We start from the raw sequence: 72089 nt of genomic DNA, 5'->3' as shown, positions 1-72089 counted from the left end.
ATCTTCTTAATCAAGACATCTCCCTATAACTTCTAAACTCTTTCATGTTTGGATATTTTCAATGGCAGACATTTGACTATTTTGCTCCTTAGAAGCCTTCTAGCTCATAAGTATCTAGCTTTGTGCACCTCCTATTGTAACAGGGTATGCAGTTTAGAGAAGGTTGATCTTACAGCCTGGATTAGTAGAAGCCGTCATCAAAGAGCCATTCAATAGAATTGCGCCAAGGATCTTGAACTTTGAGTATGGTGGTTAGTCAGTGGAGTGCTCATTGTCATTGACCTGTACAGTTCAGACACAAAAAATATCTGCTTCCAATGTTGGAGACCCTGGTTCAATTCCTGGTCAGGAAGATCACCTGAAGAAGGAAATAGCTACCCACAACAGTGTTCCTGCCTGGGAAATTCCAGGGACAGAGGAACCTGGGGTGGGGGGCGTTGAGGGGCGGTACTGTCCTTGGGGTCGCAAAAATCAGACACGTCTAAGCCACTAACACTTTCCCAGTCTGTTAGTACTTTGGTACGGTGGTTTACTGGAAAAGTCTAGTGGTCCAGAAGTCAGAGGTAGATTCTGACTCAGGCATGCAATAAACAGGAAGACCAATGGCGAAAAAGAAAAAGAAAGAAACAGAGGACTCACCCAATGTGGCTTGCTGGGAAAACTGTACCAGACTATTCCTCCTTAATAGTATACCACAAAGGTTCATTTAAAAATCAGGCAACCTTCAACTATACAAATCCTGGCCACTAGTACCTGTAAAACAGTCCGATGCTGGAAAACTGCCTTTGGTTACATGAAAGTATCCTCATCTGAGAGGTGAAAATCCCATTTCCATTGGTAAAATTTTGACAGGGATAACATGGAAGCAAATGACTGAATAGAAAGTGAGATAAAGTGTAGTATAATTTGGTTTCCAGTTGAGATTATACTTGCTTTTCCACTGCTTTATCTTGCTTCTCTCATTCCATGTCTCCTGAAAATCCTCACCATTAAGTCCCATGAACAGCAATCATGGGCACTGATTTAAGGGATTCTTATGGAAAATGTTCCCACCACAGAATAGAAAATACATACCATTCACCAAAATAGTAAAGGGAAAAACATTCATATTGTAGCGTCAGTTTCTCTTAATGAGTAATTTTGCTCTTTCTGCCATTTATTATCCCTGATACAGACCTCTGAAATCTCTCTATTTTCCTCTTTTAGGTTCCTTGCCCACATAAGTCATTGTAAAATATGATTTCTTTAGAAGATGATGACATTTTTTAGCTGATCTTGGGAGGGACACCCAATGTTGGTGATTTTAATTTGTAAATTATATACTATTTTTTCAGAGGGTTAGGATCTTAACAATCTTGCTTCCATCCAGAATTTCTTAAGATGAACATGTTTGATACGTGTTTCTTATTGATCCCACTAGTCATTATTCAGATGTTTTTTATTTAGTTTTTCTAAATAGAGACCTCTACTCCTGAAGCAGGTGAGTAAAAGCAAAAGGAAACATAGACATGGAATGTGACTGTTTATTCCAATCGGAGACCACAGTCTATCAAAGAAAATTGAACAGCTCAACTAAAATAGTAATCTTTTAACAATCTGTAAAGTCAGATTAGAAAACTTCATGAGTAATTTAAAATCATATCTCAAAGGTCATTAACACAAAGATAAAAATTAAGGGAAGCAGAAGAATGGCAGATGCACAGGCAGTGACACGAAGAAGAACAGAACACAGACTGAAAGTTCAGTGTGACTGAATAAAAAAGCACTAATGGAAGAACAGGAAGATTGATAATTACTAGCTTATTGTGAACAAGGTCAGATTCCTGATCTCTGAAGAAACAGGTTTTGTTTCGGGTACAGGGACCACACTTGATCACTCATGAACTTTTGTGTAGCAGAATTTTATCCAAGAATGAAATGGGACAGAGAAAGCATCTGACATATACATCAGAAGGGGGACAGAGAATGCCCTCTGACTAGTCTAAGCAAGATAGCTATATACTATTTCATTTCGTCATAAAAATAAATCCACAGAATGACGCAAGGTTGTAAAAACGTTTACCAGACCACTTCCATAATTTACATTTTAAGGTAACAGGATTAGAATTTACCAGACCCACTCCCATAGTATACGTTCTAATATCAAGTTTAGTCAGAATGTTTTCAAGAAGGAGAAACTGTTCTCAAGCAGGATACACTGTTGTTATATAATCCTTACTAAAGAATAATAATAATAATAATAAGCTTGTCTTTTCCTACTCCTTGAGAATTCCAGGCCTCTATTTCTTCTTCAAGAACCTCAAACTCTTTCTCCTCCTCTGGACTTATCATACTGCCTATGAACTGACTCTGTTATCCTCTTTTCTTTTTAGGAGAATTACTTTGCCAAGGAAAAGCGGTGTCATTTTAATTCCATAAATACTTCCTGATGTGATGGAGATCCATCCTTAAATTTATCAGCATCTCTTCTAACCATCATATTGACAGTCTCTTGTTCAAGTAATAGATGGGAGAGGCTGCGGCAATTGTAGGAGCCTGTACATTTGTAACTTAAAAACTTTCACACAGTTAGAAACAAACCCTGTTTTAAAGTTAGAGATGAAAGTTAAAATAGTCATTAAACCAAATTAAAACCTAGGCAAAGTTAAGAGTTACATTCTGTCCATAGTTACATGAGTCCATTTTAGGATTTTTAGATATCATCAGATCAAGAAGTGTCACATATGATTGTTGTTATTGAAGACATTCACAGAGCTGAAAAAAGGCCTTTCCTTGAAGTGGAGAATCCCACCATGGGAAGCCCCCTTCAACTGATGGGGAGTTTGAAAAGTTGAAACCTGAATCACATAGTTAATTCTAAACCTTTAGGATCTATACAAATATCTGTGTTTAAAAATCAGTTCAGTTCAGTTCATTTCAGTCTCTCAGTCGTGTCCGACTCTCCGCGACCCCATGAATCACAGCACGCCAGGCCTCCCTGTCCATCACCAACTCCTGGAGTACACTCAAACTCATGTCCACAGAATCGGTGACGCCATCCAGCCATCTCACTCTCGGTCGTCCCCTTCTCCTCCCGCCCCCAACCTTTCCCAGCATCAGAGTCTTTTCCAGTGAGTCAACTCGTCGCATGAGGTGGCCAAAGTATTGCAGTTTCAGCTTTAGCATCAGTCCCTCCAATGAACATCCAGGACTGATCTCCTTTAGAATGGACTGGTTGGATCTCCTTGCAGTATAAGGGACTCTCAAGAGTCTTCTCCAACACCACAGTTCAAAAGCATCGATTCTTTGGCGATCAGCCTTCTTCACAGTCCAACTCTCACATCCATACATGACCACGGGAAAAACCATTGCCTTGACTAGACGGACCTTGGTTGGCAAAGTAATGTCTCTGCTTTTTAATATACTATCAAGGTTGGTCATAACTTTCCTTCCAAGGAGCAAGCGTCTTTTAATTTCATGGCTGCAATCAGCATCTGCAGTGATTTTGGAGCCCAAAAAAATAAAGTATGACACTGTTTCCACTGTTTTTCCATTTCCCATGAAGTGAAGTGCTTAAAAATAGTCTTTCTTAATTTTGACACTCCTTCAGTTACAATAGTTTTAAAAATGGAGCCACTGTTGCTCTGAATTGTAGAGGTTAAGATCCCACTTGCATCATGAGAAGTCAGTACAGTAAGATTTTGTCCATTCCTTAAACTCAAGGTGTAATGATACTGCTCTTGACATGAAAGGAGGTCTTTGAGCATGATACACACAGTGCCTTTGAGGTTGGTAACAACAGGAACAACATTTGCGCTCGACCCATACTTTTCCCATCAGCCCACACCCTAACATTTACATTATTGTTCATATTAAAAGAAAGGGTTCCATATTCATGAAAACAGAGGCCTGGACTTGTTCAGCATATTCCTCCCCCAAAGGGATAAGAGAGGCTCTGGCATCATTAGGAACCCATGCGGAATTAACACAGAATCCTAGCTGCAGCTTAATGGATGATGGATATAATAGTGTTTGGTTCATCCTGACAGCTCCAATATAATAGTGCATAGGAGGAAAGTGGACCAGAGGCTTCTGTGAGCACAGAGAAATTTGCCACGGTTTCCAAAAGGAATCAACAGATTAGCCCCCGCACAGTGCTTAATACCTGGTGTCCTCAGATATTATTAAGATGCGGGCGTGTGTGTGGTCCCACTTCTCTGGAGAGTCTGATGACTGGGGCCTATACCTCAGAGGTCAGTCTCTCTCTAGTGTGGTCTTTTGCAGACAAGACAGGGAGCCAGAGGTGTCTTAGATGCCTGAGGGGAAACCCTCTGGAGATGCCCCTCCTTTCCACAGTAATAGCAAGCCCATTCCTTTACAACTGTGTTCTTCTGCTTATTTTTCTCAGGCTGTTTCAGAGCAGTTGGAGCTTCAGTATTTTGCTGGATTTCCCCCCTATTTTCCTCCTCATATTCTTTACCATTGTATAGTATCTGAAACATTTGCAACAGTTTTTCAAGGTTTCAGTTCAGTTCAGTCTTCCAGTTGTTTCTAACTCTTTGTGACCTCATGAATCACAGCACGCAAGGCCTCTCTGTCCATCACCAACCCCTGGAGTTCACTAAAACTCATGTCAATCGAGTCGATGATACCATCCAGCCATCTCACACTCTATCGCCTCTTTCTCCTCCTGCCCTCAATATTTCCCAGCATCAGAGTCTTTTCCAGTGAGTCAACACTTCGCATGAGGCGGCCAAACTATTGGAGTTTCAGCTTTAGCATCAGTCCTTCCAATGAACACCCAGGATCAATCTCCTTTAGAATGGACTGGTTGGCTCTCCTTGCAGTCCAAGGGACTCTCAAGAGTCTTCTCTAACACCACAGTTCAAAAGCATCAATTCTTCAGCGATCAGCTTTCTTCACAGTCCAACTCTCACATCCATACATGACCACTGGAAAAACCATAGCCTTGACTGGATGGACCTTGTTTGGCATAGTAATGTCTCCACTTTTTAATATGCTATCTTGGTTGGTCATAATTTTCTAAGGTTCAATTTGGTCCAAATACCTGTTTTCGTAAATTATGGCAGACATCTGGAGCCAAATGAGTGAGAAATCTTTTTTTAGAATTATTTCCCCCTCTGTAGTATTAACGTGAAAGTCATAAAATTATGGAGAGACTCCATATTCTATCTAGGCAAGTACCATAATTTCCTGGTCTCCCTATTCTATGTCAGCCAACTTAACATAGTTTCAAATCAGTAGGGGGTGGGGGGGTGCAGTCCTAAGATGGCAGAGGAATAGGACGGGGAGACCACTTTCTCCCCCACAAATCCATTGAAAGAACATTTACAAGCTCAACAAATTCCACAAAACAATTTCTTTACACTGGCAGACGAAAAAAGACACCCAGAAATGTGGCCAGTTTTCTTCAAAGGAGGTAGGACAGAATATAAAAGATAAAAGGAGAGAAAAAAGATTTAGTGATGGAGATCCACCCCAGGAAGGGAGTCTTAAAGAGGAGAAGTTTCCAAACATCAGGAAACCCTCTCTGCGGCAGGTCTGTGTAGAGTTTTGGATTCTCAGAGTGCAACGTACCCGGGAGGAAAAACACATACATACATAAATACACAAAACCCACAGATTATGTGCCTAACGACAACTCCCAGCAGAGAAGTACCCCAGTCACTTGCATCTACCACCAGGAAGAGGAGGCTGAACAGGGAGGATCGGGATACATTGTTTAGGGTAAGGACCAGGTTTGAATGCCCTGAGGGCAATCTGAGGGAGCTATCATGAGAAAACAACCTCAACTGTGTGATAGCCAGGGCCGGGCTGGGAGTGGGGCTTCGTGTGGGAAGAGAGGGAGAACTATCCTGCAAAAAGCCCTAACCTAAGGTATGGCCGGGCCAGCTCACAGAACAAAGGACTGAGCGAATATCAATGGAGAGTTAGCTGGAAGTGGACAGCCCATCAACTTCAGTAGTCAGGCAGGTGGAAGCCAGAGCAAGAAAGGGACAAACTCAGCCCCAGAGACGGCATGCCCTATCAAACCATGAACAGGATTCCAGTTGCTAACCAAGACTTCCTGGGATTCTGGACAGTTGACATCCATCAGGAGGGTGGCATCTAGAGATCAGCTCCCCAGTGGAGACACATGGCACACCAGAGATGGTGCACGCTATCACCCAGTAAACCAAGCGACTGGGACACAGGAAGTGATAGGACGAACTCACTGCCCAGGGAATGCACACTCGCCAAGCACCTGGTTGCCTGAGCTGTTCCGACCTGGGAAGGGTACAAAAACAAACAAAAAAAAGCCCAACTGAGTCTAAGTCTTTGTGGAGTACCTGAGATCGTGAACCTAGATCAGGAACGTGCACACAACTGGGGGCCAGCTCCCTGCAGAGTAATCTGGAGCCTGAACAGTGTAGACTGGGAAAGCACACACACCAAAAGCAGGAGCAAACCCAGGGTGTCCAAGACACTGTGAGAACTCTCCACATGCCAGTGATATTTGTTTGCAATGTTCCTCCCTCTTCACAGCACGGTTGAAAAAATGAGCCTGAATAAGAGATCACTTCTCGCCCTTATGATATGGTGCAAATTAGACACTGAAGAGATCAGCGAACAGAAGAAACCAAAGAGATGGAACCACTTTGAAGTGACAGGTGAAACAGAATAAACGCTGTAGATAACAGCAACTACACAGGAGGGGCCTTAGATCATCTAAGCTGGAACAAAGAACTATCTGAAACTGAACTGAGCCCACACTGTCTGCAACAGCTCCAGAAAAATTCCAGGATGTATTTTTAATACAATCATTTTTTTTAACTTATATTTTATAAGACCTCTATACTGCCTTTAATTTTCATTTTTATAACATACTATTACATTACCCCCACCAAAAAAGTAGAGGTTAGACCATCAAAACTACAATATTTAAACAAAAACAAGATCCCCAAAATTATATATATATATAACTATAACTATATATATATATAACTATATATATATATAACTATATATATATATAACTATATATATATATATATATATATATAACTATATATATATTGTTTTGTTTTAATATTGTATTTTTGAGAGTCCAACTTCTACTTTTGATTTTTAATCTTTGCTTTTTGGTATTTGTTATCAAATTTTTACCTTTACAAATCTACTCTTAAGTACCCATTTTTATCTTGGAGTGTGAATACTGGCTTGATTACTCTCTCCCGTTTGGACGCTCCTTTTTCTAGACCAGATCGCCTCTATTTCCTACCTCCACCTTCATTTCTCTACCCACATCTGTGAAATTCTTTGTGTGTTCTGGGCTGTGGAGAAGATAGTACAACCTTGATCTATCTCTCTCCTTTTGATTCCCTTTTTTCTTCTCCACTTCACGCTATCTTCTTCCTCCCTCTTCTCTTCTCTGTATAACTCGGTGAGCCTCTCTGAGGGTTCCAGACTGTGGAGAGCACATAGAGAATGGTTTACTGACTCGATTTCTCTCTCCCCTTGTGATTCCCCCTCTCCGCCTTCTGGTCACCTTTTATCTCCCTCCTCCCTCTTCTCTTCTCCATGTAATTCTGCAAACCGCTCTGGGTGTCCTTCACTGTGGAGAGTATTTTCATCATTAACCTAGAAGTTTTATCATTGGTGCTGTATGGGTGTAGAAGTCTTGAGGCCACTGTGAGAATAAGACTCTAAACCAGAAGCAGGAGGCTTAAGCCCAAATCCTGAGAACACCAGAGAACTCCTGACTTCAGGGAACATTAACTGATACGAGATCATCCAAAGCCTCCATCATTTCAGTCGCTCAGTCGTGTCCGACTCTCTGCGACACCATGAATCACAGCATACCAGGCTTCCCTGTGTATAACCAAAGCCTGGAGTCCACTCAAATTCATGCCCATCCAGTCGGTGATGCCATCCAGCCATCTCATTCTCTGTCGTCCCCTTCTACTCGCACTCCCAACCTTTCCCAGCGTCAGAGTCTTTTCCAATGAGTCAACACGTAGCATGAAGTGGTCAAAGTATTGCAGTTTCAGTTTCAGCATCAGTTCTTCCAATGAACACCCACGATTGATCTCCGTTAGAATGAATTGGTTGGATCTCCATGCAGTAAAAGGGACTCTCAAGACTCTTCTCCAACACCACAGTTCAAAAGCACTAATTCTTCGGCGATCAGCTTTCTTCACAGTTCAACTCTCACATTCATACATGACCACGGGAAAACCAAAGCCTTGACTAGGCGGACATTGGTTGGTAAAGTAATGTCTCTGCTTTTAAATATACTGTCTATGTTGGTCATAACTTTCCTTCCAAGGAGTAACCGTCTTTTAATTTCATGGCTGTATTTACCATCTGCAGTGATTTTGGAGTCCCCCAAAATAAACTCTGAAACTGTTTCCACTCTTTTTCCATCTATTTCCCATGAACTGATGAGACCAGATGCCATGAATATTGTTTTCTGAATGTTGAGCTTCAAGCCAACCTTTTCACTATCCACTTTCACTTTCATCAATAGGCTTTTGAGTTCCTCTTCACTTTCTGCCATAAGGGTGGTGTCATCTGCATATCTGAGGTTACTGATATTTCTCCCGGCAATCTTGATTCCAGCTTGTGCTTCTTCCAGCCCAGCGTTCCTCATGATGTACTCTGCATATAAGTTAAATAAGCAAGGTGACAATATACAACCTTGACGTACACCTTTTCCTATTTGGAACCAGTCTGTTGTTCCATGACTGGTTCTAACAGTTGCTTCCTGACCTGCATACAGGTTTCTCAAGAGGCAGGTCAGGTGGTCTGGGATTCCCATCTCTTTCAGAATGTTCCACAGTTTATTGTGATCCACACAGTCAAAGGCTTTGGCATAGTCAATGAAGCAGAAATAGATGTTTTTCTGAAACTCTCTTGCTTTCTCCATGACTCAGCAGATGTTGGCAATTTGACCTCTGGTGCCTCTGCCTTTTCTGAAACCTGCTTTAACATCTGGGAGTCCACGGTTCACATATTGCTGATGCCTGGCTTGGAGAATTTTGAGCATGATTTTACTAGCGTGTGAGATGAGTGCAGTTGTGTGGTAGTTTGAGCATTCTTTGGCATTGCCTGTCTTTGGGATTGGAATGAAGAGTGACCTTTTCCAGTCCTTTGGCCACTGCTGAGTTTTCCAAATTTGTTGGATTATTGAGTGCAGCACTTTCACAGCATCATCTTTCAAGATTTGAAATAGCTCAGCTGGAATTCCATCACCTCCACTAGCTTTGTTTGTAGTGATGCTTTCTACGGCCCACTTGACTTCACATTCCAAGATGTCTGGCTCTAGGTCAGTTATCATGTTACCATGACTATCTTGGTCGTGAAGATATTTTCTGCACAGTTCTTCTGTGTATTCTTGCCACCTCTTCTTAATATCGTATGCTTCTGTTAAGTCCAAACCATTTCTGTCCTTTATCGAACCCATCTTTGTATTAAATGTTCCCTTGGAATTTCTAATTTTCTTGAAGAGATCTCTTGTTTTTCCTATTCTGTTGTTTTCCTCTATTTCTTTCCACTGATCACTGAGGAAGGTTTTCTTATCTCTCCTTGCTATTCTTTAGAACTCTGCATTCATATGCTTATATCTTTCCTTTTCTCCTTTGCTTTCGCTTCTCTTCTTTTCACAGCTATTTGTAAGGCCTCCTCCACCAGGCATTTTGCTTTTTTGCATTTCTTTTCCATGGGGATGATCTTGGTCCCAGTCTCCTGTACAATGTCACGAAACTCTGTCCAGAGTTCATCAGGCACTCTATCAGATTTAGTCCCTTTAATCTCTTTCTCATTTCCACTGTATAATCATAAGGGATTTGATTTAGGTCATATCTGAATGGTCTAGTGTTTTTCCCTACTTTCTTCAATTTAAGTCTGAATTTGGCAATAAGTATTTCATGATCTGAGCCACAGTCAGCTCCTACTTGCACTGAATGCAAGGATCACCCAAGAGCCAACAAGTTCCAGAGAAAGACATACCACACAAATTCTCCAGCAACACAGGAACATAGTGCTGAGCTTCAATACACAGGCTTCCCAAAGTCATACCAATCCCATAGACATCTCAAAACTCACTACTGGACACTTCATTGCAATCCAGAGAGAAGAAACCCAGTTCCACCCATAAGAACACTGACAAAAGCTCAACGACTCAGTAAATTAACAAAGATCAAATGCAACGAACAGATTTTAAAAGCTCCAAGGGAAAATCAACAAATAACACACAAGGGGATTCCCATAAGAACAGCAGCTGATCTTTCAATAGAATCTGTTAAGATCAGAAGGGAAAGGCAGGACATATTTAAAGAGATGAAAGAGAAAATATACAACCCAGATTACTGTACCCAGGAAGGATCACATTCAAATATGAAGGAGAAATCAAAAGCTTTTCAGACAAGTAAAAGCTGAGAGAATTCAGCACCACCAAACAAGCTCTTCAACAAGTGCTAAAGGATCTTCCCTAGACAGGAAACACAGAAAGAGTATATAAATTCAAACCCTAAAGAACAAAGTAATTGACAATGGGATACTACTTATCAATAATTATCTTAAATGTAAATGGGTTGAATATCCCAAACAAAAGACAATGACTGGTTGAATGGATACAAACCAATACCACGATATATGCTGTCTACAAGAGAGCCACCTCAAAACGAGGGACACATAAAATTGACCGAAAGTGAAGACCTGGAAAAATCATTTTACACAAATGGAACTTAAAAAAACAAAACAAAACACTAGTAGCGATACGCTTATCAGATGAAATAGACTTTTAAATAAAGTCTGTGAAGAGAGACAAAGAAGGGCAGTCCGTAATGATCAAAGGATCACTCCAAGAAGAAGATATAACAATTATAAATATATATGGACCCAACATAGGACATGGAGAAGGAAATGGCAACCCACTCCAGTGTTCTTGCCTGGAGAATCTCAGGGACGGTGGAGCCTGGTGGGCTGCGGTCCATGGGGTCGCTCAGAGTTGGACACAACTGAAGCGACTTAGCAGCAGAAACCTAGGACATTGCAATATGTAAGGCATACGCTAACAAGTATGAAAGGGGAAATTAACAATATCACAATAATAGTGGGAGACTTTAATAACCCACTCAAGCCTATGGATGTATCAAATAAACAGAAAATTAACAAGGAAACACAAATTTTAAATGACACAATGGACCAGTAGACCTAGTTGATATCTATAGGACATTTCACTCTGAAACAATCAATTTCACCTTTCTTCCACTTGCACATGGAAACTTCTCCAGGATAGATCATATCCTGGGCCATAAAACTAGCCTTGGTAAATTAAAAAAAATAATTGAAATCATTCCAATCATCGTTTTTGACCCCAGTGCCATAGATTAGATCTCAATTACAGGGAAAAAAAAAAAAACTATTAAAATGCCAACATATGGAGGCTTTTCAATAACCAAAAATCATAGAGGAAATAAAAAGAGAAAAATATGCATAGAAAGGAGTGAATAATGAAAACACAACAACCCAAAACCTATAGGACACTGTAAAACCTGTGCTAAGGAAAGGTTCATAACACTACAGGCTTACCTATGGAAAATCCCCAGAAGAGGGCATGGCAATCCACTCTAGCATTCTTGCCTGGAGAGTTCCATGGACAGAGGAGACTGGTGGTCCATGAGGTTGCAAAGAGTCAGACATGAGTGAGTGACTAACAATTTAATTTTCAGGCATGTTCATTAAGGGTCTGGGGCTGTGGCAGACTCCAAGCTTCAGCTGACTGAAATCTTGAGAATCAGAACGAGATGCTATCAAGATCCCTTATATTCCAGCTTGTCTGGTGCAGATATAGATATCTATTCTTCTTCATATTGAGATGGTAACAGGCAGGAAGGCCAGGGGTCTCCAAACGGAGGAAATAACCTGCAAGTGTCAGACATTTTTATCTCTTTTAAGTGGCAGGAGGAAACAAACTAGATATTTTTTTCTTCTCTATACAAATTTTAAAAAAAGTTTCTCTTAAAATACTGTGTTGCCATAACAACACCTGGTTTCACCTGAAGTTAACTATTCTCAAATCTTGAGTTAAACAATTCATTTTTCTTATGGAAATGTTGGTCTTAAGATATGTAAATGTACTAAGCATTTACCTCAGACTCTATCTTCAAGTCGGTTCCGCCAAATGGCTCAGGGCCTACTTGATAAACCTCTATGTTATACTCAGATATTGTTCCCTTAATCTATGCAAAATGAAACTATTTGTATGGTAATCTGCCCTTCTACAAGATTCAAGCTAATCATTTTATGGCCCAGGATGAATCATCTGGTGTCAAAATTATCCCAAATGCATCTTATATCTGAGGGGCGTGGTGCCATTCTAAGCCTTAAGGCATTCCTTTCTTTCATTAACAGACAGCTGCTGCTGCTGCTGCTGCTGAGTCACTTCAGTCGTGTACGACTCTATGTGACCCCATAAACGGAAGCCCACCAGGATCCCCCATCCCTGGGATTCTCCAGGCAAGAACACTGGAGTGGGTTGCCATTTCCTTCTCCAATGTGAAAGTGAAAAGTGAAATTGAAGTCACTCAGCCCTGTCCAACACTTAGCGACCCCACGGACTGCAGCCTTCCAGGCTCCTCCATCCATGGGATTTTCTAGGCAAGAGTACTGGAGTGGCTTGCCATTGCCTTCTACGCTACTGACTATGTAACATCCAGCTGAAGACTAGCAGGGGGGAACTCTTTCTGCCCCCTTCTGATGTCTATGTTAGAAAGCTTTCTCTATCTCCTTTATCCTTTAATAAAACTTTATTACACAAAAGCTCTGAGTGATCAAGCCTCGTCTCTGGCCCCGGATTGAATTCTCCTCCGGAGGCCAAGATCCCGGTGTCTTTGTGTCATTCCGCAACAACCTTTCAATATTCTTTCCACTTATCAGTTCAGTTCAGTTGCTCAGTCCTGTAAAACTCTTTGTGATCCCATGGACTGCAGTACTCCAGGCTACCCTGTCCATCAGTAACTTACAGAGCTTGCTCAACTCATGTCCATCAAGTCGGTGATGCTATCCACCCAAATCATCCTCTGTCATCCCGTTCTCCTCCCGCCTTCAATCTTTCCCAGCATCAGGGTCTTTCCCAATGAGTCAATTCTTCACATCATTAGCCAAATTATTTGAGCTTCAACATCAGTCCTTCCAATGAATATTCAGGACTGATTTCCTTTAGAATGGACCGGTTAGATCTCCTTACATTGCAAGGGACTCTCAAGACACTTCCCCAACACCACAGTTAAAGGCATCAATTCTTCAACACTCAGTTTTCTTTGTGAGATTATTTTATGAGAGTTCAATTCTCTTATCCATGCATGACTCCTGGAAAATACCACAGCTTTGAGGAGACGACTTTTTGTTGGCAAAATGATGGCTCTGCTTTTGAATATGTCTAGGTTCCTCAGAACTTTTCTTCCGAGGAGCAGGCATCTTTAAATTTCATGGCTGCAGTCACCATCTGTGGTGATTTTGGAGACTACAAAAATAAAGTCTCTCGGATTTCCATTGTTCCCCAATCAATTTGCCTTGAAGGAAGGAAAACAAATGGCATGATCTTCGATATCTGAATGTTGAGTTAAGCCAGCTTTTTAACTCTCCCTTTTCACTTCCATCAAGAGGCTCTTTCGTTCTGCTTCAGTTTCTGCCCTAAGGGCATTGTCATCTGGATAGCTAAGGTTATTGATATTTCTCCCAGAAATCTTGGCTCTAGCTTGTGCTCTGGCATTTTGCATGATGTACTCTGAACTAAGTAAACATGGTGACAATATATAGCTTTGACATATGTCTGTCCAATTGTTCCATGTCTGGTTCTACTGTTGCTTCTTGACCTGCATACAGCCTTCTCATGAGGCAGGTAAGGTGGTCTGGTGTTCGCATCTTTGGAGAATTTTCCAGCATTTTGTTGTGACCTACATTGTCAGTGGCTTCAGTTCAGTTCAGTTCAGTCGCTCAGTCGTATCCAACTCTTTGTAACCCTATGAATTGCAGCACGCCAGGCACCCCTGTCCATCACCAACTCCCAGAGTACACTCAAACTCATATTCATTGAGTCGATGATGCCATCCAGCCATCTCATCCCCGGTCGTCCCCTTCTCCCTCTGCCCCCAATCCCTGCCAACATCAGGGTCATTTACAATGAGTCAAAACTTCACATGAGGTGGCCAAAGTATTGGAGTTGCAGCTTTAGTCCATCAGTCCATCCAATAAACACCCAGGACTGATCTCCTTTTATGATGGACCGGTTGGACCTCCTTTCAGTCCAAGGCACTCTCAAGAGTCTTCTCCAACACTACAGTTCAAAAGCATGAATTATTCGGCACTCAGCTTTCTTCACAGTCCAACTCTCACATCCATATATGACCATGGGAAAAACCATAACCTTGACTTAATGGACCTTTGTTGCAAAGTAATATTTCTGTTTTTTAATATGCTATCTAGATTGTTCATAAGTTTCCTTCCAAGGAGTAAATATCTTTTAATTTCATGGCTGCAATCAACTTATGCAGTGATTTGGAGCCCAAAAAATAAATCCTGACACTGTTTCCACTCTTTCCCCATCTATTTCCCATGAAGTGATGGGTCCGCATGTCATGATCTCAACTTTCTGAATGTTGAGCTTAAACCCTTCTTTTTCACTCTCCTCTTTCACGTTCACCAAGAGGGTCTTTAGTTTCTCTTCACTTTCTGACATATAGATATTGTCATGTGCATATCTGAGGTTGTCGATATCCAGGCAAACTTAATTCCAGTTTGTGCTTCTTTCAGCCCAGAATTTCTCATGATGTACTCTGCATATATGTTAAATAATCAGGGTGATAATATGTAGCCTCGACGTACTCCTGGGCATAGTCAATAAAGCAGAAATAGATATTATTTTACACTCTCTTGCTTTTTCTATGATCCAGTGTATGTTGGCAACTAGATCTCTGGTTCCTCTTCCTTTTTCTATATTCAGCATGAATATCTGGAAATTCTTGGTTCAGTTTTGCTGAAACCTCACTTGGAGAATTTTGAGCATTACTTTACTAGCAAGAGAGATGAGCACAATTGTGCAATAGTTTGAATATTCTTTGTCAGTAACTTTCTTGGGGATTGGAATGACAACTGATCTTGTCTAGTCCTGTGGCCACTGCCGAGTTTTCCACATTTGCTGGCATATTGAGTGCAGCACTTTCACAGCACCATCTTTTAGGACTTGAAAGAGCTCAGTTAGAATTCCATCACCTCCACTAGCTTTGTTCATAGTGATGCTTCCTAAGGCCGATTTGACATCACATTCCAGGATGTCTGGCTCTATTGTGTTTATCTGGGTCATTAGAGAGACGCTGGCCCCAGTGGCACAGACGCAAGAGACACCGGCCCCGGTGCAAACGACCACGCAAAGAGGTACGGCTGTGAGAAGGTACCCCAGGCCTTAGGCCAGGGCCAGTGGCCGAGAGGAGCTACCCCATGTCCAATAGGCCGTGGCTGCGCGGACGCAGGAGGGCCGAGAGAAGCTACTCCACCTTCAAGGTCAGGAGGGGCGGCCATGAGGAGATACCCCTCATCCAAGATAAGGTGCAGTGGATGCGCTTATTTGGAGCAGCTGTGAAGAGACATCCCATGCCCAAGGTAAGAGAAACCCAAATAAGCTGGTCGGTATTGAGAGGGGACATCAGAGGGCAAACACACTGAAATGACAATCACAGGAAACTAGTCGATCTGATCACATGGAACACAGCCGAATGTGCTCCACTGGAGAAGGGAATGGCAAACCATTTCAGTATACTTGCCTTGTGAACCCCATGAACAGTATCAAAGGGCAAAATGATAGGATACTGAATGAGGAATTCCCCAGGTCGGTAGGTGCACAGGATGCTACTGGAGATCGGTGGAGGAATAACTCTAGAAGGAATGAAGGGATAGAGCAAAAGCAAAACCAATACCCAGTTGTGGATGTGACCGGTGATAGAAGAAAGATCCGGTGCTGTAAAGAGCAATATTGCATAAGAACCTGGAATGTTAGGTCCATGAATCAAGGTAAATTGGAAGTGATCAAACAGGAGATGACAAGAGTGAACATAGACATTCTAGGAATCAGTGAAAGAAAATGGACTGGAATGGGGGAATTTAACTCAGATGACCATTATATTTACTACTGTGGGCAGGAATCCCTTAGAAGAAATGGAGGAGCCATCATGGTCAACAAAAGAGTCCTAAATGCAGTACTTGTATGCAATCCTAAAAACGACAGAATGATTTCTGTTCGTTCCCAAGGCAAACCATTCAATATTACAGTAATCCAGGCCTATGCCCCAACCAGAAACGTCCTTTTCATCATAGGTGACTGGAATGCAAAAGGAGGAAGTCAAGAAACACCTGGAGTAACAGGCAAATTTGACCTTGGAGCACGGAATGAAGCAAGGCAAAGGTTAATAGAGTTTTCTCAAGAGAACGCACTGGTCATAGCCAACACCCTCTTCCAACAACACAAGAGAAGACTACACATGGACAGCACCAGATGGTCAACACCGAAATCAGATTGATTATATTCTTTGAGGCCAAAGATGGAGAGGTTGCATACAGTTAGCAATAAAAGTCCAGGAGCAGACTGTGGCTCAGATCATGAACACCTTATTGCCAAATTCAGACTTAAATTGAAGAAAGTAGGGAAAACCACTACACCATTCAGATATGACCTAAATCAAATCCCTTCTGATTATACAGTGGAAGTGAGAAATAGATTTAAGGGACTAGATGTGATAGACAGAGTGCGTGATGAACTCTGGACGGAGATTCGTGACCTTGTACAGGAGATTGGTACCAAGACCATCCCCATGGAAAATAAATGCAAAAAGGCAAAATGCCTGGTGGAGGAGGCCTTACAAATAGCTGTGAAAAGAAGTGAAAAGCAAAGGAGAAAAGGAAAGATATAAGTATCTGAATACAGAGTTCCAAAGGTTAGCAAGGAGAGATAAGAAAGCCTTCCTCAGTGATCAATGCAAAGAAATAGAGGAAAACAACAGAATAGGAAAAACAAGAGATCTCTTCAAGAAAATTAGAAATTCCAAGGGAACATTTCATGCAAAGATGGGCTCGATAAAGGAAAGAAATGGTATGGACCAAACAGAAACAGAAGATATTAAGAAGAGGTGGCAAGAATACACAGAAGAACTGTACAAAAAAATATCTTCACGACCAAGATAGTCACCATAAAGTGATCACTGACCTAGAGCCAGACATCTTGGAATGTGAAGTCAAGTGGGCCTTAGAAAGCATCACTAGGAACAAAGCTAATTGAGGTGATGGAATTCCAGTTGAGCTATTTCAAATCTTGAAAGATGATTCTGTGAAAGTGCTGCACTCAACATGCCAGCAATTTTGGAAAACTCAGTAGTGCCCACAGGACTGGAAAAGGTCAGTCTTCATTCCAATCCCAAAGAAAGACAATGCCAAAAAATGCTCAAACTACCACACAATTGCAGTCATCTCATACGCTAGTAAGTCATGCTCAAAATTCTCCAAGCCAGGCGTCAGCAATATGTGAGCCTTGAACTCCCCGATGTTCAAGCAGGTTTCAGAAAAGGCAGAGGCACCAGAAATCAAATGGCCAACATCTGCTGAGTCATGGAGAAAGCAAGAGAGTTCCAGAAAAACATGTATTTCTGCTTCATTGTTCATTGACTATGTATGCAGATAAGGAAGCAACAGTCAGAACTGTACATGGAAAAACAAACTGGGTTCAAATTGGAAAAGGAGTACGTCAAGGCTGTATATTGTCACCTTGCTTATTTAACTTATATGCAGAGTACATCCTGAGGAACTCTGGGCTGGAAGAAGCACAAGCTGGAATCAAGATTGCTGGAAGAAATATCAATAACCTCTGATATGTAGATGACACAACCCTTATGGCAGAAAGTGAAGAGGAACTCAAAAGCTTCTTGATGAAATTGAAAGAGGAGAGTGAAAAGGTTGGCTTGAAGCTCAACATTCAGAAAATAAAGATCATGGCATATGGTCCATCACTTCATGGGAAATAGATGGAAAAACAGTGGAAACAGTGTCAGACTTTATTTTTGGGGGGCTCCAAAATCACTGCAGATGCTGATTGCAACCATGAAATTAAAAGACGGTTACTCCTTGGAAGAAAAGTTATGACCAAACTTGATAGTATATTAAAAAGCAGAGACATTACTTTGCCAACCAAGGTCCGACTAGTCAAGGCAATGTTTTTTCCCATGGTCATGTATGGATGTGAGAGTTGCACTGTGAAGAAAGCTGATCGCCGAAGAATTGATGCTTTTGAACTGTGGTGCTGGAGAAGACTCTTGAGAGTCCCTTGTACCGCAAGGAGATCCAACCAGTCCATTCTAAGGGAGATCGATCCTGGGTTTTCATTGGAAGGACTGATGCTAAAGCTGAAACTGCAATACTTTGGCCATCTCGTGCAACGAGTTGACTCATTGGAAAAGACTCTGATGCTGGGAAAGGTTGGGGGCGGGAGAAGAAGGGGATGACGGAGAATGAGATGGCTGGATGGCATCACTGACTCTGTGGACATGAGTTTGAATGAACTCCGGGAGTTGGTGATGGACCGGGAGGCCTGGCGTGCTGTGATTCATGGGGTCGCAGAGAGTCGGACACAACTAAGCGACTGAACTGAACTGATGCCTTGTCATTAAAAAAATAATAATTATTATTGACTCTGATGTGAGTAGATGGAGGACAGGAGAAGGGGACGACAGAGGATGAGATGGCTGGATGGCATCACGGACTCTGTGAGCATGAGTTTGAGTGAACTCCAGGTGTTGTTGATGGACAGGGAGGCCTGGCCTGCTGTGATTCATGGAGTCGCAGAGATTTGGACAGGACTGAGCGACTGAACTGAATTGAACTGAAGATCTCTTTTATGTAGTTCTTCTGTTCTATAATTCTTCAGTTTTATGTAGTTCTTCTGTTTTTACCACTTCTTTTTAATAGCTAATGCTTCAGAAACGGTCCATACTATTTCAGTCCTTTATTTTGCCCATCTTTGCATGAAATATTCCCTTGTATATCTAATTTTTTTCAAGAGATTTCTAGTCTTTCCCTTTCTATTTTTTCCCTCATTTATTTTGTGTGTGTGGGGGTTGCGAGCATTGTTCATTTAATGTTATTTTCTTATATCTCCTTGCTATTTTTTGGAACTCTGCCTTCAGATGGGTGCATCTTATTCCTTTACTCCTTTGCCTTTAGCTTCTCTTCTTTTCTCACCTATTTGTAAGGTCTCCTCAGACAACCCTTTTGTCTTTCAGCACTTCATTTTGGTGAGTGGTTTTGATCATGGCCTCCTGTACAAGTTTAGGTACCCCCAACCATTGTTTTTCACATTGTGCTTGTCAGAACTGATCCCTTGAATCTAATTTCTCTTCTACTGTATATTCATGAGGGATTTGACTTAAGTCATACCTGAGTGGCCTATGGGTTTCCACTACTTTCTTTAATTGAAATCTGAATTTTGCAATATGGAGGTCATGATAGAGCCACAGTAAGCTCTTGGTCTTCTTTCTGCTTACCCTATAGAGCTTCTCCATCTTTGGCTGCAAAGAACATAACCAGTATGATTTTGGTGCTGACCATCTTCTGATGTCCATGTGTCGTGTCTTCTCTTGGGTTGTTGGATGATGGTGTTTTCAATGACCAGTACATTTTCCTTGCACTTTTCGATGGCAGCTATTCTAACTGGCATGAGATGGTAGCTCTTTGTGGTTTTGATTCACATTTCTCCAATAATGAGTGACATGGAGCATCTTTTCATATGTTTGTTACCCATGTGTATGTCTCCTTTGGAGAAATGTCTGTTTAGATCTTTGGCCCATTTTTTGGATTGGGTCATTTACTTTCCTGGCAATGAGCTGCATGAGCTGCTTGTATATTTTGGAGATTGATTCTTTATCAGCTGTTTGTTATTTTCTCCCATTCTGAAGGCTGCCTTTTCAACTTGCTTATAGATTCCATTGTTGTACAAAGGCTTTAAAGTTTAATTAGGTACTGATTGTTTATTATTGCTTTTATTTCCATTACTGTTGGAGGTGGGTCATAGAGGATCTTGCTGTGATTTATGTAAGAGACTGTTCTGCCTATGTTTTCCTCAGGCGATTTAGTTTCTGGTCTTATTTTTAGATATTTAATCTATTTTGAGTTTATTTTTTTTGTATGGTCTTAGAAAGTGTCCTGGTTTCATTCTTTTACATATAGTTGACCAGTTTTCCCAGCACCACTTGCTCAAGATAATGTCTGTTCTCCTTGTATATTTTGGCCTCATTTGTCCAAGATCAGTTGTCCATAGGTGTGTGGATTCATCTCTGGGTTTTCAATTTTGTTTTGTTGTTCTATATTTCTGCCTTTGGGCCAATACCATACTGTCTTGATGACTGTAGCTTTGTAGTATTGTCGGCTTGACATCCTATTTTTGCATCCCATTCCTCTAAGATAAAAAGGACAAGTGTTTTGGGGGTATTAGTTCTAGAAGGTCTTGTGGGTCCTCATAGAACCGTTCAACTTCAAATTCTTTGGAATTAGACTTGGCTTATTGTGATATTGAATGGTTTGCCTTGGAGATGTACCGAGATCATTGTCGTTTTTTGAGACTGAACCCAATAAATGCATTTTGGACACTTTAGTTGACTATAAGGGATACTCGATTTCTTCTAAGGGATTCTGGCCCACAATAGTAGATGTAACGATCATCTGAATTAAATTCACCCATTATATTCCACTTTAGTTCACTGATTCCTGAAATGTCAATGTTCACTCTTGCCATCTCCTATTTGATCACATCGAATTTACCTTGATCATGGACTTAACATTCCAGTTCCTATGCAATACTGTTCTTTATGGTATCGGACATTGTGTCCATAATCAGTCACATCCACAACTGGGCACTGTTTTCACTTTTGCCCTGACTCTTCATTCTTTCTGGAGTTACTTCTCCACTCTTCTGCAGTAGCATATTGGGCACGTACTGATGTGGGGAGTTCATCTCTCAGTGTCATGTCTGTTTGCCTTTTCATACTGTTCATGGGGTTCCCAAGGTAAGAATACTGAAGTGTTTTGCCATTGCCTTCTTCAGTGGACCACATTTTGTCTGAACTCTCCACCATGACCCGTCCATCTTGGGCAGCCCTACACAGCATGGCTCATAGTTTCATTGAGTTAGACAAGGCTGTAGTCCATGTGATCAGTTTGTTTAGTTTTCTCTGTTTGTGGTTTTCATTCTGTCTGCCCTCTTATGGATAGTTAAAGGAGAGTTATGGAAGCTTCCTAATGGGAGACAATGATTGGGGGAATCTGCGTCTTATTCTGATTGGCGGAGCTACACTCAGTAATATTTAATCCAATTTTCTCTTGATGGGGGAGGCTGTGTTCCCTCCAGGTGGTTGGGTCTGAGGCCAAAGTGTTGACACATGCTTCCATCAGACTACTGGACTCTCCCTGGGAAGTCCAACTTAGTTATTTGTGGGAACACTGCTCCTTTCTTCTGGCTCCTGGTGCACACAAGGTTTTGTTTGTGCCCTCCAAGAATCTGTTTCCCCAGTCCTGTGGAAGTTCTGCCATTAAATCCCACTGGCTTCAGAGTCAAATTCCCAGGAGGTTTTCTGTCCATTTTATAGATACCCAGGTTTGTAAATCTTCTATGGGTCTTGGAACTTTAGTAACAGTGCGAGAATTTCTTTGGTATAATCGTTTTGCAGTTTGTGGGTCATCTGCTCGGTGGCTCTGTGATGGGTCAAATGGCAGTTTCCTCCAAGAGGCAAATGTTCTTTATTATTCCGTGCATGAAAATCTGGCAAAAAGTTTATTGCATGAATATGGCATACTCTTTATTTTACATTTGGAGACCTGAGTACAGATTTTCCCATAAAAAATATGGACTGCTCAGTACTTAACATTTGAAAGCCTAGACACACATTTTTATAAAGGAAACATGAATCTCTCTATATTTGACAGTGAAAACCTGGGCATATTTTTCCATTTAAATATTAATTACCCTTATTTGCCTATGAAAATCTGAATGAGCAGCTTGAATCATGAAACACAGAACGATGTTCATTTTACTTATGATATTCTGAAGTGAGATATTCATACATGAAAAATGAGATCTCTATATTTTACATATGAACATATGAATGAAGATTTAAGTACGTGGATTATAATTTTTATGTGTCCTATATTGAATTCTAGGCATACATATTCTGATATGAAATATGGAATTCTACATTTCACATATGAATATCTGGGCTTAAATTTTCCTATGAATTTTCTATGAGAATTATGCAATCTCTATAAAAATTTTGGCATGCAATATGGAATATTGTACATCGCACACATAAAAGTCTGAGAGAAAATTTTCTTCTAGGAGATATCAATTATCTATGTCTCACATATGATTATGGTGCAATACGGAAATTTCTATATTTCATGTATTGAAATATGACACCAGATATTCCCACTTGAAAGATGAGATTCTCAGTTTTACATATAAAAATGTATATGCAGACTTTAAGACATGGAATATGAAATTCTCTGTAATTCACTTATGAATATCTGGGGACAGATTTTCCAAGTGAAAATACATAAATAAAATATAAAATATATATTTCATATCTATATAAATCTATATTTCACAGATTAAATATGGATACAGGTCTTTCTGTATGAAATGTGGAATTCTTTATATTTCACTTTTGAAATTCTGGATGCAAATTTTCTACCATGAGAGAGAAAAATTTCTCTATTTCACACATCAAAATAAGGTCTCCTTTTTATAACATAAAATGTGTAATTTTTCATATTTCTCATTTGAAAATCTCTGTTGATTTTTTTTCTTCATGAAGTATGGAATTCCCTACATGTAACATTTGAACAAATTGGCATTAATTTTCCTTAAGAAATAATGGAATTTTATATCTTACATATGAAAATCTGTCCTGCTTGAGACATAACATTTTTATATTTTAGTGAAGAAAATTTGAATGGATGCTTTCCAACATGCAATATAAAAATCTGTCTCTTTCACAATTGGTAACAGATTTTCTTATGTGAAATATGAATGTCAATATATCACATATGAAAACTTGTGGACAGATTTTTCACACATAAAGTATGAATTTTCTATGATTCAGAACGTATAATCTGGCCTGAATTGCCAAATATAGAATCTACTATTTTTCGTATATGAACATTTGGTCACAGATTGTTCTAAAGTTATTTGGAATTCTCTATGTTTCAATAATGAAAATCTGGTTGAAGACTTCCCTATATGAGATATGGAATAATATGTATTTCATATCTGAAACACGGACTGTCAATATTTCTATATGATTTTTAATTCTCTCTTAATATTTGAATTTCGTGATTTTGAGTTTTCCTTAGAAAAAATGGAAATTTTTATATTTCACGTATGGGAATCTGGATGCCAGTTTTCATACATGTAATATGGAACTCTCCATATGAATATCTGGGTGCAGGTTTTCCTACATAAAATGTGAGACTCTATAATTAACACGAGAAAATATGGGCATTGATTTTCCCCCATGAAAGATGAAGTTCTCATCATTTTCGATGTCTAAATCTGAGCATATATTTTATGACTTGAACATGTCATTATTTATATTTCACATTTGAATGTCTGGGTGCAGATTTTCCTGCGTTAGTTATGCATTTATCTCTCTTTCACCTTTGAATATCAGGACATCAATTATCTCCATATGTGGCATGCTGAAGAAGAAAATCTGCTTGCAGATTGAAATATGTGAAATATAGGAAATTCCAAATATTAGGTAGAGCCATCTACTCCTGGATGTCAATCACAACTATTTGTGACACCATGGATTGAGATCTCCAGGCTTCCCTGTCTTTCACTGTGACCCACAGTGTGCTCAAACTCATTCACTGAGTCAGTTATGCCATCCAACCATCTTATCCTCCATCACCCTCTTCTTCCGTCCTCAGTCTTTCCAAGCATCAGTGGTTTTTCCAATGAGTCAGCTCTTTACATCAGGTGCCCAAAATATTGGAGCTTCAACATCATCCATTCGAATGAATATTCAGGTTAGTATCTTGGATTGATCTCCATTCTGTCCAGTGGACTCTGAAGAGTCATCTTCAGCACCACAGTTCCAAAGACTCATTTCTTTGGCACTCACCCTTCTTTATAGCTGAAATGTAACAGCCACACGCACCTCCTGTAACACCATAGCTTTCACTGTGTGGACAAAGGTCATCTAGTGATATCTCTTCTTTTCAATCCATTGCCTCCAGGTTTGTCATAGATTTTCTTCCCAGGAGCAAGGGTCTTTTAGTTTCATGACTGTAGTCCCTGTCCCCAGTGATTTTGGAGCCCAAGAAAATTGTCTGTCACTGTTTCCACTTTTAACATTTCTATTTGCCGAAACTGTTAGCCTTGTCCTGCCTCAATTTGTACTCCAGTGCCAAACTTGCCTGTTACTCCAGGTGTCTCGAGACTTCCTGCTTTTTCATTCTACTCCCCTGTGATGAAAAGGATATCTTTTCTTGGTGATAATGCCAGCAGGTCTCATAGGTCTTCACAGAACTGTTCAATTTTCCTATTCGCTTAGATGGTAAAGAATTGAAATACAGAGACTTCCTTTTTTCATGTAGGAAAATCTACATTCAGATGTACATGTGAAAAATAGTGACTTCCACGTTCCCTCTATGAAAACTGTCCGTTCAGATTTTCAAATGTGAAATACAGAGAATTCCATCTTTCACATAAAATTGGCAACTAGATATTCATATGTGAAATGTGGAGAATTCTTTATTTCATGTAGGATAATCTACACCAAAATCTTCATATATGAAATCTAGAGAATATATATTTCATGTAGGAAAATCGACCATATTTTTCATATGTACAATATGGCTAATCTAATTTTCAAGGGGTTAATTCTACATCCAGATATTCAAAGTGAAATATTTTAAAAAATCATATTTCAGGGGAAAAAGCTCAGTGCCTAGATTTTCACATGTCAATAATAGAGAATTCCATATTTCATGAAGGAGTATCATTGCCCAGATTTTCATTGTGAAATAGAGATTTCAATATCTGCATGGAAATCCTAACCCAGGTTTACCTATATGAAATATAGGTAATTACATATTTCACTGAGTTAAATCAGTGCCAAGATTTTCATATGTGATATATAGAGAATTCCATATAAATGTAGAAATTTGAGTGTTCTGGTTTGCATACATGAAATAGAATACGGTATTTGGTGTAATGAAATCTATGGTCAAATGTTCATATGTCAAATATGCAAAATTACAAATTTCATGTAGAAAAGCCCACATTATATTTTACGTGAAATACATACAATTCCATATTTCATATAGGAAAATAGGTACACAGATTTTCTTGTGAAATATACAGAAATTTCGTTTTGAAAAGTATGTGCCAAAATTTTCATCTGTGAAATACAGAGAATTCCACATTCCTTTAGGAAAACTACATGTATATTTTCATATGTGAAGTATCAGTTCAGTTCAGTTCAGTCACTCAGTCATGTCCGACTCTCCGCAACCCCATGAATCACAGCACGCCAGGCCTCCCTGTCCACCACCCCATTATTTCATATAGGAAAATTTTGGCCACATATCTAATTATGACATAGAGAGAATTACAATTTATGTAGAAAATTTGCACTTGGAATTTCTTCTATGAAATTCAGAAGATCCCTTATATTATGTAGGAAAACTGGCACTCAGATTACCTTGTGTTAAGCCTTTGGTCTTGTGTGTCGCTCAGTCGTGTCGGACTATATGTGTCCCCATAGACTGCAGCACGCCAGGCCTCCCTGTCTGTCCCCAGCTCCTGGAGTTTACTTTAACTCATATCCTTTGGTAGATGATGTCATACAATCATCTCATCCTCTGACATCCCATTCTCCTCCTGCTATCCATCTTTCCCAGCATCAGGGTCTTCTCAAATGAGTCAGTTCTTCACATCAGGTGCCAAAGTATTGGAATTTCAGCTTCAACATTAGTCTTTTCAATGAACATTCAAGACTGATCTCCTTTAGGATGGACTGGTTGGATCTTCTTGCAGTCCAAGGGACTCTCAAGAGTCTTCTCTAACAAAGAAAGTTCAAAAGCATTGACTCATTGGCACTCAGCATTCTTTACAGTCCAACTTAAAAAAACTAATTTTCAAGAACCTGTAGCAATCATGACAACATAATTCAATATTATATATATATATATATATATATATATATATATAACTGTTCAAACATTTTGTAAATATACTTTTCTTGTCAATGAAAAACTCATATTTTTTAAATGAATGGGGAAAAGACATTTAATATTCATCCATAACAGGTTAGTAAAAGACTGTGTGTGACAAATAAAACATACATTTTAAAGAATCAATTGAATAACTAAATCCAGGTGACTGATATTAATTCTGTTGCCACCTATTTAAAAGGTATTTTTTCTTTTCGGAAAATCTTACAACCTTTTGACATACACATATACACTAATTTCTTTACTTCACATTTATTTTTATTCGTACTATTTTCATGATAAGTGCATTATCAAATAAAATTCAGTTTTCAGGGCTTTATAATCAATTTGCCATTCAGGTATACATATTTCGAGTTCTTCTTTTGAATTCATAAGTAACATGAGAAGCAGTAAGAGGTATGCCTTTTTTTAGTTGATTATACTTTGAAATTTATATTTATATTGGAACATAATTGCTTAAGACTCTTTTCTTAGTTTCCAGTCTACAGCAAAATTATAGCATGCTGCAATCCAATGGTTCCAAAGACTCGGACACCATTAAGTGATTGAACAATCATACATCTATCCTCTCATTTTGAGACTTCTTTCTGAATCACATCACCACAGTGATGTTCCCTGTGCTGTATATATATATGCATCAATAGTGTACAGCTGTCATTAGCAATCTCCCAATTCCTTCCACCAGCATTCAGTTTATCCTTGATATGCATAAGTTTCTTCTCTATAAATGTGCCCCTACTTTTGCTTCTCTTATAAGATCATCTATACAGTCTGTTTATTTTATATGCAGAGTACATCATGAGAAACCGTGGGCTGGAGGAAGTACAAGCTGGAATCAAGATTGGAGGAGAAATATCAGTAACCTCAGATATGCAGATGACACCAGTCTTATGGCAGAAAGTGAATAAGTAAAGAGCCTCTTGATGAAAGTGAAAGAGTCATAACAACTCTTTAAGCCAACTTAAAGCTTAAAGCTCAACATTCAGAAAACTAAGATCACGGAATCCAGTTCCATCACTTCAAGGCAAATAGATAGGAAAACAGTGGAAATAGTGGCTGATTTTAATTTTCTAGGCTCCAAAATCACTGCGGATGGTGATTTCAGCCGTGAAATTAAAAGACACTTACTCCTTGGAAGGATGTTATGACTAACCTAGACAGCATATTAAAAAGCAGAGACATTACTTTGCTAAAAAAAGAAGTCCGTTAGTCAAGGCTATGGTTTTTCCAGTGATCACGTATGGATGTGAGATTTGGACTATAAAGAAAGTTGAGTGCAGAAGAACTGATGCTTTTGAACTGTGGTGTCAGAGAAAACACTTGAGAGTCCCTTGGACTGCAAGGAGATCCAACCAGCCCTTCCTAAAGGAGATCAGTCCTGGGTGTTCATTGATTGGAAGGACTGATGTTGAAGCTGAAACTCCAATACTTTGGCCACCTGATATGAAGAGCTAGCTGATTTGAAAAGACTCTGATGCTGGGAAAGATTGAGGGCAGGATTAGAAGGGGATGACAGAGTATAAGATGGTTGGATGGTATCACTAACTCAATGCACATGGGTTTGGTTGAACTCCGGGAGCTGGTGATGGACAAGGAGGCCTGGTGTGCTGTGGTTCACAGTGTCGCAAAGAGTCAGACATGACTGAGCGCCTGAACTGAACTGATACAGTTTATATATATATATATATATATATATAAATAGTTTTATATAAAGTTATGTTACATATAATATATACGCTATGAAATATAAATATATATATTATACAATATATTAAAATTTTATGTTAGATAAACAGTCTCTGTTATATAAAGTTATGTTATTTATAATATATGTGATAAAATATGTTATATATACTGTATTAACAGTTTATATATATGTTAATAAGTGATATTTGTTTTCCTTTTTCTATTTTATTTCATTATATAGGACTCTTTTTCAATCCGTCCACCTCTCTACAAATGACCCGATTTCATTCCTTTTTTGATTGTGTAATGTTCTATTTTATATATATACCAAATTATCTTTATTCATTCCGTTGTAAATGAACATTTCTGTTGCTTCAGAGTTCTGCTGTTGTAAATCCTGGAGCCATCAATACTGTTGTTATGCATCTTTTGCAATTATGATGTTCTTTAGGTAAATCCAAACAATCCCAGCAGTGGAATTGCTAGATCATATAGTTTCTTCATTCCTAGATTTTTAAAGGCTCTTCATACTGATCTGCATACATAGTGCTGTATCAATGTATATTCCTTCCAGCAGGACTGGAAAGAAAATGAAAGTGAATGTCACGATGCCATGTCCAAATGTTTGTGACAGACTGGAATTCTCTAGTCCAGAATGCTTCTTCTGAGGAATCTGAGTTCCTGAATTCAGAATCTGAATTAAAATATTCAGGGCAATTCCCTTCTCCAGGGGAATTTTCCTAAACACGGGATTGAATCCGAGTCTCCTGCATTACTGCTGGATTCTTTCCATTCAAGCCACTTGGGAGGGTTACCTTTTCTCCACACCCTCTGCAGAATTTATTTATTTATAGATTTTTGTTGCTGTTATTGTTGTTGATAAGGGTCACTCAGGCCAGTGTTAGGTGCTACCTCATTGAAGGTTTTGTTTCCCTTTTTCTAATAGTGATGTTGAACATCTTCTCTTATGATATTGAAAACCTGTTAGTCTTCTTGGGAGTAACGTCTATTTCCTCTCGGTCCATTTTTTTCCAATGGGGTTTTTAGTTTCTCTGCTATTCAGCCATGTGTGCTATTTGCTTATTTTGGAGTTTAATCTGTTTTCATTTCCTTCATTTGCAAATGTTTTCTCCCACAATGAAAGCTGTTTTCTGTCTTGCTTTTGGTGTTGCTGTGTGAAAGTTATTAAGTTTAATTAAGTCCTACTTGGTTATCCTTAACTTTATCTTCATTACTTTAGGAACTAGATTTAAAAAGAAAAAAAAAATATCATTCTCCATTTTATGTCAAAATGTGTTCTACCTATGATTTCCTCTAATAATATAGATTTAGAGTGACTAACCTTATATTTAGGTATTTAATCCAGTTTGAGTTTATCTTCTTGCATGATGTTAAGGAGTGGCTAAAGGTGATCCACTGAAGAAGTGAATGGCAAAACACTCCAATACACCCATGAATTAACTCTATAAAGAGGCAAAAATATATTACCCTGAAAGGTGTCTCTCCCGGTGCAGAAGCTGTCCAAAATGCTACTGGGGAAGAGCAGAGGGCGATTTCTAATGGCTGTAGGAAACATAAAGTGGTGAGATGAAAGAGGAAATGTAGCTTAGTTATGGATATGTCTGATGATGAAAGTAAAATCTGATGCTACAAAGAACAATAATGCATAAGAACACGGAATGATAGGCCCATGAATCAAGGTAAATTGGATGGGGTCAAATGGGAGAAAGCAAGAGTAAACATCAACTAGGATTCATGGAACTAAAATGGAGAGGAATAGGTGAATTTAATTCAAATGACTAATTTGTCTATTACAGTGGGCAAGAGTCTCATAGGAGTAAAGGAGTAGTAATCATAATCAACCTAAGAGTCTTAAATGCAGTATTTGGGAGCAGCCTCAAAAGCGACAGATGACCTCAGTTCGTTTCCAAGGTAAAACATTCAACATCACTGTAATCCAAGTGTCGGTCCCAAAAGCTGACCCAAAGAAATTGAAATTGATCAGTTCTTTGAAGACTGCAAGAACTCCTAGAACTAAGACCGAATGAAAGATGTCCCCATCACCATAGGGGAGTACAATGCAAACGAATGAAGTCAATAAATACCTGGACCAAACTGCAGCAACTTTGACCTTGGAGTACAAAATGAAGTAGGGCAAAGACAAATAGAATTGCACCCAGAGAATGTACTGGTCAGAGCAAACATTCTTTAACTACGTCACAAGAACCGACTTTACACATGAATCTCACCAAAAGGTCTGTAAGGATTCATGCTTGGTTATTCTCGGTAGCAATCAAGATGGAGAAGCTGTATAGAGTCAGCAAAAACAAGACCTGGAGTTGATTGTGGCTCAGATCATCAGATTCTCATGACAAAGTTCAGGTTTAAAATAAAGAAAGAGTTGATTGGGTTGGAACCGCTAGGCTAGCCAGGTACAACAAAAATCAAATTGCCTCTGGAAAATGCAGCGGAAATCAAAACCAGTTTTAAGGGCTTAAATCCAGTAAACAGTTCCCCAAGAACTACAGAAGGAGCTTCAAAATGTTGTACAGGGAGTAGTGAACAAAACTATCCTAAAAAAAGAGAAAAGCTCGAAGACAAAGTGATTTTCTGAGGAGGGTTTATATATAGCTGTGGAAAGATGAGAAGCAGAAAACAACTGAAAAATATAAAGATAGCCCATCTAAATGCAGAATTCCAGAGAAATTCAAGAGACAAGAGGGTATCTTCAATAAATAATGGAGATAAATAGAAGAAAGCAAGCAGATAGGGAAATACCAGTGATCTATTCAAGAGAATTGAAAAGATCAAAAGATCATTTCCTCATAAGATGGACTCAATAAAGGACAGAAACAGTAAAGGACTAAAGAAGCAGAAGAGATCAAGGCAGGATAGAAAGAATACAGAGAAAAACTTTAGAAAAAAAAAAAAAAAGACCGTAATAAAGCAGATAACGACAAGGTGTGAGTATTCACCCACAAACACTCATTCTGGAATGTAAAGTCAAATGTTATGAAACATTTCTGACCATAGAACTAGTGGAGGTGATGGATTTCCAGCAGAACTGTTGAAATCTTAAATGCTCTCAAAGTGCTGCAATCAAAATGGTGCAAATGTGGAAAACATGGCAGTAATCAGGGGACTGGAAAAGGTTAATCCTTATCCAAATTTCCAAGAAGGACAGAACTAAATAAAGTTTAAACCACCACTCAGTATCACACTTCTCCCATGCTAGTAAAGTTATGCTCAAATTCCTTCAAGTTAGTCTTCAGCATTACATGAACTGAGAACTTCCAGAAGTTTGAGCTGGGATTAGAAACATCAGAGGAACCACAGATCAAATGATCACCGATTACTGGATCAGAGAAATACCAAATGAATTCCAGAAAATCTCTGCCTGTTTTTCATTGACCACTGTAAAATCATAGTCTGGGCAACATATAAATTGCGGAAAACCCTTAAAGAGATGGGAATAGCAGAACATTTTACCTGTCTCCATACTTGACCTGTAGGCAGGTCCAGAAGCAATAGGGTCAAGTATGCAATGACTGACGAGCTCGGGGTTGAGAAAGGAGTATGATAAGGCTGTTGATTGTCACCTCATTCATTTAACTTATATGCATAGCAAAGCATGAGAAATGCCAGGCTGGATGACTTACAAGCTGAATCAAGATTGCTGGGGACAATGTCACCAACCTCAAATATGTGTGTGACTATCACTCTGCTGCTACTGCTACTACTGCTAAGTCACTTCAGTCGTGTCCGACTTTGTTTGACCCCATAAATGGAAGCCCACCAATCTCCCCCATCCCTGGGATTCTCCAGGCAAGAACATTGGAGTGGGTTGCCATTTCCTTCTCCAATGTTTGAAAGTGAAAAGTGAAAGTGAAGTCGCTCAGTCGTATCCGACCCTTAGCGACCCTGTGGACTGCAGACCGCCAGGCTCCTCCAATCCATGGGATTCTCCAAGCAAGAGTACTGGAGTGGCTTGCCATTGCCTTCTCCTAATGATAGAAAAAGAAGATGAACTAAAGAACCTCTTAATGAAGGTGAAGGGGTACAAAGCCTTTTTTTTTTTTTTTCGGCAGTGGTGACAGGGTGGTTTACTTTATTACTTATTTCTTTATTTTCTTTTTTAAATTTATTTATTTTAATTGGAGGCTAATTATTTATATTATTGTATTTGTTTTGCAAATTGCCATGAATCGGCCCCAGGTGTACATGTGTTCCCCATCTTAAAACCCCCTATTGTACATATTGAAGTAAGCAAAAGCTTTTGAAGAGTGCAAAGTGAAAGTGAAGTAATGTAGTCGTCTCCCACTCTTTGAGATTATATCCTAACAGGCCCATGGATTATAGCCTAACAGGCTCTTCTTTCCATGGAATTTGCAAGGCAAGAGTTTTGGAGTGGGTTGTCATTTTCTTCTCCAGGGAATTTTCCTAACCCACGGTCTAACTCTGCTCCCCCGCCTTGCAAGCAGATGCTTTACCATTTGTCCCGCCAGAGCAGGCCTAAAACTCAATGGTATAAAATCTCAGATCACAACCTCTGGTCCCGTCACTTCATCGCAAAGAGAAGGGGTAAAAGGAAAAAACAATGGTAGGTTTCCCCTTCGTAGGCTCTGACATCAAGGCAGATTGTGTCTGCAGCCATGAAATTAGAAAATAAATGCTTCTTTACAGAAAATGTATGACAGAATTAGATAAAGTGTTACAATGAAAGAAATCACCTTGCTGGCAAAGGTCCGTTACAATCAAAGCTATGGTCTTTCCCGTAATCATATACTGTTATGTGAGGGACCATAAAGGAGGCAGAACAACTGAAGAACTGATGCTTTTCAACCAGGGTTCTGGAGAAGACTCTTGAGAGTCTCTTGGACAGCAAAGAGAAGAAATCAGGCAATCTTAAAAAATCACCCTGAGCGGGAGACGCCCGGCTCCGGCGGCGCAGGCGCGGGAGACGCCTGGCTCCGGCGCAACCGACCACGTGCAGAATCGTGGCTGAGATGAGCTACCCCGCGCCCAGGGTTAGGGCGGTGGCCGAGAGGAGCTGTACCACGTTCAGGAGGCGGTGGCTGCTTGGGCACCGGAGGGCCGAGAGGTGCTGATCTACATTCAAAGCAGGAGGGGCGGCCTTGAGGAGATACCCCTCGTCCAAGGTAAGGTACAGCGGCTGCACCTTGCTGGAGCAGCTGGGAAGAGATACTCCACGACCAAGTGCAATATAAGAATCCAGTGTTCTTGGGAGGAAGGAACAAGATGGCGGAGGGATAAGATGGCAAGACCACTTTCTCCCCCACAAATTCATCAAAAGATCATTTGAACGCGGAGTAAAGTCCACAAAACAACTTCTGAATACTGGCAGAGGACATCAGGCTCCCAGAAAAGCAGCCCATTGTCTTCTAAAGGAGAGAGAAGAAATCCAGCTCCACCCACCAGAACACCGACACATGCTTCCCTAACCAGAGAACCCAGACAAGTCACCCGTCCAACCCCACACACAGCGAAGAAACTACGTAATAAAGAGAGCTCCACAAACTGCAAGAAGAGGGAAAGGCCACCCCAAGCAAAGCAATATAAGCAAGATGAAGAGGCAGAGAAATACCCAGCAAGTAAAGGAACAAGATAATTGCCCACCAACACAAACAAAAGAAGAAGATATAGGGAATTTACCTGATAAAGAATTTCAAATTTTGATGGTGAAAATGATTCAAAATCTTGAAAGCAAAATGGAGTTACAGATAAATAACCTGGAGAAAAGGATTGAGAAGATGGAAGAAAGATTTAATAAGGACTTAGAAGAAATAAAAAAGAGTCAATATACAATGAGTAATGCAATAGATGAGATCAGAAACACTCTGGAGGGAACAAACAGTAGAATAACAGAGGCAGAAGACAGGATAAGCGAACTAGAAGAAAGAATTGTAGAAATAAATGAAACAGAGAGGAAAAAAGAAAAACGAATTAAAAGAAATAAGGATAATATTAGAGACCTCTTGGACAATGTTAAATGCTCCAACATTCGAATCATAGGAGTCCCAGAAGAAGAAGACAAAAAGAAAGACCATGAGAGAATACTTGAGGAGATAATAGTTGAAAATTTCCCTAAAATGGGGAAAGAAATAATCACCCAAGTCCATGAAACCCAGAGAGTCCCCAACAGGATAAACCCAAGGCGAAATACTCCAAGACACATATTAATCAAATTAACAAAGATCAAACACAAAGAACAAATATTAAAAGCAGCAAGGGAAAAGCAGCAAATAACGCATAAGGGGATTCCCATAAGGATAACAGCTGATCTTTCAACAGAAACTCTTCAGGCCAGAAGGGAGTGGCAAGACATACTTAAAGTGATGAAAGAAAATACCCTACAGCCCAGATTACTATACCCAGCAAGGATCTCATTCAAATATGAAGGAGAAATCAAAAGCTTTACAGACAAGCAAAAGCTGAGGGAATTCAGCATCACCAAACCAGCTCTCCAACAAATGCTAAAGGATCTTCTATAGACAGGAAACACAGAAAGAGTGTATAAACTTGAACCCAAAGCAATAAAGAAAATGGCTACGGGATCGTACTTATCAATAATTACCTTAAACGTAAATGGGTTGAAATTTTCAAAAAGGCTAGGAAACAATTCTCATAGCCATCAATAGTTCAGTGTTGAGTTCATGAATAGTTTTTAAAGTTTGGGACAAACTGTAGTATTTGCTATTTGAAGTACTATTTGTAATTGGCATATTACGATGTAACATTGGTCTTCATTTCCATCTTAAAACGCCTAAAAATGCCTAACAGGTTTTTAGATTTGTGAATTTTAGTTGAAATGTATGTTACAATGTTACTAAACCTACAGAAATATTGAAATATTTCAGAGACCTTATTCACTGTACATTTAATTTATTTTATTTATAAAAGTTATGAACTGTAGAAAGTTTTACTTGTTGGGTTAAATGCTTGTTGCTTCAAATGCTTGTTGCATTTGAAGTGCTAGTTACAAGAAAATCAAATACCTTCAATGTTTAAATGCTATTAAGTTTTTAAAGGACTCTGGAGTATAAGTAAGTTTGTTTAAAGAAATTTAGTCTGTTCAACTTGAAAAAAAATAAATAAATAAAATTGGAAAAAAAAAATCACCCTGAAATACCCATTGGAAGGATTGCTACTGAAGTTTATGCTCTAATAATTTGCCCACCTTATGTGAAGAGACAACTCATTGGAAAAGACCCTGATGCTGCGAAAGACTGAAGGCAAAAGGAGAAGACAGCAGGAAGGATGAGATGATTGGGTTACATCAGTGATGCAATGGACACCAACTTGGGTAACCTTCAGGAGATGGTGTGGGACAGGGAAGCCTGGCATGCCACACTCCACAGTGTCACAAGCCAGTGTCCTAATTTCATTCTTTTACTTTTAGCTGTCCAGATTTTCCAACATCACTTATAAAAGAGATTATGTAGTCTCCATTGTATATTGTTGTCTCATTTGTCAGAGATTAGATGACCACTTGGGCAAGCGATGATCAAGGTTTCTATCCATGCCAATGCCTTATATTTCTGCTTTGGGCCCATTCCATGCTGTACTGATTACTGTAGCTTTGTGGTATTGACTTATGTCAGGAAACTTGATTCCTTCAGCTCTGTTTTCTTTCTCAAGCTTGAATGGCTATTCAAGGTCTTTCGCATTTCCATACTAGTTGCAAAAATATTTTGTTCTAGTTCTATTAAAAATACCATTGGTATCTTGATAGCAACTGCATTGAAACTGTAAACTGCTGTTTATAGTGTATCCATTTTCACAAAATTGTTTCTTCCAGTGCATGTGAATGGTATATCTCTCCATCTCTTTGTGTCAGCTTTGCTTTGTTTCTTCCATGCTTTATTATTTTCTGCACACCACTCTTTCCCCTGCCTTGGTAGGTTTATTACCAGGAATTTTACTCTTGTTTCCATGGTGAATGGGATTGTTTCCTTCATTCCTATTTTTGATATTTTGTTGTGAGTGTGTAGGAATACAAGGGATTTCTGCATATTAATTTTATATCCAGCAACTCCCCTAAACTTATTGATCAGCTCTAGTAATTTTCTGGTGGCATCTTTGGATCTCCAGGCATAATAGCATAGCACGTGTAAACAGTGGCAGTTTTACTCCTTTTCCCATTTGTTTGAAATTGTATTTCTTCTAATCTGATTGATATAATGAGGAGTCCAAAGTCTATGCTAAATACCAGTAGTGATAGTAGGTATTTTTGTCTTATTCATGAATTAGGTGTCACATTTACAGGTTTTCACCATTGAGAATCATGTTTGCAGTGAGTTTACCCATATGTGGCCTTTATTAGCTTGCAAATGGTTCCGTCTGTTCCCACAAGTTATATACAGGGTTTATTATGAATAGGTCTTCCATTTCATCAAAAACTTTTACTACATCTCTATCCTAAACTGTTTCAAGATCTTTCCTCTTAAAAGTTAGTTGTCTTTTAGTGTTCTTTCTTCCTTTGTCCACCTAATGCAAAGAACTGACTCATTAGAAAAAGCTCAGATAGTGGAAAATATTGAAGGTCAAAGGAGAGGTGGGCAGCAGATGTTGAGACAGTCAGATAACTTCACCCACTTTATAGACATGAATCTGAACAAATTCTGGGAGATAGTGAAAGGAAGCTATCGGGACCAGCCTCAATATGGCCCAGGGGTGAACGGGATGAACGGCTTCGGCGTCAGCGAGAGAGAGAGAGACAGGTGCTGATGATTCCTTGGTTTATGCTGGAAATCAATAAAACCCCAGCACGGGGTTTACTCTGTTTACATAGGCCACAGGCACCCTCTCGAATCACTGAAGGCACCCCACCAGGGCACCCCCTCGAGTGGGTCTTAGAAGCCCAGACAGATAAGTAAACTCAGAGGGCCCCGCACTCCAAGGATCTCAACCAGAAAAAGGAGAATAGAGAAAAGAACGGAAAAAGAGAAAGAACGACATGGGGAGACCAAGATTCAGTGAGCAAGGCCCAAAACTTTATTTTCCAGTGCTGCTTTTACACCCTAAGTTGTGCGCCTAAGAAACAGAGAAAGGGAGGTATAGAGTCATGCCAAAATCACGTGGGGTCAGCAGTCTTGATCCTTATCGTGATCAGGGCTTATTTTTGTGTGTCTCGTGACAAAAGTTTTAGGTGGTTTACATCATCTTCTGGCTAGGGGGCCTGCTAACAGTTTATGGCCCTCTCTCCTAACAATAGGTTAGTTAGCAAGTAAAAGGCTTATATTCTTTTAAGGTGACTTTCCTAAAGTCAGGTGCTAGACACATAACAAAGTTACATTTCTATAAGGCACAGGTGTAGTGAGCTGCAAGAAAGGAATTTATTAACTTAAGATGTGATGTGGTTAAATCAAAGGCTACTACTTATATTCTCTATATGTGATTAATATACTTCCAAGGATACAATAGATAGAGGAAACTTTGCAGCAAGCATTGATTCAACAATGAAATCTTTTTTAGTACTATTCTAATGATTTTAACTTCTTCAACAGATTCCTGTATTTTAGAATATTAGGCTTTCTGTCTTTGCATGGCTGGGAGTCTATAAACAGTCACATTCATAGTTGTAAGAGCCCGGACAAAATTGTCATGCAAGTTAGAAAGCTATCAGAGGGGCTTGGATTGGAACACTCCTATTAAGCCGAGGAGAACTTTTAAACTACAGCTCTGAATTAATGTTTTCAGAGAAAGGTGGTTGGGGGGAAGCCCCTGTAAGTATTAGAGGACTTGGTAAGAGGCGTAAGATAGTAAAGCAGTCAGACTCCGGTTTTCTTTGGGGTAGATGCTCAGGTAAGTCCAGGGGGTTCCTCGAGTCCTGATTAGCCTTTGCCCATCAGGCCTCTTCCCCAGTTGACCTTTGCCATGGGTAGGATATCCCTCGCTGGCTCCCGGCAGGAAGTCTGACAGGCTCTAGTCCATGGGGTCACAAAGTTGGACATGATTTCCTGGAAGAGCAACAAATTCTCTCCTCTGTGATTGAGACCATTACTTATTCTCAACTGTTTCATTTTCTATCCACCTCACCCTCTTCATATCTCAGGTATCTTAATTTTACTCGTTATCATGTTTAGAATCAGTTATGTTTGTTTGACTTTATTATCACCCACCTGGCCCCAAATTTGTATGATATCTCAATTGCACATGACTTATATGTGATGAGGGCATGGCGTTGACAAATAATGATATTGAGAGGTGCAGGCAGAGATGGGGTTTTTCCAAGTCAGCTGAGCACAACGCCCTATGCTATTTGTCTGTGGTGTCTGGAAGGAAAGCACAGAGGATAGAATCATGCCAACGTGAATAGCACTGTGAATCTGTCCAAGGTGATGTGAGAATACAGAACACTGTTGTTCATTTCTCAGCTCTCCATAGTGGGCACTTCCAAACCTGCCCACCTCCTCAGGAGCAAACCTGTCCTCCTCAGGAGCAAAGCCCCAGGTTAGGAACCTTCCAGGATAATTAGCAGAAGTGGAAGAGGTGCTTGACTTGATTGAAGAGGGAGTGAAAAAAAGAAATAAAAAAGAACTGGGACAAAATAAAAAGGGGGGATGTTGCTTGCATGAAATATTGAATTTTGTATGCTTCACATTTGAAACCTGGGGGAAGATATTCTTACAATTAACGTGAAATGTCTGTATTTTACGTGTGAAAATGTAGGTATAGCTTTTCAAAAATGAGATATAGGATTTTATGTTACCAATATAAAATGAAGTCCTAATATTTTTTCTTAAAATATGGGATTTTCTACATGACATATAAAATCTCTGAATTTACCATATGAAACTATATTGGTCTTGATGAATACATTTTGGAAGTTTTTATGTTTCACATAAAATGGAAATCAACCCCAGGATATTTCTATATGAAACATAGATTTCTCTTTCTTGCTGACATGAAGACCTGCACACATGTTTTCCTAAATGAAAATACAGAATTCCTTGTAGTCCCTGTGTGAAAACATTGATGGTGATTTGAAACATTAAAACTTGAAGTGAAACATGGAATTTTCCAATTTTATATTTTAAAATCTGAGTGGGTATATTTCACAAGATAATCGGAAATTTTGTAAATGTTTAATGAACTCTGCACTGATTTTCCTACATGAAGATGGAAAAATCATGTATGAAAACTTTAGATTTTCCCCCATGAAATAGGTTTTGTCATCTATTTTGCACATGAAAAGCTGAACACACCTTTTCCTAAGTGATAATTAGAACTCTCTCTATTAGTTCATGTATGATTCTGTGTGTGCATGTTTATACATGAGTCATTTATTTCTCCAAATTTTTGTATGGTAATCAATGTGCTGGTTCTCTTCTATGAAATACGGAGTTTTTTATGAACACATATCTAATACTTGCGCTGATTATTCTACAGCATTATACGATTCTCCACATTTCACATATGAAAATTTGTGCACAGATGTTCCAACAGGGAACCTTGTGTCCTCTGTAATTAACATATGAGAACTGACTTGATTTTCTGACATGAAAAATGACATTACATATAATTAATATATTCATCCTAGGTGTGGTGAAATATGGATTAATCTATATTATATATATGAAATTCTGCAGATAGAATTTACTACATAAAATATATAATTGTGTATATTTTACATATGAGCAAATGAGTATAATTTTTCAATTTAATATATGGAATTATCTGTGTTTCATATATGGACATCTGAATAAAACTTTTTGACATGACTTTTGAAAGTTGTATATTACACATAAGATATTCTTACATGAAATATGAGGTGTATATTTCACATATGAAAATTAGGATACAGTTTTGATAGATGAAATATGGATTGCATTATCATTCATAGGAAAATGTGGGTACATTTTCATAAATATATTTGGAAAGTAAAAAATTTATATGCAGTCCTAAACCCAAATTGTCATGTGTAAAATAGGAGTATTTGATATTTTAAATATAAAGAAATCACTTAGTCTTTCAAGCATGAAATATAGAATTTCCTATATTGTTAATATGGAAAACTGAGTGCATATTTTCTCATATGAAACAGAATAAACTCTATTTCACAATTGAACCTCTGGACACAAATTTCTTACATGAAATTTCAGATTTTCTGTATATCATATATGAATATATGTGCTCCAGTTTTTACAGGAAAAATGGAATTCTCTCCTTTTCTTTTATGAAAATACAGATGGCAACCATCTACCTGAAATATAGGATGCTGTGTATTTCACATAAGAAATTTTGGCTTATCTTATCTTACATGAAACATGAAGAGTTTTCTACTATTCATATGAAAGCCTGGACTCTGATTTCCCTGTAAGAAATATGGAATTCTCTGTGTTTAACACAGGAATCCTGTAAACAAATTATCTTACAGTAGGGTTCTCTATGTTTTGCCTACGAAAATCTGCACACACCTTCTCCTGTACGAAACATGAAATTCCCTACATTCAACATATGTAAACCTGGGCACAGGTTTTTTAGCATGATATATAGAGTAAAATATGCAAATTTCCCTGTTTTTTATATGCAAACTGGGATTCCATATAAAATATAAAAGATTTCCATATAAAATATTTGTCATTTTACTGAATTTATATGAAATCTACTTACAGTTTTTAGTGTATGAAATATAAAAATTCTAACATTATATATGTAAGGCAATGGCAAGCCACTCCAGTACTATTGCCTAGAAAATCCCATGGATGGAGGAGCCTGGTAGGCTGCAGTCCGTGTGGTCGCTAAGGGTCGGGGACACAACTGAGCGACTTCACTTTCACTTTTCACTTTCACACATTGGAGAAGGAAATGGCAACCCACTCCAGTGTTCTTGCCTGGAGAATCCCAGGGACGGGGGAGCCTGATGGGCTTCCATCTATGGGGTCACACAGAGTCGGACACGACTGAAGTGACTTAGCAGCAGCAGCAGCAGCAGCTTCAGACTTCCAAACATGAACCAAGGAGTTTGTACATTTTGTATATGAAAATCTGGGCAACGTTTTTCTTATGTGAAGACATGAAAGCCTCTTCATGTTACATTTGGAGTTTGACATGCAGATGTCCCAAAATGAAATTTGAGATTTGTGTATTTCATTTCTGAACATCTGGGTGCTGTTTTCTACATGAAACGTGGAATCCTTTAAATTTCACATGTGAAAATATCAGTGTCTATCTAAAATATGGAACACTGTCTATTTGCTATTAGCAGATTAGGGTGCAGATCATCCTAAATGACATTTGAAATTCTCTATATTTCACATAGGAAAAACCTAAGCACTGTTTTTCTTAGATGAAATGTGACATTTTTATTATCTGTATGAAAACATTTTCACAGGGCAATTTTACATATGAATTCTCTATATTTCACATAGGAATGCAGGTACAGACTTTCTTCCATGTAATTGGGAATTTTTTATATTTCATAAATATAAAACATACCCAGATTTTCTGTATAACATATGGAATGATCTGTTTTACATATGAAATCTTGACTTATTTTCATGTTAAATATTTCCTATCTATATTTCATGCATGAAAATATGGGTCCAGGTTTTCCTCTTGAATTTACTATGCAATTAACTTTGCATCACATATCAATTCTACACACCAAAATTTCTCCGTGAGTTATGGGATCCTCCTTATTTTACATAGGTTTATCAGATGGTAGATTTTTCTACATGAAGTATGGAATTCTCAATATGATATAAGTATGAAAACCAGAGATTTTCTTACATGAAAAATGTCACTTTCCAGATTTTGTATATGAAAACGTGTGCGGAGGTTTTTTAAATGAATTACTGAATTTAAAATATTTCATGTGTGAATGTATGGATAGAATTTAATGCATAAAATATGGAATTTCCTGTATTTAGTGTATAAAACTCTAGGCAAAACTCTAGGCAAAAGTTCTATGAGTGCAAAGAAATTTTCTCTTCCGCATGTGAAAATCTGTGCCCAGGTAATCATCCAAAAAATATGGGATTGTCTATATTTCATATCTAAACATATAAGGACATATTTCCACTATTAAGTATATATTTTATGCAATATATCACAATAAATAACTTTAGGAAACATGAAAATCTCATCATCAATATCCTTCATGAAATATGGAATTTTGTATGCTTCACATATTAAACCTTGGGCACTGATTTTGCATGAGGAATTTTGGAATTTTCTATTCTTACATAGAAAAATCGAAGCACTGATTACTCCACATGAAGTATGGAATTTTCTTTCTTTCCCATATGGGTGTCTATTTTCCCATATATAAACAGAATACTCTATATTTCAAATGTAAGCTAAGATCACTGATTTTCTTACATGAAATAGAGAATTCTCTGTATTGCCCATAGGAAAATCTGGGCCCAGATATTCTTCCATAACCCGTGAAATTCTGCATACTTCAGGGTCAATTTCAGCTGAATGAGTGTATTGCCTGCATATGTGAATCTTCTAAAAGATTCTGAAAATACTACTGAAGTGGCCATTTTACATATGAAAATCTGCATGTCAATTCTCTCCCATGAACTATGGAATTCTGAAATTTATCATACAAAAATCTGGACTCTGGAATATACATTTAGAGAAAATTTCATATCCTATTTCACATCAGCAAATATGGATGTAAATTCTCCAACAAGAAATGTGCAAGTGGCTCAGGTGTGCAATTTCCCTGCATGACACTTGCAACCCTCTATCGGTCACTTATAAGCTATAAGGTTTTCCTATATCATGAACTGAATTAGATATATTTCATGCATGAATATCTGGACACAGATTTTCCTAATTAAATATGGAATTCTCTGAATTTAATATACTAATCTAGTCTCTTTGCCTAAATGAGTTATTCATGCTCAGTTGCTGCGTTCGTGTTAGACTCTTTGTGACCTTGGATTGTAGTTTTCAGGATTCTCCGTCCATAAGATTACCATAAAACATGGAATTTTCTATTTTCAGTTATGAAATGGTAGAGATGATCCTATATAAAAAAGCGATTTCTCTATACTTTCACATCTGAACATTTGCCCACCTTTTTTCATATATGAAATTTGGAATTTTCCTTATTACATAGATTATTGTATGGGAGCCAGTTAACCTATATATGAAATGTTTAATTCCCTACATTTCACTTGTGCGCATCTCGACAGAATTTACTCAGAAGAAATGTCGAATAGGATATTTAGATGCGATATAAAATACTGTATATTTTCCACATGGAAGTTTGTGCAGAGTTTCCACATGCAGTACAGAATTATTTGTGTTTAACTTATGATAATCCAAGAGCTTATTATTGAACATGACATATGGAATCTGTATGTCTCCTTTAAAATTCTCTGTGCAGAATTTTGTACATTCAAAATTGAATTCTCTATATTTCACATATGAAAATCTTATCAAAGATTTTCCTCCATGACTTACTGAACTCTTTAGTTTACCTATGAAAATCTGGATGTTGATTCTCCTACATGAAACTGGGAAATTTCATTATTTCACATAGGAAAATCTGGGATAGATATTTTTTCTTAAGTGAATATGGGTTTCTCTATATTACGCAAATAAAATCCAAACATGGATTTCTAAGATTAACTTGAAATACACACTCATATTTGAAAATATTCTTATATCCAATATGGAATCATATTTTTTCATGTATGAAATTCTTGACACAGATTATTTTCATGTAGTAAAGTATTCTCTAGGCTTCATGTATCAATTTAGGATGAAGATATTCCGAAGTGAAGTACGCCTTTCTTTCTATTTCACGTATGAGCATCAGAGGGGTGATTTTTCTATATGATACTTATGGTACTCTTTATTTCACATATCAATACTTGGAGTAGATATCCCTACATAAAATATAGATTTGGTATATTTCTCATATGAAAATCTTATCACAGATTTTCCTGCATGAAATATGGAATTCTCTATGGTTTGCATATCAAATTGTGGGTGGTAATTTTTCCATATGGAATTCTCTAGCTATCATTTATGCATGTAATCTGAGTGGCAATTACCCTTATGTGTTTCTCTAGATAGCACTTATGAATATTAAGATCTACAAGTGTTTACATGAAAAATGGAATTCTCTACTGTATTTCACCTATCAAAAATCTGGTTCAGAAACATAAAATTCCCTTCACATCACATAGGAAATTTTGGGCTCATTTTTCTGATATAGGGTGTGGATTATGATATGATACATGCATATATGATGGTATGGGTCCCTATTTATCTACATATCACATATGAAAACCTAATCACACATTTTCTCAAATGAAAGTGGGAATCCAATGTATTTAACATTGAAAATGTAGCCCCAGAATTTCCATATTGAAGTATGGAATTCTCTGTATTTCATATATGAATATTTAGCTGCAGATTTTCCAACAGAAAATGTGGAATTATCTATAGTTCATACATGAACGTCCAGGTGACATTTTCCATGTGAAATATGGATTTCTCAATATTACACATGCATAAGTGTGAGAATACGAAATTCTCTGCATTTCATATTTGAAAAGTTGAATGCAGATTTTCTCAGAGAAACTTGGGTTTCTCTGTATTTCATAGAGGGATGTATGGGTGTAAATATTCCTACTTATAATACATTTCAAGTGATCATACAAGTGAAAATCCGCGAGCAGTTTACTGAGATGTATTACGAAAATTTCTATTTGTCTTATTGAGAATTTGTCTTCAGTTCTTAATAGACTAAATATGGATATTTCTGTTTTGTGTATTCAAATCTGCCTGGCTATTTACATATACAATATTTGTAATTTTCCTAAATGTATATGAAAATCTACAGAAAGCTTTTCATATGTAAAATATGAAAATTCTAGAATTTTATATGTGATACTTTTTTGGATTTCCAAACATGAAATATGAAATCCTTTATATATTGTATAAGAAAATCTGAACAGTGGTGTTTCTTTGTGAAGTACATGAAGGCCTCTGTATGGTGTATTTGGAAATGGATGCTGATGTTCCAAAATGAAATGTAGAATTTGCTGTATTTCATATCTGAAAATTTGAGTGCAGATATTCTACATGAAATGTGGAATCCGCTATATTTCACATAGGAAAAATATTGCTGTCTATTTTTCTGTCTAAAATATGGAACAATCTATGTTTAACATTAGCAGGTTAGAGTGCAGATGATCCTAAATGAAATATGGAATTCTCTATATATGACATATAAAAATATAAATCCTGGTTTTCCTGGATGAAACATGGGATTCTCTATATCTCAATGAAAATTTGTACTGAGGAGAATTTTCTGTCTGAAATCTCTATATTTCACATAAGAATGTAGGTACAGATTTTCCCACATAAACTTGGAATTTTATGTATTTCACAATATGAAATATTGACTTTCCTATATTTCACATGTGAACATCTGGGCATAGATACTCTCAGATGAAATGTTGAATTTTCTATTTTAAATGGCAATGTCACAGTGTATATTTTTAATAAAATATGAAATACTATATTTTCCATAGGGAAAATATGTGCACAGATTTCTACAAACAAAATGCCATTCTCTGTATTTAGCTATGAATTTAGCATATGAAACTCCAAGAACTTATTATTTTACACATAATATATGGAAATGAATACATACACACACATGATATATGGAAATCTGTATTTCTCTTGTAAAATTCTGTGTGCAGAATTTGTACACACAATATTAATTTCTCTTGATTTCACATGTGTAAGTTTGTCAAAGATTTTCCTACCCATAATACTGAATTCTTTACTTTACATATCAAAATCTGGAATTGGATTTTCCTTTATGAAATTGGGAAATCTCTGAATTTCACATATGAAAATCTCGGGACAGATTTCCCTCCATAAAATTTGATTATTTTCATTTGACAAATGAATATACAATATTTATTTTTCTACATTACATGCGTAAATTTTGAGCACAGGTTTTGAACATGATATATGGAATTAAAGATGAAATACACATTTCAGAATAGGTAGGACCAGAATTCAATATATGGCATTAGAGAATTCTATATATCATGTATTTAAATCAACATTCTAGTATCCATATATGAAATATAGAAACTTCATATTTCATGTTTGAATTTCTTTTTCCAGGTTACCATATATAAAATGTATAAAATTTCATATTATATTTCAGAAAATATTCATTCTGATTTTCAATGTGAGTATATAGAGAAACAAAGGTTTCAACAGAAAATTATGGAATCCTTTTTTCTCTGTGAAATATACAAAGGTCCCTATTTCTCGTAGGAAAATCTATGCGTAGAGTTTCAATGTCTAATACTGAGCATTCCATATTTCATTTGGGAATATCTGTGCCAAGTTCTCAAATGTAAATTAGAGAGAATGCTATATTATTGCACAAAAGTTTGTGTCCAGATATTCACAAGTATCCAGTAACATATTTTGTGAGACATAGAAGAAACGTATGAAAGATTTTGAATAGAATTAAGTACATAAAAAATTAAAACATAACAAATAGACCCAAAGGTAACCTGTGTCGATTATATCCAGGTTACTGATAGTAGTTCTGTTGCCACCACTTTTAAAGTAGATTTTCTTTGGGGAAAAAAAAAAAAATTTAGTCTTTTAACATGCACATCCAGCAATCTCATCCTCTGTTGTCCCCGTCTCCTCCTACCCTCAATCCCTCCCAGCATCAAACTGTTTTCCAGTGAGTCAACTCGTCACATGATGTGGCCAAAGTATTGGAGTTTCAGCTTTAGCATAAGTCCTTCCAATGAACACCCAGGATTGATCTCTTTTAGAATAGACTGGTTGGATTTCCTTGCAGTCCAAGTGAGTCTCAAGAGTCTTCTCCAGCACCACAGTTCAAAAGCATCAATTTTTTGGCGATCAGCTTTCTTCATAGTCCAACTCTCACATCCATACATGACCACAGGAAAAACCATAGCCTTGACTAGCCGGATCTTGGTTGGCAAAGTAATGTCTCTGCTTTTCATGACAGTATAGTAATGCCTATAAATGGAATTTAGAAAGGTGATAACAATGACCCTATGTGTGAGACAGCAAAAGGGACTCAAAGTTAAAGACAGACTTTTGGATTCTGAGGGAGAGGATCACATTGAAACATGTATATTTCCATATATGAAACAGCTTTCCAGTCTGTTTGATTCATGAGACAGGGTTCCCTGCACCGGTGCACTGGGACAAAGCTTGTGGGTGGAATGGGGAGGAAGGTGGGAGGGGATTCAGGATATGGGACACATGTACACCCACGGCAGATTTATGTGACTATATGGCAATAAGCACTACAATATTGTAAAACAATTAGCCTCCACTTAAATAAATTGATTAAAACAGAACAAAACAAAATTTAATGGTACACCAGAGAGGAACCTCTTTTTACAGCTAGGCTTTCCCAGGAGGAGGGGCAGCAGAGAATAGCCAAGGTAATTTCAAACTCAATGAGCGGCAGGAGGCCGTAGGTTGGCAGGACCTGGGGAATACTGATTCTGACAAAGGTGCTTAATTCACCCTGCCTGCATCAGGATCACCTAGAATTCACATGTTATACCTACAGATGCTTTGAGATTTGGACACAGGAAGTCCCCAAGACCCTCAACTCAGAATCCAGGCTCAGCAGCCAACCTGCATGAGCCTAGCTTCCCCATTTGGGAAAGGAGAGTGTCCCAGACTCTACAAGTCTGGGACTTCAGGGACCACCTCCTGTTTCCCTCTAAACCTCTTTTCCTATCAGGTACCAATTTGGTAGGGCTTTCCTCCCAGGGGTAGTACTGCAGGGGATCTGCCAACAGTCATCGGAGATATACTTTTGGCAATATAAAAAAGGTCAGAACACGTCTGAAGAGGCCCCAAACACTCTCATGTGTAGACAAGAACTCCAATATCCATCTCCAATTCTGCGGAAGGCCCAGAGGGATACCACCTCTGCAATCCTAATCAATCCTAGTCAGTTGTGGTTTGACAACCAGTTTACGAAGTAAAGGCTGCTGGTGTCCAGACTGAGGCTAGGAGCTTCCCATCCATAATCCCAGAAAAAGTGGACTGGAGTGAAATGATATACCCTATACCCTGGGAGTGGACAAGTGGGACAGGGAAAGATCACACAGGAGGAGCATCCACTCTTTCCACCACCCACCCACAATGACTGGGAGCCACATCATACCAGTGATGTCATGGTAGTACTCCTTCATGATGACTGCATTCCAGAAGTAAGGGCTGTCACAAAAGGAAAATATCAGGTTGCAGTTGGACTGGGGATGGACTAGTTCCTGCATATGCCAGGACCAGGAGGAGGGAAAAGGTGCAAGCTTCTAGGGTCCTTGGCTTGCATGCCAGGAAGGCATCAAAGCATTCTGCTTCTCTTCTCCAAACACTCACACTGCACATGAACAGATAATATGATACTTCCCTTCTCCCACCTTCCCTGCCCAGCACCCTCATCCACCTGTCTTCAGCCTTCATCATTCACCTTCAAATTAATCATGTCCATAAGGAAGTCTTTATCTTGGTCACTGATCATGAGATACATCTGGGGGTGGTTCATAAACTGCTTAGGTCAAGGAGCAAGTACAAGTACAAAAGCAAGTACAGTGGAACAGGCATCGTCAAAGGATGTGGGCATTCCTGCTTGCTAGACCACACCACTGACATCTCCATCCCAGGCATACCATCAAATATGCTCATAGTTCTATGTTCCCCATGGTCCTCCAGATCCCTTTTCTGCATCCACTGAGGGAGGGTCTGTGTCTTACGGTTTCTGATCTGCCTGGTCTGTGTGTGCTGGGTAGTGGCATGTCACTGCTTAAACATCAGTATCTGCAGTCCCTGTAGCATGCATTGTCTGCAGGCATGTGTATCCTCTGTGTTTGTGCACACGTGTGTGTGTGTGTGAGTTAGTGTGTTTGGCAAGAGATCCCTAGGACTCTCAACTTCTCCCTGTCTTCACCATATGGCATTTGGATATGTCTGGAGTGGTGTGGCCCTAACTAGGGAGGAAAAGATTGGCTCCTTTCTGCTCCACCTTAGGTGAGTGGACAATGTCCTACTTTTACACTGCACTAGCTGGAACAAATAGAGGGGCTCTAAATGACCAGGATGGGTTATCGGACTCCGAATGTCTCTGCTGCTTTCCCAGATAATCTACAATTACAATAATAAGGCTTTGAGAATGATGTTATGGCATACTGTCTCTGGTCACACAGAGTTCCAGCTCCAGGGGACAACTTCCATTCAGATGCAGGCCAAAAGGAGTCACCCAGAGTCATGGATCAGACACACACAAGTGGAGATCTGGCCTGGCTTTGCTGGCACTTGACTTTGGAGCACACCACTCCTCCCAGCCCCCACTTCCCTCCACCCCATATGTTTGCCTGTGCCCTCACACACATTCCTCCTCCTGCTCCTGCTCCTTCTCTCCTCCTGAACAACCGACCCTAAGAAGCTGTAGTAAGGATATGACTTTGTCAAAGGAGCCAGGAATGCCCTGGATGATGCCACTTCTCTGAGACAAGCTACCCTTTTCCTCAGAATGTTCTTAGACCTGAGCGGAAAGTAGGCCCTGCGGTAATTTTCACCCCCACAGCTCAGCTTTACCTGTGGGAAAGCCAATGTTTCCAGCACCCGAAGTGGGGGCAGAGTGGGCTAATTCCTCGGGGCTCCATGTCCTGGGTGTTCCTGGTCCTGTTCCTCTGGGTTCTCCTCACACTCTTGAAAGGACAGCAGCTCCTGTTCCTCCACAACCGACACCAGCTTCACCTCCTCCATGATGTCTTCCACCAGCGGTTGGAGGTCTTGCCGGAACCCTGCCATCTCTCCTTCCTGCAAAGTTTTGCCTTCCTCCACCATCTCCAACTGAAGAGGGTGCCCTCCTTTCCTGGTGTCCCCTGCCCCCGCTCCCTGTAACGTCCCTGATGGCCCCACCGAGCCAGCAGTTCGCATGGCACATGCAGCCTGAAAACCAGTCTCACAAGTAAGAAGATTAAAACTCCCAGGGGCACTCCAGACTTCTTCTGGTCTCCCTCTCCTTGTGGCCCTGGCCATGTTTCAGGTTTGTGAAAAAGGTGGGCCTGGAATCAAAGCAACTGGCTGGCACAGCGGGCCCACTGGCTTCAGTCACTCCCCACCAATTGATTACTTGTCAACACTACCAGAAGGGAAGGTGAGGCACACAGGCCGACCCATGCATAGTATGTTGGTGGGAAGGGTCTGGCTTCTACACGCTGACCTTTCAAACACTTCAAGAACCAATCAAATGGAGTCTAAAGGCATTTCCTCAGGGGCACTCTGGCCGCAGTGAGCCAGATGCAAATCTCTGATCAACACAAGCATACCCTACATGGAAGCTGTTTTCATGAGAAACAGTGTCAATGTGCCAATAGGGAAGGCAGGTGTTTCAGTAGCTGAAGACCCAGTGGTTCTTATGAAATATAGAGATTTCCATATTTCTTACAGGAAAATCTCATTTCTGATCTTCAACTGTGAAATATAGAGAAGCCCTACTTCCATGAAGGAGGATTAACCAAGATTTTGACACAGGAAATTCAGAGAATTCCATATTTCAGGGTGAAAATTGGTTCTCTTGATATATGTTTGAGAAATACCAAGAATTCCATATCTCTTGAAGAAAGAGTGATGGCCAGACTTTCTCTGTAAAATAGAGACGATTTCAATTCCATAACGATTCTCTGTATCTTAAGAAAACCAATGTCAAGGTTTTCATATGTGAAATATAGATAATTCCATATTTCATTTAAGAAAATCACCACCCAGATTTTCGTATATGATATATAGGGAACTCTACACTTTGGGTAAGAAAAATAGCATGATACAGGATGATCGGGGGTGGTGCACTGGGATGACTTGGAGAGGGATGTAGGAGAGGGTTCAAGATGGGGAACACATGTAGACCCAGGGCAGATTCATGTCATTGTATGGCAAAATCAATACAGTAATATAAAAGGAACTAATGGTCATGTATGAATGTGAGAGTTGGACTGTGAAGAAAGCTGATCGTCGAAGAATCGATGCTTTTGAACTGTGGTGCTGGAGAAGACTCTCGAGAGTCCCTTGGACTGCAAGGAGATCCAAAAAGTCCATTCTAAAGAAAATCAATCCTGGGTGTTCATTGGAAGGACTGAGGCTAAAGCTGAAACTGCAATACTTTGGCCACCTCATGCGATGACTTGACTCACTGGAAAAGACTCTGATGCGGGGAGGCACTGGGGGAAGGAGGAGACAGGGACGACAGAGAATGAGTTGGCTGGATAGCATCACTGACTCGATGGACGTGAGTTTGTGTGAATTCCGGGAATTGGTGATGGACAGGGAAGCCTGGTGTTCTGTGATTCATGGGGTCGCAGGGTGGGACATGACTGAACGACTGAACTGAACTGACTAAAATTAAAAATGAAAATAAAAAATAAAGAATATGATAAAACATGTATAAAAAAGAGAGAAAAACAAAGCCAAGTTTTTCATATGTAAAGTATAATTACTGCCATGTTTCATCTAAGAAAATTACCACCCAGGTTTTCGTATATGATATATAGAGAAATCCACGTTTCGGGTAAGAAAAGTAGCATCCGGATGCTATAATGTGAAATGCCAGAAAATTCACTGTATTGTATACTAAAATCAGCATCAAGATTTTCATATGTAACATATACAGTTTGATATTTAATTAAGTAAAATTGTCACCATTATTTTTTTAGATGTGAAATATACAGAATTCCATATTTTATGTAGGACTATGCCTGCACTGATTTTGGTGTCTGAAATGTACAGAATCCTACATTTCATGTGGAAATGGTTTTTCATATGTGATGTACATAAATTTCAGTCTTTATCTAGGAAAATTTCAGGAGATATGTTTGTATGTGATATAGAAAGTATGTTATATATCATGTAGATAATGTGTGGACAGATTTCAAATGTGAAATATAGAGTATTCCATATTGCACGCTGGTAAATCTGTTAGCAGATCTAAATTGTGGGATATAGAGAATTCCATATATCAGCTAGAGATAGCTACACCGAAATGGTGAAATACGAAATATAAAGAATACCATATTTCATGTAGGAAAGTATGTGCCTTGATTTTATACGTGAGATTTAGAGGATTGCAAAATGCACATGAGACTATCTGCACCCATATTTTCCTGAATGAATTACAGAGATTCCTTATTCCATGTGAGAAATTTTTGGCTCAAATTTTCAAATGAGAAATAGGGATGATTCCATATTTCATGCAGGGAAAATGACATCCACTTTTTCGTATGTGAAATATACAGATTTCCATAGTGCATGTGGGAAATCCAAAATTTAGAAATCCAATTGTTACTATAGCAATGTACATATTTTCATGTAGAAATATGGCACCCAGATTTTCAGGTGTGAAACATAGTTGATTATATATTACTTTTTTTTAATGCTTTATGTACTTTTTAAATATAAAGTAATCAGGCTCTAATTAAATTAAGTGAAATAAAATTAAATAAATATTAAATATTTCATGTTTGAAATCTTCACATGGACTTTTATAAGAGTAATCCAGAGAAATGTATATTTCAATAGGGAAATCAGGGACCAGACAGTGATACAAGAAATAAGTTGATCCTATATTTGATTGCTTGTCCCAGATCTTAATTTCTGAATCACAGACAATTCCAGTTTTATGTGTGAAAATTCTGACACACGTTTTCAAATATTAATAACAGAGGCTCTGTATTCATATAAGCAAATCTTTCCTCATATTTTCAAAGATGAAATATACTGAATTCCATATTTCATGTTGGAAGAACTTACGGTGGAATATAGAGAATTTTATAGCTCAGCATGAAAACCATATTTTCTCAAATCAGATAGAAGATTCTGTATTTCTTGTAGCAAAATGAATGTCGTTTTTCAAATATGAAATCCGCAGGATTCTGTATTCATGAATGAAAGCCACACATAGATTTTCAAATGAGAAATACGAAAATTACATTATAATTACATTTTGTGATTGAACTCTGGGAGGTGGTGATGGACAGGGAAGCCTGGCCTGCTGTGATTCATGTGTCGCAAAGAGTCGGACATGACTGAGGAACTGAACTGAACCTAACTGAACTGAAATACATTAAGATAATTGCATGTCAATATTTTCATATTTCATGCCAAAAGTTCTGTGTGCATACTTTCATATGATATACAGATATCCCCAGATTTTTGTGAAATATGGAATTTCATATTTCATGTAATAAAATCTGCATGTAGAGTTTTATATGTGAAACTGAGAATTTCGTCTTTCATGTAATGCTAGATTTCAATATATGAAACATAAAATCGATAGTGCATCCATCAGTTCAGTTCAATTCCTCAGTCGTGTCTGACTCTTTGTGTCCCCATGAATCACAGCACTCCAGACCTCCCTGTCCATCACCAACTCCCGGCATTCACGAAAACTTCTGTCCATCGAGTGGATGATACCATCCAGCCATCTCACACTCTGTGGTCCCTTTCTCCTCCTGCCCCCAATATTTCCCAGCATGAGAGTCTTTTCCAGTGAGTCAACACTTCGCATGAGGTGGCCAAAGTATTGGAGGTTCAGCTTTAGCATCAGTCCCTACAATGAACACCCAGGATTGATCTCCTTTAGAATGGACTGGTTGGATCTCCTTGGAGTCCAAGGGACTCTCAAGAGTCTTCTCCAACACCACAGTTCAAAAGCATCAATTCTTCGACGATTAGCTTTCTTTATAGTCCAACTCTCACATCCATACATGACCACTGGAATAACCATAGCCTTGACTAGATGGACTTTGGTTGGCAAAGTAATGTCTCTGCTTTTTAATATGGTATCGAGGTTGGTCATAAATTTCCTTCTAAGGAGTAAGTGTCTTTTAATTTCATGGCTGCAATCATCATCTACAGCGATTCTGGAGCCCCCCAAAATAAAGTCTTACACTGATTCCACTGTTTCCCCATCTATTTCCCATGAATTGTTGGGACCAGATGCCATGATCTTCTTTTTTTGAATGTTGAGCTTCAAGCCAACCTTTTCACTCTCCTCTTTCACTTTCATCAAGATGCTTTTGAGTTCCTCTTCACTCTCTGCCATAAAGGTGGTGTCATCTGCATATCTGAGGTTATTGATATTTCTCCCGGAAATCTTGATTCCAGCTTGTGCTTCTTCCAGCCCAGCGTTCCTCATGATATACTCTGCATATAAGTTAAATAAGCAAGGTGACAATATACAGCCTTGACATACTCCTTTTCCTATTTGGAACCAGTCTGTTGTTCCATGTCCAGTTCTAACAGTTGCTTCCTGAGCTGCATACAGGTTTCTCAAGAGGCAGGTCAGGTGTTCTGGTATTAGAAAATGTACCCCTAGATGTTCACATTTGAAATGTAAAATATTTCATGTAATTTTTCCTATCCATATTTTTGACAGTGTATTTTTATTCTGATTTTGATGCATGAAATATTCAAACTCTTATAGTTTCAGAGGGAAGTTCTGCATGCAGATTTCATTAATGAAACAGAGAAAATTCCTTATTTCATGTAGGAATGTCTAATTTTTCTATGGACACATAGAAAATTCCACGTTCCAGGTTCAAAATATCATCTTGATTGATATATGTGAAATAAAGTTGTTGACATTCAGTCACTCAGCCATGTCCAACTCTTTGCAACACTGTGGACTGTATCACTCCAGGCCTCCCTATCCTTTACTGCCTCCAAAACTTTGCTGAGACTCACGTTCATTGAGTCAAGTGATGCTGTCCAACCATCTCACCCTCTGTCGCCCCAATTTTCTCCTGCCCTCCATCTACCCACATCGAGCCAATGATTTTCTTTTTCTTTTTTTAAAGACAAGGCAGAATCTCATGTTTTTTTCCCATGAATCACTTCTTCACACCAGGTAGCCAAAGTATTAGAACTTCAGCTTCAGCATCAGCCCTTCCAATGAATATTTGGGGTTAGTTTATTTTAGAATTGAGGGGGTTGGTCTCCTTCCTGTCCAAGGGTCTCTCAAGAGCCATGTTCAGCACCACAGTTGCAAAGCCTCAATTTTTTGGCACTCAGCCTTCTTACTAGTGATACTAGCACATCCGTACATGTGTACTGGTAAAACCATCGCCCTGACTATGTGTACCTTTGTTGGCAAAGAGATGTCTCTTCTTTTCAGTACCTGTGTCTAGGTTTCTCTGAACATTTCTTCCCAGGAGAAGGTGTCTTTTATATTCATGGCTGTAATCACTGTTCCCAGTCATATTAGAGCCCTAGAAAACTGTCACTCTTTCCATTTTTACCGTTTCTATTTGCCAAAGCATTGCTATTGTTTGCCTTACCTCTTTTTGAATACCACAGCCAAATATGCCTGTTAATCCATGTGTCTTTGACCTCCTGCTTTTACGTTCCAGAACTGTATGATGAAATGGACATCTTTTTTTTTTTTTCATTATTAATTCTAGAAAGCCCTGAAGATCTTCCTACAATTGGTCAAGTTCCCTGGTAGCTTATGGTAAAGAAGTGAAACGCAGAGACTGCCATTTTTCATGTAGAAAAATCCACAACCTGATGGTCATGTTCAAGAGAGAGAACTCCACATTCCTTGTAGGAAAAAAAACATCCTGATATCAGCTGTGAAATACAGATAATTCTATATGTCATGAAGGAAAATCTTCAGCAATATTCATACGTGAAGTGTAGAGCATTAATATTTCAGATATGAATATTGACACTGATTTGCCTATGTGAAAAATAGTAATTCCATATTTCTAGTAGTCAATTTGGCAACTGGATTGGTGATGTGAAATACAGAGAACTCCATTTTTAGAGATGAAATTCTCTCGATATAAAGAGATTTACAGATAAAGCATCTCTAAATAAGAGACGCTATGGTCAGCATCCGCCTAAGGGACCTAACTCATCATTGTCAGAGGAATTGAAGTCTGTTCATTTCCTGTAAGAGGCCATTTCAAAGTGGTTCTGTTCTCATCCCGCCTACTGGTGAGAACACATGCCAACCTACCCCGTCACCCCAGGGCTGCGGGGCTGAGAGGAGCTAGAGGACCATCTTAAGCCATGCTTTGCAGAGTCCTGATAACTCAGGTGTTCTGCCAAGACCTTAAAGAAGGGTGTTTCAAACCGGCATACTCTGCAGGTAGCAGCTGCTTATGCTGTAGTGCCGTCAGTCTCTAAAACCTTACAAAAGCGGCAAGATGTGCTCATGTGCCTGGTCCTGTGGGAGAAAGAATACTGCTGTACTGGAGAAGGACAGAAAACTCTTTGTAAGGGCTGTGCATACCCTATCTCTGAGCATGGTAATCTTGCCCATTCTGTTTCTTGCTCCTTTTCATCTCCCTGTATGGCCCTGAATGTTTTCTTCCTGCCGCTCCTTTCTGCTTAGTGATCCAGGGTCCAGCAGTATGTCTACCCTTACAGCATCTTTTCTCGATGACATCCCTGGGCTTGATTTCCTGGCGTCAGTGCGTTGGCTGCCCCACGGTTAATGTAGTTTACACAAGTTTGTTCATTTTTTCGGTATTCATTTTCCTTCTCTCAGTCAGACCAGTTCTGACAGCTCATATGCACACTTCTACTGGTGGGCACGCACACATATATACATACAACCTTAAAAGGAAATTTTCACATTTGCATAAGATAATATGCAAATTGTCATAGCTTTGTTTTCCAGGGTAATGCACTTTGATTCAGTTCGGTTCAGTTCAGTCGCTCAGTCCTGTCCGACTCTCCACGACCCCATGAATCACAGCACACCAGGCCTCCCTGTCCATTACAACTCCCGGAGTACACTCAAACTCATGTCCACAGAGTCAGTGATGCCATTCAGCCATCTCATTCTCCGTCGTCCCCTTCTCCTCCCGCCCCCAACCTTTCCCAGCATCAGAGTCTTTTCCAGTGAGTCAACCCGTGGTATGAGGTGGCCAAAGTATTGCAGTTTCAGCTTCAGCATCAGTCCCTCCAATGAACACCCAGGATTGATCTCCTTTAGAATGGACTGGTTGGATCTCCTTGCAGTATAAGGGACTCTCAAGAGTCTTCTCCAACACCACAGTTCAAAAGCATCGATTCTTCAGCGATCAGCTTTCTTCACAGTCCAACTCTCACATCCATACATGACCATGGGAAAAACCATAGCCTTGACTAGACGGATCTTAGTTGGCAAAGTAATGTCTCTGCTTTTTAATATACTCTCTAGGTTGGTAATAACTTTCCTTCCAAGGAGTAAGCCTCTTTTATTTTCATGGCTGAAATCAGCATCTGCAGTGATTTTGGAGCCCAAAAAAATAAAGTCTGGCACTGCTTCCACTGTTTTCCCATCTATTTCACATGAAGTGATGGGACCAGATGCCATGATTTTTGTTTTCTGAATTTTGAGCTTCAAGCCAACCTTTTCACTCTCCTCTTTCACTTTCATCAAGAGGCTTTTGTGTTCCTCTTCACTTTCTGCCACAAGTGTGGTGTCATCTGCATATCTGAGGTTATTGATATTTCTCCCAGCAATCTTGTTCCAGCTTGTGCTTCTTCCAGCCCAGCGTTCCTCATGATGTACTCTGCATATAAGTTAAATAAGCCAGGTGACAATATACAACCTTGACGTACACATTTTCCTATTTGCAACCAGTCTGTTGTTCCATGTACAGTTCTGACTGTTGCTTCCTCACCTGCATACAGGTTTCTCAAGAGGCAGGTCAGGTGGTCTGGGATTCCTATCTCTTTCAGAATGTTCCACAGTTTATTGTGATCCACACAGTCAAAGGCTTTGGCATAGGCAATGAAGCAGAAATAGATGTTTTTCTGAAACTCTCTTGCTTTATCCATGATCCAGCGGATGTTGGCAGTTTGATCTTTGGTGACTCTGCCTTTTCTAAAACCTGCTTGAACACCTGGGATTTCTCGGTTCACATATTACTGAAGCCTGGCTTGGAGAATTTTGAGCATGACTTTACTAGCGTGTGAGATGAGTGCAATTGTGTGGTAGTTTGAGCATTCTTTGGCATTGCCTTTCTTTGGGATTGGAATGAAGACTGACCTTTTCCAGCCCTGTGGCCACTGCTGAGTTTTCCAAATCTGTTGGCATATTGAGTACAGCACTTTCACAGCATCATCTTTCAAGATTTGAAATAGCTCAACTGGAATTCCATCACCTCCACTAGCTTTGTTTCTAGTGATGCTTTCTAAGGCCCACTTGACTTCACATTCCAAGATGTCTGGCTCTAGGTCAGTGATCACGTTATCATGACTATCTTTGTCGTAAAGATCTTTTTTGTACAGTTCTTCTGTGTATTCTTGCCACCTCTTCTTAATATCTTCTGCTTCTGTTAGGTCCATACCATTTCTGTCCTTTATCGAGCCCATCTTTGTAAGAAATGTTCCCTTGGAATCTCTAATGTTCTTGAAGAGGTCTCTTGTTTTTCCTATTCTGTTGTTTTCCTCTTTTTCTTTGCATTGGTCACTGAGGAAGTCTTTCTTATCTCTCCTTGCTATACTTTGGAACTCTGCATTCAGATGCTTATATCTTTGCTTTTCTCCTTTACTTTTCGTCTCTCATCTTTTTACAGCTATTTGTAATGCCTCCTCAAACAGCCATTTTGCTCTTTTGCATTTCTTTTCCATGGGGATGGTCTTGGTCCCTGTCTCCTGTACAATGTCACGAACCTCCGTCCAGAGTTCATCAGGCACTCTATCAATCAGATCTAGTCCCTTAAATCTATTTCTCACTTCCACTGAATAATCATAAGGGATTTGATTGAGGTCATATCTGAATTGTCTAGTGGTTTTCCCTACTTTCTTCAATTTAAGTGTGAACTTCGCAATAAGGAATTCATGATCTGAGCCACAGTCAGCTCCTGGTCTTGTTTTCGATAACTGTATACAGCTTCTCCATCTTCGGTTGCAAAGAATATAATCAATCTGATTTAGGTATTGACCATCTGGTGATGTCCATGTGTAGAGTCTTCTCTTGTGTTGTTGGAATATATTCTGGTTGTTTTCTTTTATTAACTTGTCATTCAAGTTAGTGTCCTCTTCTATCTCTACACTTTATTCTGGAAGATTACAAATTTGGGGATTTACTCATGAAAAGGACTGACTTGGAAAGACATTCGGTGGGCTTGAAGTGCTCGTGGTGAATAGCTGATTGATGGGTGCTCATGTCATGTATTCTCTCATCACATTGACTGTTTCACAGTGCCAATCATTTTGGCATGATTCCATTTCACGTGCTTTCCTTCAAGGAATGACACAAGAAATAGCAAGTGGATTTGGACTGCACTGACTTGGAACTACCAATCTCAGCCTACACCTCTCAAAACCATTCCTAGTCGATGCTGGGCTCTTCAGGCAGGTCCAGTGTCCAATCAGGCCCAAGACCTTCTGATCAAGGTGATCCTGCTCCTCCCAACTGTGTAATAGGCTGTTTGCAAATGTTTCCATTTTTCCCCTAAAGGTTGACTCCCTGTAGCTGGGAAAGACCAATCTGATGTCTGGACTTCCAAAAGGGCAAAGAAAATGTGACATGCCTGTGTCTGAAATAATATCATGAAGAAGGTGCACGCAGATCCAAAGGACCTCTGCTGAAACAAGGCATTGAATATGAAGTCAAAAAGGTCCAGTGGCCTCCCTTTTTGTCACCACTACACTTTATTTCTGCCAACTCATACCCATAGCTCCCACACGGATTACACCTTGAGGAGCCTGCCTTCCCTGGACCCACAGCTCATGCCTCTATTTGCAAAAAGCAGCATTCCTCTCCCAAATGCTCCAAGAGGGCTGGATTCCAGGTCAGGCCTCACTAACTTGCTAAATGTCAACATTCTCTTTCTGCTTCCCTCATCAGACTGTGGTAGATCTGCCTATAGTTCAGGATCCCTGCTAGCCTGAGAAGTTGACATACCACAAATGAAGCTAAAGGTTGGATTTGGGAACATCCAAGGTTGCCCACTTCAAATCAAGGGTACCTGTGAATGTCTCATAGTGCATATCTCCTTAAAGATTACCATGACAATATCAGATATTCTACTCCAAAGAGATTGTGAGAGCCATCATTCATGTGCAGACAGACCCACATTGTTCCTTTGCTATCCACAACCAAGGATAATACAAAAAGAAAGGAAAGAATTTATGTCAGGAGTTTGGGCATGAGCAATGGGACGTCTTCATCAGGACGGCTATTCCGTAGTCCCTAAGCCTGAACTGCTGCCATGGGCATCAATACTCCCTGCTGGCCCAGGGTCACTTCATGCAAACAGCCCACCACAAATCAGTTCACTTCACTTCCGTCCCTCATTTATCTGACACTTTGTGACCCCATGAACTACAGCATGCCAGTCTTCACTGGTCATCTAAAACTCCCAGAGCTTGCTCAAACACATGTCCATCAAGTGGTGATTCAATATCTCTCTTGCTATTCTTTGGAAAATTATGATACCGTCCAACCATCTGATTCTCTGTCATCCAGTTCTCCTGTCTTCAATCTTTCCCAGGATCAGGGTCTTTTACAGTGTCAGTTGTTCACAAAAGTGTACAAAATATTGAGTTTTCAGTTTCAGCACCCATCCTTGTATTGAATACACGTGACCAATTTCCTTTAGGATTGACTGGTTTAATCTCCATGCAGTGCAAGACTGTAATGAGTCTTCTTCAATACTATAGTTCAAAAATATCAGTTCTTCCAGTGCTCAGCTTTATGGTCCAAAATTCACAGCCATACATGATTCCTAGAAACACCATACCTTTGACTAGATGGCCATTTGTCAGCAAAATATTTTCTGTGTATTTTCAATAATGTCTATATTTGTCACAGATTTCCTTCCAAGGAGCAAGCGTCTTTTAATTTCAGCACTGCAGTCATCATCTACAGTGATTTTGGAGCCCAAGTAAGCAAAGCCTTTCACTGTTTCCACAGTTTCCCCATCTATTTGCCATAAAGTGTTGGGACCAGATGCCATGATCTTCATTTATTGAATGGTCAGTTTTAAACCACCTATTCAAATCTTCTCTTTCACTTTCATCAAGAGGCTTTTTACTTTCTCTTCACTTTCTGCCATGAGAGTGGTATCATCTGCATATCTGGGATTATTGACAATTCTCCCAGAAAACTTGATTCCAGCTTGTGCTTCATCCTGCCTGGCATTTCACATGATGTAGTCTGCATTTGAATAAACTGGTGACAATATAGAGCCTTGAGGTACCACTTTCCCCAACTCTGGAACCAGTTTATTTTTCCAAGTCCATGGTACTTTTGCTCCTTGACCTGCATACAGATTTCTCAGGAAGCAGGTCAGGTGGCCTAGGATTCCCATCTATTGAAGAATGTTCCAATTTTTCATGTTCCACAAGTCAAAGACTTTGGCATAGTCATTAAAGCGAAAATAGATATTTTTCTGGAACTGTCTTGCTTTTTCAATCAAACAATGGGTGTTGACAATTTAGTCTCTGGTTGCTCTGCCTTTCCTAATCCAACTTGAACCTCTGGAAATTCTTCATTCTCCTTCCTTGGAGAATTCATGCATTATTTTTTACTGTGTGAGATGAGTGCTATTGTGCATTAGTTCAAACAGTCTTTGGCATTGGCTTTTTTGGGATTGGAATGAACTGATCTTTTCCAGTTCTTTGGCCACTGCTGAGTTTTCCAAATTTGCCTGCAAATTGCAGCATTTTCACAGCATCATCTGTTAGAATTATACATAACTCAACTGGATATTCACTGCTTCCAACAGCTGTTTCTTGCTGATGTTTCCTAAGGCCTACTTGATTTTGCATTTCAGGATGTCTGGGTCTGTCAGGATGCATTCAATTTTAAGGGATCCAATATGTTGTCTTCTTTGTGTGCTGTTTCTCAAGGACTTTCTGTTCCAAATCAGTTCCTGCAAAACAGGAACGATCAGAGCTGTACACAATTCTGAGGACTGAGATCATGGGAAAGGACACCTACTTAGATTCCCTTCAGTGACTCCCTTCGGTGACTCTCTTCCGTGACTTTGTACGGAAAGAACTATCCATTTTGTTGCAACAGGTGGAATTTCATTGTTTTTAATAGCTGAGTAATTATTTTACTGAAGATATATATGCACGTGTTTCTTCAAATAAATTACCCTTGTTTCACTCAACACTTGGGTCCCCTGCTTCCTTCTCATCAAGTCCAGTCCCCAGATCCCAGTCTATGCTGACCGTGACAACTGGTGCCTGAACAGGGACATGGTGAACATCCTTGGTAAGCAGACGGAGTGACTGTTAGGTCCTGGGGAGGTCGGTAAGTGCGGGATTATGAGAGAAACGGCTGGAAATCCCCACCACCTTTCTACTTTACTTCATCATTTATTTAAGGTTCAACGACATTTGGTTTCACATCAGCAGATAAAGGCTCATCTCCAAACAGTGGCTGAATAGAATCCGTGGTTCCCTGGTGAAGGCAGTTTGGATTTAGAAATTTGAAACAGGGTTAAAGGAAATGTTGAACGAGCTACAAGACGGGGAGTAAATAGTCCAACAAATTTCTGACCCTTGTGGACGCTCATTAAAGCCGTGACAGTTTCATTTCAAGGCAATTCTAACTGCAACCTCCATATTCGTCAACAAGCTAGTGCTCATTATACGAATATAAATTAGATGATGAGACTTTACATAAAGCCCGATTAGAGCAACATACAATCTTTCAAAACTTTCCCAACATCCCTGTTCTGGCTGTCCCAAGCGCTCCCCCCCCCCCCCTTGTAATGGACACGAAACCGAAGGTCCCCTGATTCGAGGACAAGATGAATCTGATGTTGATACTTCTGATGCTCTCTTTGACACTAAAGCCCAACTCTAGATATAAATATATAGATATAGATGATATAGATATGGATAGATAGATAGGTATATGACAATGATGAGCTCCTAAAACGCACTCATATTTATGAAAACAGACTCTCCACTCATTCTCTTTTATGACAAAGGCTTTCTGATTTACTGGATTTGCAAACTCGAGTCTCTGAGGCTGATGATCTTTTTCTCTATTCTGTGATAAGAAATGGTAATGCTCAAGGGTAACTAATGCCTCAATACAAAGGCGTTGACTTTTCTCACATACAACAAATGAAAAGGGCTGTAACTATGTACAGCCCTCCTTCTCTGTTTGCTAAAGAACTTCTATACATTATGGTATCTTCTATTGGAAATTTTATTTTATTCTTTAGATAGACTGGGAGTTGCTCTCTCCTGTGGTGCTGTTGGAAAGGAGGCCAAAATGCAATTTGAAAAACTGTTTGTATATGGAGAATGAAAATCAGGAATGTCAGAGAACCATCACACTCATTCGTGAGACTAAGAATGCTCTTGTTGTAACTTTGGGTAAGAAACTCAGAAAATGCAAACGTTAGCTGATGCAATGGCTACTTCTTTTAAAAAGGGGAATGAAGGGTGTTTTGTTTGTGGGGATAAGAGCTATTGAAAAAAAAAATTGATATTCCTAAAAATCACACAGAAAAAAATAAAACTACTAAAAAGCCTCGAGGAGTCTGCCTTCGATGTTGTAAAGGGGTACACTGGTTCACTCAAACCCATGTCCATTGAGTTGGTGATGCCATCCAGCCATCTCATTCTCTGTCATCCCCTTCTCCTCCCGCCTACAATCCCTCCCAGCACCAGAGTCTTTTCCAGTGAATCAACTCTTCGCATGAGGTGGCCAAATATTGTAGTTTCAGCTTCAGCATCAGTCCTTCCAATGAACACACAGGACTGATCTCCTTTAGGATGGACTGCTTGGATCTCCTTGCCATCCAAAAGACTCTCAAGCCTTTTCTCCAACATCACAGTTCAAGAGCATAAATTCTTCAGCTATCAGCTTTCTTCACAGTTCAACTCTCACATCCATACATGACCACTGAAAAAAACACAGCCTTGATTTGACGGACTTTAGTTGGCAAAGTAATGCCTATGCTTTTTAATATGCTATCTAGAATCCAATGTAATGTATTCTCTAATAGTATAACTATCACTAATACAGCTGTTTGTTTTAAATTTGTAAAACTTACCACAAGGAGATATTGTGACAAAAGCAGAAAACCATTTCTAGGAATTGAAGGACACTTTTCTTCCTCTGCCTGTTTTGTATCAAGACGTATGACTAAACAACGGATGTGGAAAATCAATATTAGCAGGAAAGGGGCATGATTTTATTTCCCAGAGGGACTAACGAAGTCATTTGGCTCCCGCTTCAGAAGATCCACTCCAAAGGAGCTAAGATAGATAGGAAAAGGTGAAATCCCCGGGAGGAGGACATTCCAGTATAAGCCATGGCAGCTTTAAAAATTTCCAAGAAATGCCACACTTGACGTCATTGACCTAATGATCTCCCTACTCAGATACAGATAAAAGCTCTTAATAATCACGCTGAAAACCTGGCTTTTGAACAGGAAATGCCCTGGAATTCTGAGAATATTTCTGTCGCTACCCTTGCTTTGCTTGCTTTGGCTTTGCCCGCTTATGCTGACTTGATTATTCACATTTATTAGGCCCCATGAACAGTATCAAATGGCAAAATGAATGAGGAATTCCCCTGGTCAGTAGGTGCCCAGTATGCTACTTGAGATCAGTGGAGAAATAACTCTAGAAGGAAGGAAGGGGTGGAGCAAAAACAAAACCAATACCCCGTTGTGAATGTGACTGGTGATAGAAGCAAGGTCCGGTGCTGTAAAGAGCAGTATTGCATACGAATGTTAGGCCCATGAACCAAGGCAAATTGAAAGTGGTCAAACAGGAGATGGCAAGAGTGAACATAGACAATCTAGGAATCAGTGAACTAAAAAGGGCTGGAATGGATGAATTTAACTTAGATGACCATTATATTTACCACTGTGGGCAGCAATCCCTTAGAAGAAATGGAGTAGCCGTCATAGTGAACAAAAGAGTCTGAAATGGAGTTCTTGAATGTAATCTTAAAAATGACAGAATGATTTCTTTTCGTTTCCAAGGCAAACCATTCAATATTACAGTAGTCCAAGCCTATGCCCCAACCAGTAACGCTGAAGAAGCCGAAGTTGAACAGTTCTATGAAGATCTACAAGACCTTTTAGAACTAACACCCAAAAAAGTTGTCCTTTTCATTATAGGGGACTGGAATGCAAAAGGAGGAAGTCAAGAAACACCTGGAATAACAGACAAATTTGGCCTTGGAGCACGGAATGAAGCAGGGCAAAGCGTAATAGAGTTTTATCAAGAGAATGCACTGGTCATAGCAAACACCCTCTTCCAACAACACAAGAGAAGACTCTACACATGGACATCACCAGATGGTCAACACCGAAATCACATTGATTATATTCTCTGCAGCGAAATATGGAAAAGGTCTATAAGGTTAGCAAAAGCAAGACCAGGAGCTGACTGTGGCTCAGATCATGAACTCCTTATTGCCAAATTCAGACTTAAAATGAAGAAAATAGGGAAAACCACTAGACCATTCAGATATAACCTAAATCAAATCCCTTATGATTATACAGTGGAAGTGAGAAATAGATTTAAGGGACTAGATCTGATAGACAGAGTGCCTGATGAACTCTGGACGGAGGTTTGTGACATTGTACAGGAGACAGGAACCAAAACCATCCTCATGGAAAAGAAATGCAAAAAAGCCAAATGGCTGTGTTAGGAAGCCTTACGAAAGCTGTGAAAAGAAGAGAAGCGAAAAGCAAAGGAGAAAAGGAAAGATATAAGCATCTAAATGCAGAGTTCCAAAGAATAGCAAGGAAAGATAAGAAAGCCTTCCTCAGTGATCAATGTAAAGAAATAGAGGGAAAAAAAAAAAAAAACAGAATAGGAAAAACAAGAGATCTCTTCAAGAAAATTAGATTCCAAGGGAACATTTCATGCAAAGATGGGCTCGATAAAGGACAGAAATGGTATGGACCGAACAGAAGCAGAATATATTAAGAAGAGGTGGCAAGAATACACAGAAGAACTGTACAAAAAAGATATTCATGACCAAGATAATCACGAAAACGTGATCACTGACCTAGAGCCAGACATCTTGGAATGTGAAGTCAAGTGGGCCTTAGGAAGCATCACTACTAACAAAGCTAGTGGAGGTGATGGAATTCCACTTGAGCTACTTCAAACCTTTTTTTTAATGTAATTAATTTGTTTTTTATTGGAGGCAAATTATTTTAGAATATTATATTGGTTCGTTTTGCCATACATTGATATGAATTTGCCCCGGGTTTACATAAGTTCCCCCTCCTGAACCCCCCTCCTACCTCCCTCTTCCCTTTATCCTCCCTCTGGGTCATCCCCGCATGCCAACCCCTGGAGCATCCGATAACATGCATTGACCCTGAACTAGTGATTCGTTTCACATATGAAAACATATGTGTTTCAATGCCATTCTCCCAAATCATCCCACCCTCACCCTCTCCCATAGAGTCCCAAAGACTGTTCTATACATCTGTGTCTCTTTTGCTGTCTTGTATACAGGGTTATCATTTGCATCTTTCTAAATTCCATATATATGTGTTAGTATACTGTATTGGTGTTTTTCTTTCTGGCTTACTTCACTCTGTATAATAGGCTCCAGTTTCATCCACCTCATTAGAACTGATTCAAATGTATTCTTTTTAATGGCTGAATAATACTCCATTGTGTATATGTACCAAAGCTTTCTTATCCATTCGTCTGCAGATGGATATCTAGGTTGCTTCCATGTCCTGGCTATTATAAACAGTGCTGCAATGAACATTGGAGTACACGTGTCTCTTTCAATTCTGGTTTCCTCGGTGTGTATGCCCAGGAGTGCGATTGCTGGATCATATGGCAGTTCTATTTCCAGTTTTTTGAGGAACCTCTACACTGTTCTCCATAGTGGCTGTATTAGTTTGAATTCCCACCAACAATGTAAGAGGGTTCCTTTCTCTCCACATCCTCTCCAGCATTTATTGCATGTCGACTTTTGGATAGCAGCCATTCTGACTGGTGTGAAATGGTATCTCATTGTGGTTTTGATTTGCATCTCTCTGATTTGAGGGATGTTGATCATTTTCTCATGTGTTTGTTAGCCATCTATATGTCTTCTTTGGAGAAATTTCTGTTTAGTTCTTTGGCCCATTTTTTGATTGGGTCATTTATTTTTCTGGAATTGAGCTGCAGGAGCTGCTTGTATAATTTTGAGATTAATCCTTTATCATTTGATTCATTTGCTATTATTTTCTCCCATTCTGAAGGCTGTCTTTTCACCTTACTTATAGTTTCCTTTGCTTTGCAGAAGCTTTTGATTTTAATTAGGTCCCATTTGTTTATTTTTGCTTTTCTTTCCAATATTCTGGGAGGTGGGTCATGGAGGATCCTGCTGTGATTTATGTCGGAGAGTGTTTTGCCTACGTTTTCCTCTAGGAGTTTTATAGTTTCTGGTCTTATATTTAGCTCTCTAATCCATTTTGAGTTTATTTTGGTGTATGGTGTTAGGAAGTGTTCTAGTTTCATTCTTTTACAAGTGGCTGACCAGTTTTCCCAGCACCACTTGTTAAAGAGACCCTCTTTTCTCAATTTTATATTCTTGCCTCCTTTGTCAAAGATGAGGTGTCCATAGATGCGTGGATTTATCTCTGGGCTTTCGATTTTGTTCCATTGATCTATATTTCTGTCTTTATGCCAGTACCATACTGTCTTGATGACTGTGGCTTTGTAGTAGAGCCTGAAGTCCGGCAGGTTAATTCCCCCAGTTCCATTTTTCTTCCTCAAGATTGCTTTGGCTATTCGAGGTTTTTTGTATTTCCATACAAATTGTGAGATTATTTGTTATAGTTCTGTGAAAAATATCTTTGGTAGCTTGATAGGGATTGCATTGAATGTATAAATTATTTTGGGTAGTATACTCATTTTTACAATATTTATTCTTCCAATCCATGAACATGGTATATTTCTCCATCTATTAGTGTCCTCTTTGATTGCTTTCAGTAGTGTTTTATAGTTTTCTATGTACAAGTCTTTTGTTTCCTTAGTAGATATATTCCTAAGTATTTAATTCTTTTCGTTGCAACAGGGAATGGAATAGTTTCCTTAATTTCTCTTTCTATTTTCTCATTATTAGTGTATAGGAATGCAAGGAATTTCTGTGTGTTGATTTTATATCCTGCAACGTTACTGTAATCATTGATTAGCTCTAGTAGTTTTCTGGTAGAGTCTCTAGGGTTTTCTGTGTAGAGGATCATGTCATCAGCGAACAGTGAAAGTTTTACTTCTTCTTTTCCAATTTGTATTCATTTTATGTCTTTTTCTGCTCTGATTGCTGTGGCCAAAACTTTCAGAACTATGTTGAATAGTAGTCGTGAGAGTGGGCACCCTTGTCTTGTTCCTGACTTTAGGGGAAATGCTTTCATTTTTTCACCATTGAGGATAATGTTTGCTGTGGGTTTGTCATATATAGCTTTTATTATGTTGAGATATGTCCCTTCTATTCCCACTTTCTGGAGGGTTTTTTATCATAAATGGATGTTGAATTTTGTCGAAGGCTTTCTCTGCATCTATTGAGATAATCATATGATTTTTATTTTTCAGTTTGTTGATGTGGTGTATTACATTGACTGATTTGCGGATATTGAAGAATCCTTGCTTTCCTGGGATAAAGCCCACTTGGTCATGATGTATGATCTTCTTAATGTGTTGTTGGATTCTGATTGCTAGAATTTTGTTAAGGATTTTTGTATCTATGTTCATCAGTGATATTGGCCTGTAGTTTTCTTTTTTTGTGGGGTCTTTACCAGGTTTTGGGATTAGTGTGATGGTGGCCTCATAGAATGAGTTTGGAAGTTTCCCTTCTTCAGCAATTTTCTGGAAGAGTTTGAGTAGAATAGGTGTTAGCTCTTCTCTAAATTTTTGGTAGAATTCAGCTGTGAAGCCGTCTGGACCTGGGCTTTTGTTTGCTGTGAGATTTTTGACTACAGTTTCAATTTCCATGCTTGTGATGGGTCTGTTCAGATTTTCTATTTCTTTCTGGTTCAGTTTTGGAAAGTTGTATTTTTCTAGGAATTTGTCCATTTCTTCCAGGTTATTCATTTTATTGCCATATAATTGCTGATAGTATTCTCTAATAATCCTTTGAATTTCTGTGTTGTCAGTTGTGATCTCTCCATTTTCATTTCTAATTTTATTGATTTGGTTCTTTTCCCTTTGTTTCTTGATAAGTCTGGCTAGTGGTTTGTCAATTTTATTTACCTTCTCAAAGAACCAGCTTTTGGCTTTGTTGATTTTTGCTATAGTCTCTTTTGTTTCTTTTGCATTTATCTCTGCCCTAATTTTTACAATTTCTTTCTTTCTACTGACCCTGGGGTTCTTCATTTCTTCCTTTTCTAGTTGATTTAGATGTAGAGTTAGGTTATTTAGTTGACTTTTTTCTTGTTTCTTGAGGTGTGCCTGTATTGCTATGAACTTCCCCCTTAGCACTGCTTTTACAGTGTCCCAGAGGTTTTGGGTTGTTGTGTTTTCATTGTCATTCATTTCTATGCATATTTTGATTTCTCTTTTGATTTCTTCTATGATTTGTTCGTTGTTCAGCAGCGTGCTGTTCAGCCTCCATATGTTGGCATGTTTAATCGTTTTTCTCCCATAATTGAGATCTAATTTTACTGCATTGTGGTCAGAAAAGATGCATGGAATGATTTCAACTTTTTTGAATTTACCAAGGCTAGATTTATGGCCCAGGATGTGATCTATCCTGGAAAAGGTTCCATGTGCACTTGAGAAAAAGGTGAAATTCATTGTTTTGGGGTGAAATGTCCTATAGATATCAATTAGGTCTAACTGGTCTATTGTATCATTTAAAGATTGTGTTTCCTTGTTTATTTTCTGTTTAGTTGATCTATCCATAGATGTAAGTGGGGTATTAAAATCTCCCACAATTATTGCATTATTGTTAATTTCCCCTTTCATACTTGTTAGTAATTGTCTTACATATTGCGGTGCTCCTATGTTGGGTGCATAAATATTTATAATTGTTATATCTTCATCTTGGATTGATCCTTTGATCATTATGTAGTTTCCTTCTTTGTCTCTTTTCACAGCCTTTTTTTTAAAGTCTATTTTATCTGATATGAGTATTGCTACTCCTGCTTTTTTTGGTCTCTATTGGATGGAATATCTTTTTCCAGCCCTTCACTTTCAGTCTGTATGTGTCCCTCGTTTTGAGGTGGGTCTCTTTCAGACAACATATATGGGGGTCTTGTTTTTGTATCCATTCAGCCAGCCTTTGTCTTTTGGTTGGGGCATTCAACCCTTTTACGTTTAAGGTAATTATTGATAAGTACGATTCCGTAGCCATTTTCTTTATTGCTTTGGGTTCGAGTTTATACACCCTTTCTGTGTTTCCTGTCTAGAAAAGATCCTTTAGCATTTGTTGGAGAGCTGGTTTGGTAATGCTGAATTCTCTCAGCTTTTGCTTGTCTGTAAAGCTTTTGATTTCTCCTTCATATTTGAATGAGATCCTTGCTGGGTACTGTAGTCTGGGCTGTAGGTTATTTTCTTTCATCACTTTAAGTATGTCTTGCCATTCCCTCCTGGCCTGAAGAGTTTCTGTTGAAAGATCAGCTGTTATCCTTATGGGAATCCCCTTGTGTGTTATTTGCTGTTTTTCCATTGCTGCTTTTAATATTTGTTCTTTGTGTTTGATCTTTGTTAATTTGATTAATATGTGTCTAGGAGTATTTCGCCTTGGGTTTATCCTGTTGGGGACTCTCAGGGTTTCTTGGACCTGGGTGATTATTTCTTTCCCTATTTTAGGGAAGTTTTCAACTATTATCTCCTCAAGTATTCTCTCATGGTCTTTCTTTTTGTCTTCTTCTTCTGGGATTCCTATGATTCGAATGTTGGAGCGTTTAACATTGTCCCAGAGGTCTCTAATATTGTTCTCATTTCTTTTAATTTGTTTTTCTTTTTTCTCTCTGTTTCATTTATTTCTACAATTCTATCTTCTAGCTCGCTTATCCTGTCTTCTGCCTCTGTTATTCTACTGTTTGTTCCCTCCAGAGTGTTTCTGATCTCTTCTATTGTATTATTCATTTTATATTGACTCTTTTATTTCCTCTAAGTCCTTATTAAACCTTTCTTCCATCTTCTCAGTCCTTTTCTCCAGGTTATTTATCTGTAACTCCATTTTGCTTTCAAGATTTTGAATCATTTTCACCACCAAATTTCGAAATTCTTTTTCATGTAGATTCCCTATATCTTCCTCTTTTGTTTATGTTGGTGGGCATTTATCTTGTTTTTTTACTTGCTGGGTATTTCTCTGCTTCTTCATCTTGCTTATAATGCTTTGCTTGGGGTGGCCTTTTCCTCTTCTGGCCGTTTGTGGAGTTCTCTTTATTATGTAGTTTCCTTGCTTTGTTGGGGTTGGACAGGTGACTTGTCATGGTTCCCTGGTTATGGAAGCCTGTGTCAGTGTTCTGGTGGGTGGAGCTGGATTTCTTCTCTCTGGAGTGCAATGAAGTGTCCAGTAATGAGTTATGAGATGTCAGTGGGTTTGGAGTGACTTTGGGCAGCCTGTATATTGAAGCTCAGGGCTAGTTTCCTGTGTTACTGGAGAATTTGCGTGGTATGTCTTGCTCTGGACCTTGTTGACCCTTGGGTTTAGCATAGGTATGGAGACGTTTGATGAGCTCCTATCGATTAATGTTCCCTGGAGTCAGGACTTCTCTGGTGTTCTCAGGATTCGGGCTTAAGCCTCTTGCCTCTGGTTTTTGGTCTTATTCTTGGAGTAGTCTCTAGACGTCTCTATCTGTCATTTCCAAGGTGGTTCCCTCTGTTTTAGCTTCTGTCTGCTGGTCTCTTCAGCGTCTAATTTCCGCCCTGATACTAGGGGGCGGGTGGACACTTTTTAAGGCTCAGTTGTTCAATCCTGTTCTGGGAAGGGAGGAACGCTGCAGTTGATTATCTCTGGCGTCTGTGGGGAGTGCTCGCAGCGTCTCGGCCACACTGGGTTTGCCCCCGCTCACAGCACGTATGCTGTCCCAGTCTACACTGCACAGGCTCTAGGTTGCTCTGCCGGGAACTGTCCGAGGCCGGCACCGGGTTGTATGCACTTCCCAGGTCTG

Source organism: Moschus berezovskii, chromosome Y (assembly GCF_049115385.1).
Source record: "Moschus berezovskii isolate FMDL1 chromosome Y, NW_MosBer_1.0, whole genome shotgun sequence".
Lineage (NCBI taxonomy): Eukaryota > Metazoa > Chordata > Mammalia > Artiodactyla > Moschidae > Moschus > Moschus berezovskii.
The sequence above is the reverse complement of the archived record's forward strand: the minus strand, read 5'-3'. Positions refer to the sequence as shown.